Below are 72089 nucleotides of genomic sequence, written 5' to 3' on the forward strand. Positions count from 1 at the left end.
AATCAGTGCTCCCAGCTGTTTCATTGAAGGGTACCCCAGCGAGTCTGTGGAGCCCCATAATGGCAAGGATGTGCAGCTTCCTCCAGCTGGGCCTTTAGGGGGAATATGTGCATTTGGAATTAGGCAGATATCCGGTGCTCCCAGCAGCCCGCTCCTAGGGCAGGGCCTCTCCCTAGAGCTGCCCTATTCCAGCTCCTTGGCTCCCCAGATCTGCCCAGCTTGTGCACGCACACCACACATCCTTCAGCCTGCAGAGGGCAGCCTGAGCCCCACAGGTCTGTGGAATCCCTCTGCATACCTCCCAGGGAAAGGGTTACACCCCTGAAAATCTCTCTCAGCAGCACCCACCTTTAGACTGCCAGCAGTCAGACCCCGTTTGGACCGGCTTCCTGAAGGGGCTCTGGGTCTCTCTTCTTAAACACGGCCCAGACAGTCCCTCACTCTCACCCGCCTCTTCCAAGGGGCTTGACTTAGGGTCCATCTTGTCTGATATGGGGATGGCACACCACGTCTCCACTGGTTAATGTCTGTATGGAGGATCTTTTCCACCCTCTCACTTTAACCCTCTTTGTGTCACCGGGTCCCAGGTGAACCTCCTGGAGACAGCATGCAGCTGGATCTTGTCTTTTAAACCTAATCCTAACCCAAGCTCCGCCTTTAACTGGAGACATCCGCTCATTACTTCTAATGTAAATGAGCAGGAAGAACTCACTTCAGTCATTTCCTATGTGTTTTCTGTATGTCTTCAGCTTCTTTTCACTGAGTCAAGATTTATTTCCAACCTTGAAAACATTTGGACTCATCAAAATGGTGCTGCTGTAATTTCTTATCCTACTTTAGTGCTTCATATAGAGATTTTCAGACATAGACACAGTGACCCAGCCCGACAGCACGTGGTAAGAGTTACAAAGGCCTCGGCTATTTAACAAAACCGAAAGTGACAACCAAATAATGCAGCACAGGACTTACGCGTCCTTGATGAGGACATAATCAGGAGCAAGTTATTCAACCAAACCAAATGCAAATTTGTTTTTACACTTTTCATGTGTACTTTTAGTCTGCTTCATACAGCCACTGATAATTGAGGAAATTTTCAAGTACGCGATGTCTAAATATTTTTTTAAGAATTTTATGTATTTGGAATAGAGAGTGAGCAGGGGGAGGGGCGGGGGAGAGGGAGAAGCAGGCTCTCAGTCACTGAGCTGGGAGCCCGGCGGGGCTCCGGCCCTGGACCTGGAGATCCTGACCTGAGCTGAAGTCCGAGGCTTAACAGACTGAGCCACCCAGGCGCCCTGGGATTTCTAAGTATTTTACTAAAGAAGACACGAAAAGGCCACAAACTACAAATTCCTACACCAAAGAGGGAAACACGGCCCAGCTGCATTTACCCGTGTCCCCGCCCCTCAGCACCGCAGGAGGCCCGCCCGCCGCCCGCCGACCCAGCGGCCAAGCAGCCCTACCCGGGCCCGGCCATCCCGGGCACCTCCCGCCCGCCCTCCCGGCACCGCGCTAGCCAGCCCGTACCGCGGAGGGGTCCTTCAGGCCTCGGGCCGGGCAGCCCTCCTGCGGGTCCTTGTGCGGTTGCCTAGCAGCTGCGAGGACGCGAACGGAGCCGGAAGCGGAGTGCGGCGCCCCAGAGAACCCGGCTGGCCCGAGGGCTCCGGGGCGGGAGCGGGACCGGGGAGCGGGGCGGGGCGGGGGACGGGCGCCCACGGGGACATGGCTGGCCGCCGGCGGGCCCACCGGGGGAGTCCAGGGTCGCACCTCGTTTCCCTCAGGTGGCAGGCCCAGCCTTGGGATGCACCGTCCTTGGGCCCCGGGCGGGAGAAGCACGGATCGCTGGGTTCATTCCGCGGTGTGGGGGGAGGGCAGTGCAGCCTGACGGGGAAGGTTGGTTCCCAGATGTGTCGGGTGCCCAAAAGATGTTGGTCGAATGAGAGAGGCCTTGCGAGGTGGATGGCGGAGCGCCAGCTGTTGACGGTCTTCGAGCCTGGAGTTTAGGTCTGGGTTTGGCTTTGGAGCAGGTCCCTCTGCTCCAGGGGGAGATGGAAGGGGCAGCCCCTCGCTCTGCTCACCAACCACCTACCGCTTGCCATGCACGGGTCATGAGATGAGGGTACCTGGGTCAACAAGGCTCAGCCCTACCTGAGCAGCGGTACCGTCAGGGAACTCTGGGTCCTGTGGCCACATAGCTGATGAGGGTAAAGCAGGGGGTGTGTTTGAACCCAGACAGACTGACGAATCCTGAAAATACTCATGCCTGCTTCATCAGTCCCTGTTGCAGCCCCAGCAGGAAAAGACAGCGTCCTTGGTCTTCCTCACCCAAAGTTCCTCCCTCATGCTCCTGTACCCTCTGCCATCTGTCTTTGCAACCAGAACACAGGACCATCTTGCACTTGAAACGTGCACACAGTGAACAGGTGAACAGGTATGAGACTGTTGCTTGTTGCAGCAACTGCCCAGCCAGGAGCCCGGGGGTTTCTTTCTGGAGCCTGCCATCTTTAATTCTCAAGTGGCTAATCCAGCATTTAGGCTTGATCTGGGCCCTGACCAGAGTGGGCAGTTGACCTGAGGTCATCGAAATCTCTTTCTCAGGAATTCACAGATGGACATAAGCAATTCTGGTTGAGGGCAGACTCCTGCCTGGGGTTGGCCATGTGGACTGAGCATCAGATGGCCACGCTACAAAACTTCAGACTGGGGTCATTCTTCCAATGCACTCAGACCCACACCCCTCCTTCTGAGTCAGCTCACCTCACAGAAGTGCTCCAGGGCCCACCTGCACTGATTTAATAAGCAGAGACTCTGAGTGTGAGATCCAGACCATACCTGGCTTGTCACCCCAGATCGCCTTGTTCCAACTTCAAAAATCAAGATTTAGGAAACCACAATAGCCACTGACATACAAGCAATTCCACCTTGTTGGAGGGTGACAGAGGGAGGACAGATTTGCTGGGGGAGGGTTTGGATTGAGTCGGGGACGGCAGGTAGGAAGAAGTCCAGAAAGAATTATATACCTATATTTATATGTATTTATTTCATCTTTGTTTTCTTGGGAGTAAAGGGCTCACTGGGTCTGTTGGGAGTGGGGTTGGATCAGGAGGCGGCAGTCAGTTCTGGGAGATCTGTGGTCTCCATTTCCTAATACCCCTTTGCATTAGAAAAGGTCTTCCCCTTCAAGATCTCTGTGAGTTGCTGTAGTCCCTTGGCAAAAGAAAGTACTTGGGGAGCTTTAGTGATAGGTGCGGGAGGGGTGGGGTTGGGGCCAGGGGTTTGGGTCGAGGTCGAGATGCAGGGGGGCTGGGAGGAGGTCAAGGAGGGCATTGGAAGTACCAAGGAGGGCGAGCAGAAGGGCGGGCAGAGGGTTGTCTAGCCGGGATTGCTTGAGAAGTCGGATGGGGAGGGGTGGGTGATTGAGCCATGTGCAAGGCATTAGAACCGATCTTGGAAGCAGTCCAGTTCAGATAGGGCCAGGTGGCCATGTAGACTCCGGGGCGCTTAGTTCGGGCACAGCCTACCCCCCAGCTTGTGACTCCCACGACTACATAGGTGTTGGCCGCGTTGTCTCTGCACATAAGAGGCCCGCCGCTGTCCCCCTGCCCAGAAGGACACAGAAGTCACTCTCTGGGCCACTTTTCCCCTGCTCAGGAGGGCCATAGGCTCTGGAAGGACAGTTTGTTCAGTCACATGTCTTCTTGCTGCCATGAACACAAGTGGTGGTGGTAAACTTTGAGTTGGTATCAACAGCTTCAGGTGGATGTGAGAAGGGGATGGATTGTCACGGGTCTCCTTGCAGTGAGGAGGGAAGATAAGTGACCCATGTGTCCATGTATGAGGCTGTATGCATGCATGGGCATGTGTGCACAAGTGGATTGAAAGGTTTTGTATTCTGGTGAGGAGAGGTAAGCATTCTCTTCAAGGGTTGTGTTCGGGTGATATGATCTCTGTGTCACGGTGGGATAAAGCTCTCTGTGTGGTGACTGGTTCTTTGTAGGGGCCCCAGGTATCACCTCCCATCCTCACTGCTACAAGATGGGACCAGGGTGGGCACCTGGGTGGCTCAGTTGGTTAAGCGACTGCCTTCGCCTCAGGTCATGATCCTGGAGTCCCGGGATCGAGTCCCACATTGGGCTCCCTGCTCAGCGGGGAGTCTGCTCACTCTGACCCTCTCCCCTCTCATGCTCTCTATCTCATTCTCTCTCTCAAATAAATAAAATCTTTAAGAAAAAAAAAAGATGGGACCAGGGAAAGGGTCACTGAAGCAAGGCCCTGGAGGGAGAGGAGTTCAGGGATTCACAAAAGAGGTGTTGGCAGGGAAAGGGGCGCCCAAGGGAAGTTACCTGGCAGGTGTCGATCTTGCCTTCAGGGTACCCTGCACACACACATTGAACGAATGCACCCGTTGTACCACTGGGTGGAGTTACATAATTTGAGGTCGATGAGGTTCACACGGGCCTCCTGCAGTGTAGGTGCGATCCTGTAGGCTACAGCCAGGCGGCTCGGTGGTCATCGATCACAGAAGACACGTTTCGGGAAAGCCCTGCCTCCTCCCTCCACGGAACCCCCATCATCCTGAAATGCTCTACTTCAACCTAAAATCCATGAAAGTCAATGCCCCTGGCCTCTCCTCAGACACATGTGAAGGATGTGGGGTGTTGGAGGCATATGCAGGTGAAGAGGAGGGGCAGTGCATGGAGGATGAACAGATGTGGCTACAGGAATGTGTGTTGATGCCAGATGATTATTCACAGCTACAGCCAGTATGTGTCACCTCATTTACACCCCACAGTGACCCCCTGTGTTAAGCGCTGTGACTCACCTTGCCTCCAATCAAGAGCCTGGAGCACCACTTGCCCAAACATGATGGTAGGGATATGGTGTGTCCTGGATTTGGACCAAGGTTTTCCTCTCTACACTCAAATCCAGGACACACATTTCATTTCCCCACAGTACGGCTCTAAGTCCCCCTCATTGTCCCCCGTTAAACCCCTCAGCTCAGTTCTGGACAGGATCTGCTGGAGTTGGGCAGATGAGTCCCTCCCCACGTGCCTCCCATCTGTTTTGAAGTTATAAAGAAGGAGGAGTCTTAACTTCATTCTTGAAGGATCATTTCCTGGATGTAGAAATCCTGGTTGACAGCTTTTTAAATGTCATCCCACTGCCTTCTGACGTTAGGGGTGTCTGATGAGAAAGTGGCTGTTTGTCTTATCAAAGATTTTATCTTTAAGTTTCACCAGTTTGCCTATAATCTGTCTCAGTGTTGACCTCTGGGTTTATCCTGCTTGGAGTTTATTAAGCTTGCTAGGTGTGTGTACTCATGCCTTGCATCAAGTTTGGGAAGTGTTTTGGGTTTTTTTTTATTTTTTTGTTTTTAAAGATTTATTTGAGAGAGCCTATGCAGACGTGTGTGTGTGTGTGCACCGGGAGAGGCACAGCAGACTCCGTGCTGAGCACAGAGTCTGATGTGGGGCTGGATCTCATAACACTGAGATCATGACCTGAGCTGAAATCAAGAGTTGGATTCCCAATCGACTGAGCCATCCAGATACCGCAGGTTTGGGAAGTTTTTAGGCATTATTTTTTCAAATCTCTCTCTTCTCTTTACGATGCATATATCGGTATGCTTTATGTTGTCCCACACGTTCCTTAGGCCCTGTTCATTTTCTTTTTTTCTTTTTTAAGTTTTTCTTTTTTTTTTAAGATTTTATTTATTTGGTTGACAGAGACACAGCCAAGGAGGGAACACAAGCAGGGGGATTGGGAGAGGGAGAAACAGGCTTCCCACGGAGGAGGGAGCCCGATGCGGGGCTCAATCCCAGGACCCTGGGATCATGACCTGAGCCGAAGGCAGATGCTTAATGACTGAACGACCCAGGTGCCCCGGCCCTGTTCATTTTCATTCTCTTTTTTTTTCCCCTCTCCAACTGGGTAATTTCAATTGCCTTATCTCAAGTTTGTTGATCCTGTCTTCCGCCTGCTTAAGTATGTTGTTGGAAACCTCTAGTGAGGTTTTTTTTTTTTTAACTTGCTTTTCAGCTCCAGAAGTTTTGTGGGTTCCTTTTCATAATTTCCGTCTTTTTATTAATCTCATTTTGTTCATATATCATTTCCTGATTTCCTTTAATTATTTGTCCATAAATTCCTTTAGCTCTTTGAACACATTTAAGATAATTCCAATGTCTGTATTTCTTCTGGGATTGTTTCTGTCCAATTCTTTGTTTCATGAGAATGGGCCATATCTTCTCATTTCTTTGTTTGCTTTGGCTTTTTTTTTTTTAATGAGAATTAGGCATTCTGAGTATCTTAATGTGGTAACTTTAGAAATCAGGTTCTCCCACTCCTCAGGGATTGCTGGTTTGTGCTTGTTTGGGGCTACAGTCATCTGTCTGTAACTTTTCCGAACTGTTTTTGCAAAGTGTATAACCCTTGTTGTGTGTGGTCGCTGATGTTTCTGTTCTGTTATATGTGGTCAGACCACAGTGAACTGACAGAGATTTCCTTAAGTTTCTGGCTCCAAAAATGGAAGGAAAAGCAAAGGTGTTCCTAGCTCTTGAAATCACTGACAGATGCCAGCAAGGCAACCCTGAAGCCTGAGAGAGCTGAGACCTAAATGTGCAAAATATGCAACCCAGACTTTTTGAGGGCAGTCTTTCTACCGCCACCCCTGGCCCTAGCCTGGTTCTGGAGCCCAGGTCACGAGGTCAGCACAGCAGGCCCGAGGGATGGGTGGTGGCAGCTGCTTGCCTGTGTCACTCTTCCACCTGGGACCAGCTCTCCGCTTTCACTTAGTGCTCTTCTGCTTGCTGTGTGTCCAGTCAGGTTCCAGAGTGTGGAAACAGTTGATTCTGATCAATTTTTTCTGGTTTACTGGCTATATCAGTTGGGGGTTGACCTCCAGAACTTCCTACTCCACCATTTGGTTAACGGCCTCAAGGTTCATTTTTTTCCCAAGCATATTCAGTTTCTTGGACACCATTAATTGATGAAACAGTTCTCGACCCCATTGAATCATAGTGATGCCTTTGTTCTAAATGCCATGACCACACGTTGGCTGCATATATTTTAAGGGCTTATTTAGTGTCTGTCTTCATCTGCTACAATGTAAGCTCCGTGAAGATAGGGATCTTCATCTATTTAGTTCAGTGTTATGTCATGGCACCTAGCATAGTGTCTGGCACGTGGTAAGCGCTCAGTAAATTTAACTAGTTTATACTAAAATGACTTGTCTATTCTTCTGAAGAACATTTATGATGTTATTTTTATGATATTAAAAACAATGCCACAGTGAATATTTTTGTGCTTACCATGTTGGGTACACACCTAGGCCTGCGGGGAAATTGCCTAGTTTTAGGGTTAGCTCAAACTTTAAGATACCCGTATTGCTCACCAAAATAGTTATGTTACGTGTGCACTCCTGCCAGGATGGTATAAGAGTTTCTGTTGCTCCATAAAATCCCCAACGTTTGATGTCATGTGACTTTCTGAATTTTGCCAGTCTATATAGGGCTGTGAGTGCTACTTCATTCTGTTTTAATTTGTAATAAAATGATTAAATTGTTACATTAAAACATTGAGCATCTTTTTTTTTTAGATTTTTATTTATTCATGAGAGAAAGAGAGAGAGAGAGAGAGGCAGAAGTAGGCTCCCAAGGAGCAGGGAACCCAATGCGGGACTTGATCCCAGGACCCCAGGACCATGACCTGAGCCAAAGGCAGATGGCTCAACCATCTGAGCCACCCAGGCGCCCCATTGAGCATCTTTTTATATATTTGTTATCCATTCATCTGTTCATATTCTAAGTACACAGGTTGTTTGTGTGTTCTCTTCTCAGAGCCATTTATATTTTCTGTATATTAATTCTTGTCAGTTGTCCGCATTGCATATATCTTCTCCCTGTCTGTGTGGTTTTTGTTTGCTTTTTTTTTCTTAACTTTTCATTTTGAAATAATAGAGATTCACAGGATGTTGCAAATAGAGTACAGAGGGCTTGTGCACCCCTCACGAGCTGCCCCAGTGATAATATCTTAGGTAACTGTAGAACATCAAAATCAGGACATTGGCATTGGCTTAGTGCATGTATAATTCTGTCATTTTATCACATGTGCAGTTTTCTGTAACCATCGTTGGAATCAAGATACAAAACTTTGGTCATGCTACCTGCTTCTAGTCACACCCACCCCACCTCACTTCCCACCACCACTGACCCCTGTAACCACCAATCTGTTCGGCATCTCTATAATCATGTCATCTTGGCAACATTGTATAAATGGAATTATACAAAACTCCACAGAGTAATACCCTTAAGACCCATCCAGGTTGTTGCGCTATCAATACTTTGTTCCTTTTTGTTGCTGAGTAGTAGTCCATGGTGTAGACGGCCACAGTATGGTTTTCTAGACTGTTCCAGTCACCTGTTAAGTGACAGTTCGGTTGATTCTGGGTCTTGGCTATTACAAAGAAACTGCTGCGAACAGGTGTGTAGATTTTTGTATGGACATGAGTTTTCATTTCATGGCTTAGTCATACAGTGAGTTTATGTTTCATTTGTTAAGAAACTCAGATTTTTTTCCAGAATGTCTGTTTTCCCACCAGCAATGTATGAAAGGCATGGTTTTCCTACACCCCTGCCAACGTTTAGTGTTGTTGCTATTTTTTATCCTAGCCGTTGTGACAGGCGTGTAATCATAGCTCATTGTGGTCTCAGTTTCTATTTCCCTGGTGCTTGGTGGCGTGGAACACCTTCTCCTAGGCTTATTTGCCACGTGTACATTCCTCTTTGGTTAAATGTCTCTTCGTGTCTGCACATTTTCTAAATGAGCTTTTTTTTTAACTGTAGAGTATTGGTAATTGTTTACTTTCCCAGGAACTGGTCTTTGTTCGATGTGCTATTTGCAGACATGTTCTTCCCATCTAGAGTTGTCTTCCCACTGTTATAACAGGGTTTCTCATAAAGCAGAAGGTTTTACTTTCCATGAAGTCCAGTTTGCCACTTGTTTCTTTTACGGATCATGCTTTTGGTGTTAACAAAATCATGGACTCTGGTCTTCGCCAAGCCCTGGCTCCAAAGCTTCTTTTTCCTGTTTTCTTCTAAAAGTTTTACATTTTTACATTTTATACTTAAGTCTGTGATTAGTTTTGAACTAACTTTTGTTTAAGTTGTGAGGGTGTAGAGTAAAGGGTTATTTTCTTCCTTAAAGATATTCCATTGGCACCATTTGTTGAAAAGGCTGTCATTCCTCCATTGAATTGCTTTTGCACCTTTGTTAAAAATCAGTTGGCCCTACTTCTGTGAGGCTGTTTCTGGATTCTAAATTCATAAGGTGTGTGAACCGTAATGTCGTCTATATCTTCTCTTTCAAATCTGTGCATGAGTAAAGAACTCGAGTCATGGATTTCCAACCTGGACACAAGGATGGTAAGACTTCCTGCTTTAACATGAGATGCTGTTCCCTGGGAGATAACAGCAGGAATTCGGACCACTACCCCTTCTTTTCCAAGAGCTTTGGGACTAGCCGTTGAGGTGCCCCCCTTGGGCGTTGTTTCTGCTGGCATCTTCCAAAGCTTGGAGCTAAAGGGCCACCAAGAAGGGGACTCCAGCTCCGTCAGTAACCTAAAACACCAAACAAAACACAGAAACACAGTCAACTGAGTTTTAATGTTTTCCTGAAAACTGTTAACCATTTTGTAGTGTTCTTTTCCACAAGCACTCCGTGAAGTGGAAGAGCAGGAATTACTATCCGTGTGTTTTAGAAAAGAAAACTGAGGCTAAGAGCAGCGTCTCGTAGGCCTACGGACACAAAGCCCATCAGTAGTAAACACAAAACATGAACACATGTCTCCTGACTAGAACGATGCCCTTTTCACATTGGACCCTGGGTAATTCTGACTCAAAATAAATCCTGACCTCAATCTGGAACTTTCTGCCGTAATCTCTCCTTTCCAACGTGGTAACAAGCATGTGTGGCTACTGGGCATCCAGAGTGTGGCTGATATAACGAGGGACTGAATTTTCAACTTAACTACATGTGACTAGTGGCTACCACAGTGGATGGCACCACTGTAACGTACCCATGAATACAAAGAGATCTACCTTGTAGCAAAAAAAAAAAAAAAAAGGAAGCAGGAAAAGAAAAGCAAAGGAACAAAGATCAAATGCTATCAACAGAAAATAAATATCAAGGGCACCTGTGTGGCTCAGTTGGTTAAGCAACTGCCTTTGGCTCAGGTCATGATCCTGGAGTCCCGGGATTGAGTGCCATATCAGGCTTCCTGCTCAGCAGGGAGTCTGCTTCTCCCTCTGATCCTCTTCCCTCTCCTGCTTTCTATCTCTCATTCTCTCTCTCTAATAAATAAATAAAATCTCTAAAAAAAGAAAAATATCAAGATGGTGGAGTTAGACTCAACCATATTAGTAATTATACTAAATGTAAATAGACTAAATCCTCTAATTTAAAGGCAGACTGTCAGCCTGGATTAAAGAAAAAACCACCAAGACACAGCTATGTCTTGTTTATAAGAGACCCTGAAATATAAGGACACAAACATCAAAAGCAAAGGGACTGGAAAAAAGACATATTGTGCCGAAAATAAACTCTAAGACAGGGAGTGTTACCAGGGATAAAGACAGACAATACATAATAATAAGAGAGTCAATTTGACAAAAAGACTTAATACTAAACATGTATATCTAACACAATTTCAAAATTCATTAAGCAAAATTTAACAAAACTAAAAGGAGGAATAGACAGTCACAGTTGTAGATTTCAACAAATTTCTCTCCATAATTAACACAGCAAGAAGACAAAAATGATGAGTAAGAATATAAACACTATTTAATCCACTCAACCTGACTGATATTTATGGAAACATCATCCAACCGCTGAATGCACACTCTTTTAAAGTATATTCAGGACTTTAAGAAAAGAGTATAACACGTCTCAATAAATTTCAAGTATACCATCTGTCCCCAAAGAAATGAAATCTGAAATTAATGACAAAAGACTAATAGAAAGTTCTCAAATATTTGGAGATTAAGTACAATTCTAAATAAAGGGAATTGGACAATATCGGAAGTGAATGAAACAAGACAATATGCAGGAAATGGCAGGATGCAAATAGAGCAGTCACGAGGAAAATTTATACTTCTCAAAGCATGTATTTGAAAACTTCTCAGAAAGGTTTATAATCAGTGATTTAAGCTTCTGTTGTGAAAAGTTATAAATTAAAACCAGAGTAGAAGAACGGAAAAGCAGAAATCAATGAAACTGAAAACAGAAGAAAAGAAAATATTAACAAAGCCAAACGTTGGTTCTTTGAAGTCATTTTTAAATATTAAACCCTTACAAGACATGAACGAGAATAAAAGAAAGAAGGGTGCCTGGGTGGTTCAGTCGGTTAAGCGTCTGCCTTTGGCTCAGGTCATGATCCCACGGATCCCCCGCATCAGGCTCCCTGCTCTGTGGGGAGGCTGCTTCTCCCTCTCCCTCTCCTGCTCCCCCTGCTTGTGCCCTCTCGCTCTCTGTCAAATAAATAAATAAAATCTTAAAAAAAAAAGAATAAAGCAAAGAAAATGCACATTATCAATATCAGGAATAAAAAGGGAGGCATCACCATAGATCCCCTGGAAAGCCTTTTAGGGGATATCATACCCAACTTTACACTAATAAATGGGACAACTTATATGAAATAGACAAAATACTCAAAACACCCAACCTTCCAAAACTGAAGCAAGAAGTAGTTTAAGAATATGAACACCCATAACAAAGTGGCAGCAAGAGAAATTTAGAAAAAAAATCCCATTTACGGATGTACCAAAAATAATAAAATACTTTAGGGATCAATTTAACCAAGGAAATGAAAGACTTGTACTCTGAAAACTATCAGACCTTGATTAAAACAAACAAACAAACAAACTAAAGATGACACAAGCAAATGGAAATACATACTATGCTCATGGACTGGAATAATTAATACTGTGAAAGTGTCCATAATTCCCAAAGCAGTCAACAGATCTGTACCTCTGAAACAAATAATGCAATATATGTTAAGGAAAAAAAAAAGAAGAAGATAGCAGGAGGGGAAGAATAAAGGGGAGTAAATCGGAGGGGGAGATGAACCATGAGATATGATGGACTCTCAAAAACAAACTGAGGGTTCTAGAGGGGAGGGGATATCCTGTTGATGGGTATTAAAGAGGGCACGTTCTGCGTGGAGCAGTGGGTGTTATGCACAAACAATGAATCATGGAACACTACATCCAACTAATGATGTATGGTGATTAACATAACAAAAAATTTAAATTAAAAATAATGTGTGGTGACTAACATAAGAATAAAAAAATTTAAAGAAGAAGAACAAAGTTGGAGGACTCACACTTCCTGATTTCAAAACCCACTACAAAACTACAGTAATTAAAACCGTGTGATTCTAGCATAAAGACAGACATACAGACCAACAAAAGGATTGAAGATCTGGAAATAAACCTCTACAACTACAGCCAATTGGCTTTCAACCTGGGTTCCAAGACTATTCAATAAGGAAAAAATGATTTTTTTCAACAAATGGTGCTGGTAAAAGTGGATATCCCCATACAAAGAAGAAAGTTGGCTCCCTATCTCATATCATACACAAAAATTAACTACAGTGGATCAATGATATGAATATAAGTACTAAAATAAAACTCTTAGAAGAAAACATAAAGGTAAACCTTCACGATCTTGCAGATGGAACAATTTCTTAGATATGATACCAAAAGCATGAACAACAAAAAATATATAAATTTAAGTTCATTAAAAATAAAAATTTTGTGCATCAAAGGACACTATCAAGAAAGCGAAAGGAACAAAATATTTGCAAATCATATATCTGAGGAGTCTAATATCCAGAATATATAAAGAACTCTTAGGACACAACAACAAAAATATAAACAGCCCAATTTAAAGATGGGCAAAGAACTTGAATAGACTTTTTTTTCCAACAAATATGCAAAAAGATACCCAGCATCAGTAGTCATTAGGGAAATGCACACCAAAACTACAATGAAATATCACTTCATACTCATTAGAATGACTACAATAATTTAAAAAAAGAAAATAACAGCTCTTGGTAAGGGTGTGGAAAAATTGGAACCCTCGTACATTACCGGTGGGAATGTAAAATGGTTCAGCTACTGTGGAAAACAGTTTGGTGGCTGATTAAACAGTTAAACATAGAATTACCATATGAACCTGAAATTCTACTCTTAGGTATATACTCAAAGAAATGAAAATATTGCACACACAAAAACGTGTAAACACATGCTCATAGCAGCACTATTTGCAAAAGCCAAAAGATGGAAACAGTACAAATGTCCATCAACAGAAAAATGGATACACAAATAGTGGTATATCCATGCAATGGAATAATATTTGGCCTTAAAAAGGAAGAAATTTTTGACACATACTACAACATGGATAAAATCTTGAGGACTTTACGGTAAGTTAAATAAACCAATCCCAAAAAGACAAATACTGTGTGATTCTAACTATATGAGGCCCTTGGTGTAGTCACACCCATGAGGACAGGACGTAAAGTTGGCAGTCAGGGGCTAGGGGGAGAGTCGGAGTCACTGTGTAATAGCGACAGAGTTTCAGAGTCACAGGATGGAAGGGGCTGTAAGGATGAATGGTTTAAACGAATAAAATGTATGTTGTATGTATTTCAGCACAATAAAACAGTCACACACCGTGTGGTTCCACTTACGTGGAATATTCAGAGCACACAAATCCATAAAGACAGCAGACTGGTGGTTCCAGGGGCTGGGAGAGGGTGGAATTGGGAGAAGCTGTTACATGGGTGTGGGATTTTACTGTGGGGCACAGAGAGGTTCTGGAACTACGCAGAGCTGGTGGTTGCACAACACTGGGAATTATACTAAATGCCACTGAATTGTTTGCTCTGAAACGGTTTATTGTATGTGAATTTCACCTCAAAATATTATTTTAAAACAATTAGTTCCAGGGGCTCCTGGGTGCCTCAGTTGGCTGAGCGTCCAACTCTTGGTTTCGGCTTAGGTCACGTTCTTGGGGTTGTGGGATAGAGCCAAGCCCCGTGTGGAGCTCCGTGCCCCAGGGAGGGTCTGCTGGAGATTCTCTCCCTCTGTCCCTCCTTCTGCTTGAGCTCTTACATTCTCTCTCTCTCTCAAAAGAATAACTCTTAAAAAAAATTCCAGAGCTTTTGAGAAACTCTGCTAGTATCTGTTTCCCTTGTTCGTTGCCGTAGCCCCACCCCACCAGTGCTTACTTAAACATTGTGCTTTGGGGAGAGGTTGTATTCTGCCCACATCGCTGGCCACCAAGACCCTCTGGGCCGGGGTCTCAGGAGATCGCAGTCTCTGGACGCACAAATACCAGTTTGAGAACTAAATGCTCACTCTATTACCCAGCGTGTTGCCCTAGGGGACTGAACCCCAATGACGTTTTCTGTAGTTTTTCTGAGGAACCCATAATGAAAGCTAGGGTACCCTTGAACTCAAGTTGAGTTCATGGCTTATTGACTTGGCACTTCCACAAAACATTTTTTCAAAAAAAATACACAATTATACTGTTAAAATAGTACAGAATTATAATTGTAATTTTTCTTCCTGGTGATATCTTTTGAGTGCCAAAGTACCCTGAAGATAACTTCATTGGATATTTTTCCTTAAATGATTGCAAAAAAATTAAAACTCGATCCTTTCTATCTCTTACTTGTAGGAAAATCCCTCTCTCTCTGTCATAGAATCACAGAATAATAGCTAACATTTATTGAGCACTTACTATATACCAGATGCTGTTTTTTTTTTTAAAGACTTCATTTACTTGAGAGAGAGAGTGCAAAAATGCATGAGCGCGGGTGGGGGGAGTGGCAGAGGCAGAGGGAGAAGCAGACTCCCTGCTGAGCAGGGAGCCCGATGTGGGACTCGATCCCAGAATCCTGGGATTATGACCTGGGCCAAAGGCAGACGCTTAACCAATGGAGCCACCCATGTGTCCCTACCAGACACTGTTTAAGCACATTATAATGCTTTGATCACCCCCATTCTAAAGATGGTAAGCTTGACGGGCTTGTCTGCCCACTCACTCAGTGGGGAAACCAGGGTTAGAACTCTGGGTGCACAGCATGCATCCCCAACCACACGGTGCCTCCCTACCCTGCGTCTCATCCTAGTAAGGGACAGAGCCGAAGAGACTCTTCACTCTGCAGGCGAACGCACCTTATGGCCTGCAGCCGTGCATGGCCTGGGTCAAAGCTGTCTACCAAACCACGATTCCTCTACTTGACAGTACAGGGACGGGTCACCCTTCTTCTGACTGACCTTCCCATTCATTTAGAATTCAGGCATTTCTTCTCTTCTGCTCTGCGCACCATTGTCCCCACCCCAAAACACATACACAGAGCACATTCATTACTTCACACAGGGTCTTATCAAGTCTTTTTCTAGAGCTCTCTTGGACCTGCTTGGACTATTTCACACTGAGACAAACAAGGTTTCCCAGACTCAGCTGTAGTCCAGCTGCTGCATTCTGAGGATGTTGTTTTTATTCTTGAAAGTCACAGGCAGTGCTCTTAGCTTGGGTCAGGTGGGAAGCCATTGACAGGCATCCCACAAGGCAGATACTGCATCTGTGTGGCCCACAGAAGGCTGGGCTGGGAAGGGGAATAAAAATGTCCTTTATGAGAGGGAAGAGTGACCACCATGTGACAAATATTTGTTGAGCGCCTACTTTATGCCCTGCATTATGATGCATGGGAAAACAGGGAAATAACGCAAAGCCAGCGCTGCCTGTGGAGACAGGCAGTCAAAAAATCAGGCACAAGATGATGTTAGCTCAGACTCTCCCATGGAGGGCCTCCTAGATACCTTTTATTTCTTTTTGTTGTCTACTTGTGGGAGAGACATAGGGCAGTCAAGTCCCCAGAAAACCAGACTTGCCAGGACCAAACCCCCTCCGACCAAGCTTGGCACAAGGCAATCAAGTCATCTGCACAGAAGGGTGACCAGGAGCCTTAGGACCATGGGCCCTCCATCTCAGCTTTGTACAAGGCAAAGGAATCATCAAGACCCTGGGCCAAGTGCATGCCCACCAATGCAACAAAGAACAGTGCAATTGAATCCTCAGAAAATCAGGCCTCCTGGGAGTCTCAAGAATATGAAACCTCCAACGGAGCTCTGCACTGCCCAAATGAGGACCACCTGGAACTTAGGACAAAGAAGAGGAATCTTCTACTGCTGTTGAGAAAACAGCAACGAATTCCCCAGAACACCAGGCCCAATAGATGCCCCGAGACTATGACACCACCAAGCTAGTTGCACACTGGGCAAAGGAGTGCCCTGGACACTGGGCTGAGTGGGAGTCCTCTCTCTGGCAGCTCTTCAGCCCAAGAAAGCAGAGGGCAATTGAGTCCTCACAACACTGGGCCAAACAGGAACCTTCAGACACTCCAACTCAGGTTGGCAGTGGGCAAAGGACTCACTTGAACAACAGGATGACTGGATTCCCTCCAAGTGGGGCCCTTCAACTGAGGAGACAGCTGGCAACTGAGTCGCAAGAACACCAGGCCAACTGGGAGAGCTGGGTCGCCAAGCCTTCTGATTCAGCTTGACACTGTGCCGAGTCTCTCGGACATCAGCCTGAGCAGGAGACCTCTGACCCAAAACCCTCCACCCCATAGAGCACAGGACAATTGGGTCCCCAGGACAGAGGTTGGCTGGGAGCCCTGTGGTCATGACTCCTCCATCTCAGCTCTGCACTGCGCCAAGAAGTCCCTAGAACACTAAACTGACTGGAAGCCCTTTAACTAAGGCGACCCCAGGACAAGTGAGTCACCAGTTCCCTGGGATAGACTTCAGCTTAAGGTCATTGTGGCTTGTCACCTGGGTAGCCCTCATCTTTTTGGGAATATCCCTCAAGAGGAAAGGATACCAAGCCAAAAAGTGGAGTCAAACCAAAAGTTTGGAGAGTTTGAAATAGAACTCATAGCAGGAGATGAGGTGGGGGGTTGAAACAGAACTCATATCAGGAGACGAGATGGGGACTGGAGGGAATTCTAGAAGAGACCCCAGGCCCTGAATACAGAGGACACATTGGCAAAGGTCCTCCAGATGAAGGAGAGGTGCTCCATCCTGGAAGGAGTGGTGGAGACCATAGAAAAACAAATCAAGTCGTGGGGTGAGAAGCAGGCTCAGGTCTATGAGGTAGAGACATTGTTTGGGTACATCAAGGACTTGCTGGAAGCTTTTGCCTCCCAGGCAACGGCATCCAAGTGGTGATGTCCCTGCACACTCCCATCCAAGATGCCATAAATGCGGAGCTTGGAAAAGTTTGGTCATCTCCAGGAGTGAGAGTTTTAATATTTTTCAGAGGCCTAAATAACTTAAAAACATTATTTCAGGGCGCCTGGGTGGCTCAGTTGGTTAAGCGACTGCCTTCGGCTCAGGTCATGATCCTGGAGTCCCGGGATCGAGTCCCACATCGGGCTCCCTGCTCAGCAGGGAGTCTGCTTCTCCCTCTGACCCTCTTCCCTCTCGTGCTCTCTATCTCTCAGTCTCTCTCAAATAAATAAATAAAATCTTTAAAAAATAATAAAAATAAAAACATTATTTCAGAATAAGTACAGGAAACAGCCCGTGTGACTGTGATGTATAGCCTGGATTATTCTCACTACTGTGCCTTTTAAGTCATCACATTCTCCAGTTGGTGAGCAGTGGCCTCCACAGCTCTGAGAAAGTGTAAGTGAATTATGCACAGCTGACCCTGAACACATCCTTCCTATCCCCATCAACACTTTTAGACATCCTGGTTTCTGGAAATCAAGGTGGAGCTCAAGGCACTCTGCTCATAGCACCAGGGCGTAAGCTGATTAGAGCCATGAAAAAGCTGTCTTTTAGGGAAGGTCAAAATGAGGGGGACTTGGGATGAGAGAGGTTAGTATCTCTAAGATGGATGGTGTCTGAACTTATAGGAGGGCTGCTGCTTTCAGGAGCCAGTGGGGAGGCTGCTGCAGTCCGGGTCACTTGGATTTGATGGGGAAGTGGATCACAGTGTGATCCCAGAGCTGCTAACCTCTAGTGGCTACCTGCTCAGACCCCACTTACCAGACACATGTTTCTGGACACAGCAGGATCTTGGAGGTGCTAGGACCCCACTTTGGGGGTTTGTAGCAGAGCAATTGACTCCTTGATCCACCATTTCTTCACCTGTAAAATGCCGGCAACGTTGGGGGGGTGGCTGTGTGAGCAGGATGCAGGAGACGGCAGGGTTGGGGAGGGGATCTCTAAGGCCAGGGGATGGATGCTGTCCAGAGGAGGGAGGGCAGGCTGTGAGCCAGGTCCTTGCCCCGTCGATTCCTTCCCAAACTCAGAACAGCAGATTCAGGAGAGCGGTCTGTGTCCTGCCTCTGTCCTGTCCCACACCTGGCCTTCTCTGCCCCTTAGGTACAGCACATCACAGCCCAGCACCTGCCCAGTCACAGACCAGACCAGGTTCCTCCTGCCTCCTACACTGCTGCTTGACACCCACACATTAGGGTCCTGGGGAAGCTTGGAGCTTCCAGGAGCCAGGGTGGGACTGATAGCTTTAGGGAACTATGCTGAGGTGTGTTGACAGGTAGAGCGATCCTATAGGTAGGGAGGGATTTAGGTCCATTTAGAGATTCAGATAGTACAGAAATGTCCCATCGCAGAGGCACTCTTGGCACATTTTGCCCCAAGGTAACATCCTACATCACTGCAGCACACTATTCGCACCAGGAAACTGACAGTGTGGTATGATGGACATGTCTAGGTCTGTCACTTTGTCATGGACATTTATATATTCAACAGCATAATCCAGATATGGAACTACTCTGTCAGCCCAAAGATCTCCTTCATGCTACCCATCCCTGCCCATGGCATTCACTCCTGTGTTTTACATTTTGGATATATTGGCATTTGGTTACATGAGGGAATTCCTACAGCTGTGACCGGTGATGTTGTTTGGTTTCATTTGGGATAATACGCCTGGAATCCATTCACGTTTTGTGTTATCCTAACTTTATGACTTTTTATCACTGATTTGGGCTCCCTAGTTTGGAAATGCCACAGTTTGTTCATCTGCTCCCCTTTTGAGGGATATTTTTGTTTCCGGGATTTAGAGAAAGGCTTGTATTGCTATATACTTTCCTCTCAGGACTGCCTGTGCTGTATCCCAAAGATTTTGAACAGTTGTGTTTTCATTTTCATTGGTTTCCATGAATTTTTTTAATTCTTCTTTAATTTCCTGGTTGACCCATTCATTCTTTAGTAGGATGCTCTTTATCCTCCATGTATTTGAGTTCTTTCCGACTTTCCTCTTGTGATTGAATTCTAGTTTCAAAGCATTGTGGTCTGAAAATATGCAGGGAATGATCCCAGTCATTTGGTACCGGTTGAGACCTGATTTGTGACCTAGGATGTGATCAATTCTGGAGAACATTCCATGGGCACTAGAGAAGAATGTGTATTCCGTTGCTTTGGGATGGAATGTTCTGAATATGTCTGTGAAGTCCATTTGGTCCAGTGTGTCATTTAAAGTCTTTATTTCCTTGTTGATCTTTTGCTTAGATGAGCTGTCCATTTCAGTCAGGGGGGTGTTAAAGTCCCCCACTATTATTGTATTGTTGTCAATGTGTTTCTTTGCTTTTGTTATTAATTGCCTTATATAATTGGCTGCTCCCATGTTCGGGGCATAGATATTTACAATTGTTAGATCTTTTTGTTGGATAGACTCTTTAAGTAGGATATAGTGTCCTTCCTCATCTCTTATTACAGTCTTTGTTTTAGTTTCTAAATTCCTTTAGTTTTTGTTTGTTCTGGAAGCTTTTAATCTCTCCTTCTATTTTCGATGACAGCCTAGCTGGATATAGTATTCTTGGCTGCATATTTTTCTCGTTTAGTGCTCTGAAGATATCTTGCCAGTCCTTTCCTGCCTGCCTGGTCTCTGTGGATAGGTCTGTTGCCAATGTAATGTTTCTACCATTGTAGGTTACATATCTCTTCTCCCGAGATGCTTTCAGGATTTTCTCTTTGTCCTGAGACTCATAAGTTTTACTATTAGATGTCGGGGTGTTGACCTATTATTACTGATTTTGAGAGGGGTTCTCTGTGCCTCCTGGATTTTGATGCCTGTTTCCTTCCTCACATTAGGGAAGTTCTCTGCTATTATTTGCTCCAATATACCTTCTGCCCCCCTCTCTCTCTCTTCTTCTTCTGGGATCCCAATTATTCTAATGTTGTTTCGTCTTATCATATCACTTATCTCTCGAATTCTGCCCTCGTGATCCTGTAGTTGTTTCTCTCTCTTTTTCTCAGCCTCTTTATTGTCCATCATTTGGTCTTCTATATCACTGATTCTCTCTTCTGCCTCATTTATCATAGCATTTAGTGCCCCCATTTTTGATTGCACCTCATCAATAGCCTTTTTGATTTCGACTTGGTTAGATTTTAGTTCTTTTATTTCTCCAGAAAGGGTTTCTCTCATAACTTCCACGCTTTTTTCAAGCCCAGGTAGTATCTTTAAAGTCATGATTCTGAATTCTAGGTCTGACATCGTACTAATGTCCGTATTGAGTAGGTCCCTGGCTGACGGTACTACCTCTTGTTCATTTTGCTGAGGTGATTTTTTTCGTCTTGTCATTTTGTCCAGAGGAGAATAGATGAATGAGAGAACAAAATGCTAACAGGTTTACAACGTCCCCAGCAAATATACTGTATACAAATCAGAAAATACCTGAAACCAGGGGAAAAGAAAGGGAAAGAAAGAAAAAAGAAAGAGAAAAAAAAAGATAAAAACAAAAAACAGAACAATACGAAAAAAGCAGAATATGATCAAATATGATCAGGCTAGTGCATAGATCAGTGCCACACACTAGATTTTGGGAGTATTTTGGTCTGTTAAAAAAAAGTGCCTCCTAAAATTTTAAAGGAAGAAAGACATATGTACAAAATAATGGTTGACACAATGAAGGGATGGAAGATGACTGTAAAGATCAAAATTATAAAAGATTTTATAAAAGGACTTGAATAGATAAGAAGTTGTTTGAAAAAAGAAAGAAGATTTAAGAAAAAAAAAAAGAAAAAGGGAGAGAACGTGATCAGGCAGGAGACTAGAACAAAGCCATACACTAGTGTTTTAGGGTATATTTTGATCTGTTAGAAGAAACTGTATCTCAAAATTTTAAAGAGAGAACAACTTACATATATATGCCAAAAATAAGTGTAACTACTATGAAAGGACAAAATATGACTCTAAAAATGAAAAATAAAAAATGTTTTTTTTTAAAAAAGGGATTGATAAGATGTTGGTTGAAAAAGGGAAAAAGAAAAATAAAAAAAAACAGTTAACAAAATTTAACTTTGATGAAATAATGAATCATGGTAAAAAATAGCTATGAATTCTACGTGCAGTATTCCCCTAGCGCTGGAGTTCTCCCGTGCTCCTTGATCGGTAAACTTGGTCTTGGCTTGCTGGCTGTTTGTGCTGGTCTTCTGGGGGAGGGGCCTGTTACTGTGGTTTCCAAATGTCTTTGCCGGAGGCTAAGTTGCCCCACCCTTTTCGGTCCGGGCTAAGGAAGCTGCTCAGGTTCGCTCTCAGGAGCTTTTGTTCCCTGCAAGCTCTCCGTACAGCCTTGGAGGACCAGGGCAAAAATGGTGGCCTCCCAATCTCCACCCGGAGGAGCTGAGAACTCGGGGCCCCGCTCCTCAGTGTGCCCTCAGAGAAAAGCAGTCACTCCCAACTCCCTGGTCTCCGGCCGCACTCCGTGCTCATCCAGCCTGTGACCGAGCGTTGCTATCTCTGGCACCCGACCCCGTGTGGAGTTTCCAAACCCAGCAGATCCCTGCGGTGCGCTCCCGCGCCGCTCCTGCCCGGGAAGGAAGGGGAGTCTCCCCAGCTCTGCCGCTTCTTGGGTCCCTGCTGGAGGAGCAGTGGCCTGACTGGGCCGCGGATCACAGTTTATGGCAACCCCGAGCTGAGAGCCCGCGCCTCAGCTCCGTCTCTGCAGCCAGCTTCTCCGCTCCGATACCTGGGAGCTCTGGCGCACTCAGGCACCCCCGGTCTTTCTCTGACCCCAAGGGTCCTGAGACCACACTGTCCCGCGAGGGTTCCACCCCCTGCTTAGCCCCTGCAGCGACGTCCCTCCGCCGAGCCAACTTCTAAAAGTTCCGATTTTGTGCTCCGCAGCTCTATCACTTGCCAGAAGCGGCCAGTGGAGGCCCCTCCCTCGCCGTCTATCCTCCTGAATATCGCCTTGGATTCACTTCTCCGCAGGTCCTACCTTCCAGTAAGTGGTTGCTTCTTTGTTCAGAGAGTTGTTGCTACTCTCCTCTTCGATCTCCTGTTGAGTTCGTAGGTGTTCAGAATGGTTTGATCGTTGTTCAGCTGAATTCCTGAGACCAGACAAAATCTAGGTCTCCTACTCCTCCGCCATCTTGCTCCGCCCCCCAATACCACACCACCTGGATTATCATAGCTTTATCTTAAAATCAAGTAGTGTGATTCTTCTGACTTTATTCTACTTTTTCATAGTTGTTTTAGCTATACTATTTCCTTTGCCTTTCCATAAACTTGTTGAATCAGCTAGTTTATATCCAAAAACATCCTGGTAGAATTTTGATTGGATTGTTTTGAATGTATAGATCAATTTAGTGAGAATTGACATCTTCACTATGTGAGTCTACCAGTCCATGAACACAGTATATCTCTGAACTTACTATTTAAGTCTTGATTACTTTTATCAGCATTCTGTGTTTTCAGCATACAGATCCTGTGCATATCTTATTAGATTTATACCTAAGTATTGCAATTTTGGAGCTATTGAAATTAATTATGGGAATGCAAACTGGTATAGCACTTGTGGAATAAAATTTCAGACGCATTTATGAAATGTTAAACAATTCACATCCTCTCCACTCTAACCCAATGTCTGTGTTAGTATGTGTATCTTATTAGAAAACATTCATATCTACCCAAGGATTCAGGTCAAAGATGTTGTTTTCATTTTATTAGTCATACGATAAAGGGAAAACAACTTGTTTCCACCAGGAAAAAATTGTGTATGTGATTAATTATGGTATATACAAACTTTAACATTCCAGGGAATACTTTCAAAAGTGAGGTAGGTGTATATGTGCTGTTATTGGAAGATCCTGCATCCATTTTATTAAGTGACAAAAGGTAGTGGCAGATCAATATGCACAGTATTACGGGTTAGGTTGAATAAAAACAATATATTTGTAGAGCATATCTATGAAAAAGCCATAGTCACCTTTAGAATAACACACACTAGGGGCGCCTGGGTGGCTCAGCTGGTTAAGCGTCCGACTCTTGATTTCGGTTCAAGTCATGATCTCAGTCCTGAGACCGAGCTCCGAATCGGGCTCTGCATGGGGCCGGCTTGAGGGTCTCTCTCTCTCTCTCTCTCTATTTGCCCCTCCCTCCATCACACACTCTTTCTCTCTCTCAAAGAAAAGAAAATATTTTAAATTAAAAAAATAAAAATACACACTAGATTGTTAGTCATGGTGACTTCTGAGGAGGAGGCTGAATTGTGGAGGAACTTTGAAAAGGGGATATTGTGACTCATCTGTATTTTTAGAAGTTTTTTTGCAATAGGAAGATATGCACTAGTACCTTCTTAAGTAAAATTGCTAGAGAAGCCTAACAAAACAAGCGGCTGCATGAAAGTAACTGCTAACTGATGCAACAAACTGTGACATTTGAAGGGCTAACACAACAGAAGTGCATCTTTGTGCACACAAATTCTGATACAGTTTGGCAGGGGCCCTCTGCTTTTCCTAGACCCTGGGTCCAGGTTGCTTTCATCTTGTGGCTCCCCTATCTCAACACGGGGTCACCATGTTTGCTGGTGAATCAAGGGAGACAGCATGGAGTGGACATACTGGCTCGCAAACGCCTGGACGTGAGAAACAATGCTTCTGCTCACATCTCCATGGCAAAGGGTCATCACACAACCCTCCCTAACTACAAGGGGACTGGCAAGGTTGTGTCCCCTGTATTCTGGAAGGAAAGCAAGACACACTATGGATGAACATTAAAGTTTCTCCCATGTATTGTTACACAGTAGGGGCTTAACAAAATGCAACTTTATAATTTGTTATGACTGACTTTATTGCTGGGAGGAGTTTTTTTTTAGATCTTATTTATTTGTCAGTGAGAGAGAGGGAGAAAGAGATTGCACAAGCAGGGGGAGCAGCGGGCAGAGGGAGAAGCAGGCTCCCCATTGAGCAGGGAGCCTGATGTGGGACTCGAGCCCAGGACCCTGGGATCATGACCTGAGCCAAAGGCAGATGCTTAACTGACTGAGCCACCCAGGCATCCCAGGGGAGGAGTTTTTGAGGTCAGTTTGCCTTGGAATTCTTTGAACTTTTCAAGCACCTCCTGTGTGACAGATACTTTCAAGTACAGGATGACATCTAATTTTCAAACGATTCTGTGATCCCAGCAGGGAGGATTCACTTCTTCATTTAGTGACCAGAGGATTACTACAGAGAGTAAGTTTCTATGTTGGGGGAGAGAAGGTGATTCCTAGCTGTTCCATGGGGACCAGTGATGAGCTCCTTAGCAGGCCAGGTTCAAGAGTGAGACAGAAGAGCACACGGGGGAATACCAGGGAAAGGCTGCTGTAATTCGGGAAAGTGCTAGGTCTGCTAAAAATGCCAGCGCCTGGGCAGTCAGTTCTCAAAGAACTCTGAGGTTCAGGCAGAAGAACTCTAGGTTAATAAAGCCCACAGACAGTACCCAAAACCTGTTTGATTCTCATTGTCACCTTCCTTCCTTAGCAACAGGTTTTTTAGTACCTTAGCCACAGCATCCTTCTTTTTGTCACCTGGAAGACACCATGCTGTCCTCAGGAATGATGTAGGACTCGGAAGGTTGGCCACAGGCTGCAGTGGGTGGGAACAGCGTGGACTCTACATGAATTCAGACTCGGGTTCTAGTCGCTGCCCTGTCACTCACTAGCCACGTGATCCTGGGAAAATGACCAAGTCCTAGGAGCCTCAGGTTCTTTCTGAAGTGAGTGAGTTAAGTGAGTGGGTTTGATAAGCCCCGTCTTGCAGGACTGCAGGAATGCATGTGATATATGGAAAGCACCTTGCACAGTGCCTGGCACATATTGGAACTTTGATGAATGGCAGTGATTTCAAGTGTGTTTTGATCCCAGGGCCTTCCACTCTCTCCTCTGGGGTATTATTTTATTTATTTATTTTTTTTTTTGTTACCGAGGTCATGTTAGAGAATGTGCAGCTCAATAGGACATGGAATAGCTAATCAGCCAAAGAGGGTGCTTCATAAGTAAAACTCAATCCATTTTCTAAATCAGAGGATATATGTGAGATATATGGGAATATGTGTGGCATTCAGGTGTGAGGGAATTGTCCCAGCTGGACACAATACAAAGCTCCCGGAATGTGAGTCAAAGACCAGCTCCTTCCCTCCCTCCAGCTGCTCTTCCACCAAACCACTCCTTTCACTCATTTCTCCCCTGACCAAAACCTAGACCTTGCTTACTTATAGCTGTCCAAATTACACTCCAGATAATCAAACTAAAATGACTTTTTAAGCAGTGGGTTCCGGCTTTGCATGGTCAGGACAAGAGTGCCAGTCTAGAGTCTTCTGGGCTCCACTTCAAAGGAATATCACTGTATTTCTTCAGAAATACTTGGAGATGACGGATATAAAACACCTAGTCTGTGCACTGTGTTCAAGGCCTTGGGATGAGAGTGCAGGATATCTTCTTTTCCTGCCCCAGGAGGAGATTTCTCCCTGGTTTGTCCATGATCCAGAAGGAACATGTCAGAGCAATTATCCATTTCAGACTTTGCTCCCACCTCTAAGGTACCCTGTCTCCAAGTAGGGCCACTGTCACCCCCCGGGTTCACGGTGATCAGCTGCACAGAAGGGAGCACGGTGACCCGACACCCTTAGCCACCCAGGCCAGGGGCACTTCCACTGCAGTGCTTGCCCCGGGAGACGCACTCCCTCACCCTTCTTCCACTTCTTCTGCAGGTCTCAGGACACCTCTCCCCACTTTCGTGCCATGAGTGCAGCTGCTAGACTGTCCCCTAAGGGTGGAACGTGTGCTGCTTTTCCTAATGTCCTCACTGCTCACACACAGGGCCTTCCAGAGAGCAGAGCTCAGCCCATGTCTGGGAATCAAGGAGCCAGTGAGCAGGGCTCCCTCTGTGCTGAGATGTCATTTCTCCTCCTTTCTTGAAGAACTAAGTGAGTGAAGGCGCATGCATCTATGTTAATTTGCAGAATGACAGACGAGAAGGAGTAAGAAGCAAAAATGAATAATCTTTTATTTCCGTATTTCCTGACCCCGTCACTTGACTGCTCCATTTTTCCACCTTTCCAACAAATTCCTATGCCAATGCCCCGTGATTTCATTCCAGAACCCAAACAAGGAGGGAAGATCTCTCACCTTATTTCCAGAACATGACAAAACTCTTAAAACTCTTGAACTGGGTAAGTCCAAATGCTGTGGGGTGGATGTCACGCACACATTTACCTGCCGAAGCTGGTTAAAACTTGTACTCCAAGGAACAACTTTTGAGAGCTTCCTCAAGAAACCCAAGCTCTGGATGTCAGAGTCATCGCAGAGAACAGGCCCCCAGAGAGGCTGGCTCTTCACCCTGCTTTCTTCCCCCAACCCTCCCTGGCCCTGCGTTACTTAGAACTCCCGGGGCTCTCTCTTTTCACACACACACAGGGAAGAACCAAAATGTGGCCTCACTTCATGCCCAGCACCCCGCAGGAGAAGCTGCCGACCCCACCAAAGCCTGGAAAGGGCCTGGCCGCCACTGGGACTCAGGCCTCCTCTCCCTCATCTCTCACAGCTCCTTCAGACAGGGCCAGGGAGGAAGCCAGCTGCCCGCGCCTGACCCGGAGTACATACTCCAGCACTTGAACCTTGCTGGTTCAGCATGGGCCCTGGGACCCCACGGGAACTCGTAGCGGTCAGGGTCGCTGCCAGGCACCTGCCGGTACTCCAGGTACCCTTCCTGCACCGAGACTTTGGTGAGAGCTCCCTGGGCTCCCCATAGACGATGTGCTCCTGACCGGCATACACCCCCATGAGCCCCAGCGTTTCCCACACCTCCTCCTCGGGGGCACGGTCGCCATGCAGGGGGCTCACCCCCAGGACCAAAACCAGGAGGCCGGTCTTGGGCATGCCATGCTCACCGCTCAGCATCCCATCACAGATGAGACCCAGGACATTGACCAGGTTGTAGGAGTGGTCACTACGGTCCATTTTCTTCACGGCCATGAGAAAGACCAGCCGCATGCACTCGGAGGCTTGGCCCAAGATCACTGGGAAGTCATCCTGGTAATCTTTGCTGACGATCTCGAGCATCTCTGCCTGGCGGGTCGGCTGCTTGTTGCGGTATTTGAGGAGCAGGAACTCCACCAGGGCAGCCACTTTCACGTGGAGTTTGTCCTGGAGAGAGGGTTGCGTGACTTCCGGCTCCTCCCAGGTGCTCGAACCCTCCTCATCTAAGCTGCTGGGACCTCCTCTTCCCCAGCCCCCGACAGCTGTGCTTCCACCAGGCCCTGTGCCAGGCCTGGGTCTTCCTCCATTAGGTCCTGACCCCCGGTTTTTTAAAGGAGGCCCCCAGCCTCTGTCAGACCAGGATGCGGACGTGCTGACACACCGCCTGTGGACTTGGCACAAACAGGCCTCCCAGGGCGGACAGCAGGGGCAGGCTTCAGTGCGTTGTCCCTGTTCTGGAGTCCAGGTCCCTCCCTGAGCCCTCCCTCAGGGATCTCAGCATGAGCCGCAGCACCACTGGTGATGCTGTCTCTGCTGTCTCCAGGCCTCTTCCCTCGGACCAAAGCCCTCACTGCCATGAGAGCCACGGGCAAAGACTGTGGACGTCGCATCAGGCTACACAGTCCAGGGATTCCCCAAGATGGGTCCTTCAGGTCCCTTAGCCCTACCCTCTGTTCCCCATCTGGACTCCCTGGATGGCCGGTGCCCTCAACCCTGCTCCTGAGGGCCACTCCTCACAACAAGCGCTCAGTGTGTCTGGGACACAGAGCAGAATTCAGGAGACACCTCATGTCACCGTTGTCTCACCCAGAGGCCTCCCAGGACATTCCCTACTGGGTCCAGGGTCCTTCATTCCTCCCTCTGGTCGTCACCTTGACTCCTGACAGAACCTGGGCCCTCCTGCCCCCTGTCCCCACGCTTGTGTGCGCGTGCTTGCCTTTGGCATTTGCACAACGATGGTCGGGAAGGCATCAGAAGCAAGAACCAGGAAACTTCTATCTCTTCAGCTTCTGACCCCCATCCCTTGCTTCTTCCGTTCTTGCACCTTTCCAACCCATCCCTAGGCCAATGGCCTGTGATTTCGGTCGAGAGCCCAAGCAAGTAGGCAAGATGTCCAGGCTGGTGTCCAGGGCATGAAGAAAAACTTTTTCTTAAAGCTATTTATTTATTTGAGAAAGAGAAAGCACACACAGGGGAGAGAGAGAAGCAGAGTCTCCACTGAGCGGGGAGCCCCATGTGGGGTGTGATCCCAGGATCCTGAGATCCTGACCTGACCCGATGGCAGACGCTTAACCAACAGAGGACCCAGGCACCCCAAGAACATGATAAAACTCTTAACTCTTGGACTGGGTAAGAACAAATGCTGCAGAGTGGATGGTACTCACACAATCAGCCCCTGAAGCGGCTGAAACCTTCTATGGCAAGGAACCCCACAGGAGAGCTTCCGCAAGGACACCAAGCTCTGGATGTGGGAGTCATCCCAGGAAACAACCCCCCCACCCGCAGGAGGCTCCTTGCCCTGCTTTCTTCTCCCAACCCTCCGTGGCCCTGCACTCCTTAAAAAGCCCAGGGCTCTGTCTTCACGGGCACACACACACACACACACACAGGGAAGAACCAGCAAGTGGCCTCACTTCATGCCCAGCACCCTGCAGGAGAGGCTGCCGAACCCAGCAAAGTCTGGAAAGGGCCTGGCGGACCCCAGGGCTCAGGCCCCCTCTTCCTCATCTCTCACAGTCCCTTCAGACAGGGCCAGGGAGGAAGCCAGCTGCCCGCGCCTGACTTGTAGCAAATACTCCAGCATTTGCAACTTGCTGGTTTCGGCGTGGGCCCTGGAACCCCACGGGACCTCATAGCAGGAAGGTCACTGCCGGGCACCTGCCAGTACTCCACGTACCCTTCTTGCACCCAGACCTTGGTGAGGAGCTCCCTCGGCTCCCTGTAGATGACATGCTCCTGGCCGGCATACACCCCCATGACCCCTAGCATTTCCCACACCTCCTTCTCGGGGGCACAGTCGCCATGCAGGAGACTCACCCCCAGGAGCACCACCAGGATGCCAGTCTTGGGCACTCCATGCTCACCGCTCAGCATCCCATCATAGGTGAGGCCCAGGATGGGGACCAGAATGTAGGAGTGGTCGCTGGGGTCCACTTCCTTCACATCCATACCAAAGACCAGCTGCAAGCACTCAGAGGCCTGGCCCAAGATCACAGGGAAGGCATCCTGGGCATCCTTGCCGACGATCTCCAGCATCTCTGCCTGGCTGGTCGGCTCCTTGGTGTGATACTTGAGGAGCAGGAACTCCACCAGCTCGGCCAGCTTCCCCTGGAGTAGGTTTTGGAGCCCCGGCTGGGCTTCTTCGGGCTCCTCGCGGGGGCTGGCGCCCTCCTCACCGGAGCTGCTGGAGCCCTGGTCAGGAGCTGCTGGAGCCCTGGTCAGGCTGGCTGCAGGCAGTGGCTGCTTGGGCAGTGGGGGAGGGGCAGGCACTCAGAGAGCTCTGGGGACGACTCTGGAACCCAGCAGCAGACCCCTCCTCCGAGGGGACCAGAAAGAGGGCAGAGCAGGAGCCAGATGGGGCGGCGGACTGGGAGGAGGCCAAGGTGGAGAAGGAGGGGGGGGTGCGGGGGACCTTCTCCTCCCCAGCCCCCAACAGCTGTGCCTCCACCAGGCCCTGGGCCGGGCCCGGGTCTTCCTCCAGCTTCCAGAGCTCACTCCTCTGACCCAGGGGCATGGTGTTTGTGTCGAGCTGAACCTGAAGAAAGAGATGGGATGGCTCCTCAGGGTGCAGCCCAGGCAGCAGAGGCCTGAAGTCCTGGAGCTGACAGTGCGCTGCATCGGACTTGGGTGCTGAGGGGTCCCCTCTGGGGTGGGATGGGCGAGCGCCTGGCTCCATGCTCAGAGCAGGAAACTCACCTTGTTCACTGGCACTCACCTGCACCTCCCCTGCTCTGGGACCTTAGAGGTTCCTGCCTCAGACCTAGGCCTCGACTCTGAATTCTGGAAGCCCCTGGAGGAGAAAAGGAGGAGTCACTTCGGGGTGCAGACACAGAGCACGGCCCACGGCCCCCAGTGGGGCAGGAGGGCTGGGCCGCACTCTGTGAGGTCCCCATCCGTCCAAGCTGGCTGGTCCCCTCCTTGGCCCCTCAGGGGACTGCTATTTCCCCTGGCAGGGCCTGGGCCGCACCCCCGCAGCCTGAGGCCACAGGGTCACAGCAAGACCTCGCAGCCCTGGGACCCCACAGAAGGTAAGCCAGGGGGCCCACCTCTGCCCACGCCTGCCAGAGGTCTAAGGGCTCGTCTCGGGATCCCAGGGATGGCCAAGCTCGGGTGCCATCTGTGCTGGGATGGGCGCACCTCTCCGTCTATACCTTGACCCCACGGAAGGCCTGGGAATACTCCCTGTGTTGACCGGAGGCCACCCTCCTGGTGCCAAGGCCTCATCTCTGGGAGACGCCAGAAGGAAAAGTCAGTTGAAATAACTTGGCCCACCGATCGCCCGTCTCCCCATGGCTGGCAGCAGCCACAGGGTATGCCTGGGCCCTAAGGATCCTGCTGTGGGAGGCATCCCCTCATTTCTCATCTGCCCCCCACCATCAGGGCCAGACCCAGAGCCAGGGCACCTGCCTCCTCTGCTACCGGAGTCCAGACCCTCAGGCCCGGGCCCTCTCCATCCTGAGAGGAAGGATCTGGGGAGGAGGAGGGACTCAGCCTGACAGGCCCCACCCAGGGTTCCCAGGACCTCCAGGTAGGGGCTGCACAGACTTCTGGGCCATCCCTTCCTGGTCCCGAGGGGTGGGTGGGGAGTCACTCACTCCTCCCTCGGGTGTCCCCACACTGATTCTTGGCAGAAGCAGGGACTCCTGTGTGTCTCCCAGGTGCGCTTCCCCAGATGACCTGACCCCGACCTCTCCCAGCATGGTCCTCACCTCCCTGAGAGCTCCGAGAAGAGGGTGAGGAGCCAGCACGTCCTCGTCCACGGCCACGTCTCCATCCACCCCCTCAGCCCCCGGCAAGATCCCAAAGGGCTGGTAGTAGGGACGGGCCACTCTGTCCTGGGGTGGGGATGCCCTCAGGCCCCCAGGACGCTAATCTTCTTTCTTCCTGCCAGGGCCTGCGCTTCTTCCAGGCCCCCAACGTGAGACAGAAGCCATGTGCCCCTCAGACCAAGACCTCAGCTCCCCGAGGACTCCCGCCTTCTGGCCCATGAGACAAGTGAGCATGCGTGCCAGGTTGGGCCCCCGCTGACCGATCCTCCCTGGTTCGGGCACAGCCAGACTCCGGTGCCCTGGCTTCTTTGCTGAGATGGGGTGGAGGGGGTATGGCCAGTCCTCCCCCAGGGTCCTCACCCTGACTCCCAACCGGACCTGTGCCCCACCCCCCCGACCCCGCACTCCACCCTCACACACACACAGGCCCGCCCCACCCCAGGCCCGCTCCTTCTCACCACAGGCCCTCAGGCTCTAACAGCCAGATGTGGACCCCCGGACAGGAGGCGTGGGCTCCTCCTCCACAAGGGTCCTCCTCCATGGCCTGTCCGTACTGCGGCCCAGTCAGTCCTCCCTCTGGTCCTCCCCTTCCATCCTCGCAGGACCGGGCTCAGCCTGGGCGGCCCTGAAGCCTGCTCCTTCCACCCAGACCCCAGGCTCTAGGAGACATGGCTGGGAAGTCAGGGCACGCCCTAGGTGCCCATCTGGCCCCGGGGCCTCCCGGGACCGAATCTGTTCTCTGTCCCCAATCCTGCAGTCCTCCTTCCGGTCCTTGCCTTGCCACCCAGCAACACGTGGGCCACCGCCCCCCACCCGCATACTCGAGGCAGTGCTCCATCCAAACGGCCAGGGGTTCTCGGAGGCCCTGAGGCCAAAGTGGCCACGCACTGTGTGGTCTCTTCCATCCCAGGAGTCTCCCGTAGCTGAAGCAGGGCCGCGGTCCCGCGGGCTCCCTGGGGAGTCCCCTGGGGGTCCTCGCTTCGAGCCCTGGCAGGTCCTAGGCCACTCTGGCTGCTGTCCCCAAGCTGGTCTGCCATCACCAAGGCCCTCCCTGCCCTGAGCCCACCGGGGTAAGTCTGTGGCTAACACGTGTGGCCACGAAGCCCAGGGCTTCCCAAGGCTGAGTTGGGGCGTCTAGGTCTCTCGGGCCTTCTTCTGATCTCCACCAGGACTCCCTGGGTGCCTATGCCTCTGCCTGTCCCTACTGCCTGCGGATCGGCTCCTGGGCACCGGAGCATCCCGTGTCTGGGACACCCGGATGGGCCAGTGGGGGACACACAAGCGCACGCACGAACACAATCGGGGTGTCCCCGTCCTCCACTCAGGCCTCTAGGGACTGACTCTGGGCTGGGGTCCAGGGTCTCTCAGTCCTCCCTCTGCAACTTCAGCGTAAACCCCAACAGGACCTGGGCCTGCCCCTCTGCCCCCTGAGCGAGGCCCTGCTCCTTCGATCCACCAAGGACCCCAGGTTCTCGGGAGACCCAGATGCAGAAGTCGCCGCACTGGCCACGTGTCCCCATCCCGCCCAGGGGGGGCTCCCTAGACTGACATCATGGGTGGGCTTCTGCGGGGCTCCCCTCTGTTCTCCTGCCGGGTTTATCCCTGGCCTCCCCAAGCCACCCCCCCAGCAATGGTTGACCAGGGCCCTCCCCTCTGCCCACATGAGCATCTGCTCCTTTCATCAGGGCCTCACCTCAGTCTCTCTGAGACACGGACTCAGAAGTCCAGACTCACCGTGTTTCAATCAGCCCCCCTCCCCCCAATGGACCTTCCCTGACTGACGCTGTGCTGGGGTCCAGGGTCCTTCACTCCTCCCTCTGCATCCTCACCATAAAGTCCAGCAGGACATGAGGCCTCCCCTCTGCCCAACGAGGGAGGCCCTTCTCCTTCTGCCAAGGCATCCAGGGTCTTTGAGACCCGGATGCGGAAGTCAGGACTCACCACGTGTTCCCAACACCCCCCCCCTCTGCCACCCCGGACCTTTCCAGACTGAGGCTGGGCGGGGGTCCAGGGTCCCTCAGTCCTCTCTCTGCATCCTCAGCGTGAAGCCCAGCAGGACCAGGGCCCGCCCCTCTGCCCACCCAAGGGAGATCCAGCAATTGCACTACTGGGTATTTACCACAAAGATAGAAATGTAGGGATCCAAAGGGGTGTGCACCCCAATGTTTATAGCAGCAATGTCCACAACAGCCAAACGGTGGAAAGAGCCAAGACGACCATCGACAGATGAATGGATAAAGAAGACGTGGTATATATACACAATGGAATATTATGCAGCCTTCAAAAGGAATGCGATCTTGCCTTTTGCAACGACGTGGATGGAACTGGAGGGTGTTACGCTGAGTGAAATAAGTCAATCAGGGAAAGACATATATCATATGACCTCACTGATATGAGGAATTCTTAATCGCACGAAACAAACTGAGGGTTGCTGGAGTGGGGGTGGTGGGGGGGATGGGGTGGCTGGGTGATAGACATTCCATAGGGTATGTGCTATGGTGAGTGCCGTGAATTGTGCAAGACTGTTGAATCACAGATCTGTACTTCTAAAACAAATAATGCAATATAAGTTAAGAAAAAATAAAAAGAAGAAGATAGCAGGAGGGGAAGAATGAAAGGGGGGAAATCGGAGGGGGAGACCAAGCATGAGAGAGGGTGTACTCCGAAAAACAAACTGAGGGTTCTGGAGGGGAGGGGGGTGGGGGGATGGGTAGCCTGGTGATGGCTATTAAAGAGGGCACGTTCTGCGTGGAGCACTGGGTGTTATGCACAAACAGTGAATCATGGAACACTGCATTAAAAACTAATGATATAATGTATGGTGATTAACATAACAATAAAAAATTTTAAAAAACAAAACAAAACAGCTCCTGGATTCATTAATTTGGTCTTCTTGGGTTTTGGTTGGTTTATAGTTTAAATTTCATTTGTTTTTGATTAATCTTTATTTTTTTTCTTTCTACTGGCTTGGTTTTTATTTTGTTTTCCTAGTTCCTTTAAGTGTAATATTATGTTTTTTATTTGATATTTGTCTTGCTCTGTGATGTATTCCTGTACAGTTATAATGTCTCCTCTTAGAATAGTTTTGCTGCATTCCAAAGATTTTGGATCATTGTAGTTTATTTTCATTTTTCTCCATATATTTTTTGATTTCCTTTTTTACTTCTTGTTTCATCTATTCAATATTTGGTAGAATGTTATTTAGCCTCCATGTATTTGTGCTCTTTCCATCTTTTTTTCTTGCAATTGCTTCCTAGTTTCATACCATTGTGGTGAGAAAAATGCATGATACAATTTCAATCTTTTTGCATTTGAGACTTTTTTGTGGCCTAACATAGGATCCATTTTGGAGAATGCCTCATGTACTGGAAAAGATTGTGTATTCCAATATTTTTTAAATGAAATGTTCTGAATATATCCGGTAGGTCCATCTGGTACATCGTGTTATTCAAAGTCATTGTTTCCTTGTTGATTTTCTGGCTAGATAATCTATCCATTGATGTGAGTGAGGTCTTGAAGTCCTCTATTGTATTACTGTGATTACCTTCCTTTATGGCTCTTAAGAGTTGCTTTGTGTATTTCAGTACTCCTATATTGTGTGCAAAAATATATTGTTTTACGTCTTCTTGTATCTTTCAGCACTTTTAATGTAACATGCCACACCTCTCTGGCCTGCAAAGTTTCTAAGAAATTTATTGATAGTTTTATGTCATTTCCCTTATATGCAAGTTTTCTTTTCTAGTGCTTTTTAAGATAATTCTCACTTTATCAATACTATTTTGCCATGAGGTGTCTTTGTTTGCACCTCCTTGCTTTGATTTTTTGGGGGGAGGGTTTCTTTGTGCCTCCTGGATCTGGATACCTCTTTCCTTCCCCAAATTAATGAAATTCTCAGCTATTATTTTTTCAAATAAATTTTCTGCCCCTCTTTCTCTCTCTCCTTCAGGATTCTTTATAAAGTGAATGTTATCAATCTTGATGATACGCTGAGTTCCCTTCACCTTGTCACATACTTTATTATTCTTATTTTCTTTCTTTTTTGCTGTTCATCTTTGTTGTTTTCCATTAATCCTCCTTTAGCTCCCTGATCCATTCCTCTGCCTCATCTTATATGCTATTGCTTCCCTCTACTGTATTTTATTTCAGTTCCTGAGTTCTTTATCTAAGTCTGGGTCTCTTTTCAATATGTTCTGTCTTTGTATGACTGAGAGCCTACAGTCTTTTCTCAAATCCCATGAATATCTTACAGCCATTACTTTGAATTTATAACAGTCATATCGATTATTTCTCTTCATTTAGCAATTTGATGCAGTTTTGCCCTTGTTCTTTTGGGATATATTCCTCCAGCTCATTATTATGTGTAACCCTCTGTGCTTGTTTCCTATGTATTTGGAAAATAAGCTACATTTCTTGACCTTAACAGTCATGGCTTTTTGAAGAAGAGGTCCTGTGTTGTCCAGCAGCACAATGCCCCGGTTCACCAGAACCAGGTACTCTAAGGAGGTCTCTATGTGGATTGTGTGCACTTTACTATCATGACTGACTAGAGTTTCCTTCAGTCCATTTGGCTGCAATTGACAACTGTGCTTGTTACACCAAGAAGGTTTTTGACCCTGTGCTGTGAAGGGACCAGCCTGCTCCAACATGTGCTAGAAGTTGGAAGGTGACAGCAGTCAGGAAAATGCCTGCCTTAAGCTCATGTGCAGGGGCTACTTGAAGGATGATATCCTTGCCGTGTGCCTTGAGGCTCCCAAAGTGGGCAGTAATAGCAGTCATACCTGCTATGGCTGCCCTTGCCCCAATTTTTAATTCTATCTCATTATGATAAGGAAAGCTAGTTTGTATGACTTTACCCTTCTTAAAATGTTGTTAATAAATGTTTATTGTTCTTATATAAGGTCTATCTTGGAAAATGTTCCATGTTCCCCTAGAAATCATGCCAAAATTTCTATATATATTTAATATCTCTGGGTTTGGTATACATATATTTATAATTGTGAAATGTCATTATTATTGTTATGTGTCCTTTTGCTTTCTTACAGTTTCATGTTTGTGTGAATTTAGTGTAAATGCCACTGATCTCAATCGGTTTCTACTTCAGCACAGTCTATTTTTTTTTATTGTTTCATTAACAATCTATCAACGTCTGTCCTTAGAACTAAGGAGAGTATCCTGTAGGCAGCATAGTTATTTTCTCTTTTTAAATCCATTCCATTCTGTCAATCTGTATCTTTTGAATGGACATTTAATAGGATTACTGGTGGGAAAATAACTCAATGCCTTTTTGTTAAGTGTTTTCTTGTTATAGCTATTGCTGTCCCTCATTACCTTTTTTAATGCCTTCATTTTGTTGATTTTTTTAATAATGGGATGCTTTTATTTACCTCCTATTTCCTTTTGTCTGTAGTTTATTGATACTTTATTTGTCATTACCATAGTGTATTTGTTTGCTGGGGCTGCCATATCAAAGTATCGCAACCTGGGTTGTAATTAATAATAGTTAATTTTCTCACTTTTCTGGAGGCTACAAGATGGACGTCAAGGGGTTGGCAGAGTTGAATTTTGTTGGGAACCCTTTCCTTGGCTTGTAGACATCCATCTTCTCTGTCTGTCTTTACATGGCTGTAACTCTAAAAGTGTCTGTATCTTAAACTCCACTTATATGAAATCACGTATATTGGATGAAGGTGACCCATATGATCCATGTTGACTTAATTGCCTATTGGAAGTACTATTTCCAAATACAGACACTATAAAATAATGGAGGTTAGGATTTCAACATATGAATTAAGAGGGGACCCAATTCAGTCCACAACACATGTGGATTACAAAAAAATGACTTCTACAATACATTACGTTACTGATATCATAGATGAGATTTTTGTATGTGTGGGCCCATTAATATGTATTTATAATAATTTTCAGGTTTGGTTTTTCAAATCTTATAAAAGAAGTAAAGGTGGACTTCTGTGTGTTTTGGTCAAGTTCTCCACACACAAGTCACTTTTAAATTTCCTTAGACTCTCATCCCTGCATTTTTTTTTCTAGAATTCTTGGATTTGTATTAAATGTCTCTTTGTTAATGTCTTGCTTCCCCCACAAATTGTAGCTCACTGTTGCTTTAATGATCCACTGCAACTGTCCCTGCCATCAGAGGCCTTCCAACTATGCCACTTTACCCATCACTGTTCTGAGCCAGGGACAGACAGAAATCATATGGAGATCCCTCCACAAGTCAGTACTTTATAAGCAAGTATGTTCTTCTTTTGTCTAAATGATGGAACTGAGAATTAAGAAGTGTCCTCCTGACTAAACCACACTGCTCCAGCTGGGGGTATGGCAAGGGGAGGCACAATTCCACAAACTTTCCCAACATTTTGAGTAAGGACTTTTTCTTGGTTAAGGATTCACGTGGCTTTTGCACCTTTTTAGCTGGTTTCTGGAGTTCTGACAAAACTATGTTTGTCCATATGTTGTGCTTTATGGAGTGTCTGTGGGAAATGAGGGCTGGCACATTCTAGCCCACCGTCTTGATGTTTTGTCCAAGATTCAAGGGACAGATGTGTCAGCAAGGTTTTAGTGTGCCTGAAAGAATGTCATCAGATATACTGATTTATCTAATCTGTTCTCCTCATGACACATCTGCTCTTACTCCCTTCCTAGGACGTGATCAAAGGAAACCAGATACTGTTCCATGTCTATATTGTCATTATTTGTGTGAATTTAAAGGGGCATCTGTATCTAAAGTGATCTCCTGACTTTCCCTTGGTATGGTTTTTGGGCTCAGACACCCAAATGTGTGGATGCAAACTGTGTCTCGTGTGGTAGAAAAACAGGCATTTGTTAAGTAAGGTTGGGAGTCTACCCTCCAGCTGGGAGGAAGTCAGCCATGAACAGTGATGTGATTGCATTGGGCTGGATATGTGGTTGGAGAAATTTGCTGTATATAGTAGGAAATACCTTCTTTAGTTTCAGAGTCTTGTCTTGGTGGAGGGAAAAGAATCTTCACAGTAACAATCACTCAGCTATCTGATAGGTGTTTAATCGGCTGAGTCCTCTGAGGTAAGTGAAAAGAAATTTGCAAATGACACTATAGATAAAGGGCTGGTATCCAAGATATATAAAGAACTTCTCAAACTCAACACCCATAAAAAATAATCAAGTCAAAAAGTGGGCAGAAGATATGAACAGACACTTCTCCAAAGAAGACATACAAATGGCTAACAGACACATGAAAAAATGTTCATCATCATTAGCCATCAGGGAAATTCAAATCAAAACCACATTGAGATACCACGTTACACAAGTTAGAATGGCAAAAATGGACAAGGCAAGAAACAACAAATGTCAGAGAGGTTGTGGAGAAAGGGGAACCCTCTTACACTGTTGGTGGAAATGCAAGTTGGCACAGCCACTTTGGAAAACAGTGTGGAGGGTCTCAAAAAATTAAAAATAGAGCGACCCTATGACCCAGCAATTGCATCCTGGGTATTTACCGCAAAGACTCAGATGTAGTGAAAAAAAGGGCCATGTGCACCCCAATGTTCAAAGCAGCAATGTCCGTAATAGCCAAGCTGTGGAAAGAGCCGAGATGCCCTTTAACAGATGAATGGATAAAGAAGGTGTGGTCCATATATACAACGGAATATTACTCAGCCATCAGAAAGGATGAATACCCAACTTTTATATCAGCATGGATGGGACTGGAGGAGACTCTGCTAAGTGAAATAAGTCAAACAGAGAAAGTCAATTATCATATGGTTTCACTTATTTGTGGAACAAAAGGAATAGTAGGGAGGACATTAGTAGAAGGAAGGGAAAGATGAGGGGAGTAGAATCGGAGGGAGAGTTGAACCATGAGAGACTATGGACTCTGAGAAACAAACAGGGTTTTAGAGGGGAGCGGGGAGGGGGGATGGGTTAGCCCGGTGGAGGGTATTAAGGAGGGCACATACTGCATGGAGCACTGGGTGTTATACAAAAACAATGAATCATGGATCACCATATCAAAAACTAATGATGTAATAATGTATGGCGACTAACATAATAAAATTAAATTAATAAAAAAAAGAAATTAGAGTGCTTTGATGAGTTTCCTACAACATATATTGAAAAGGAAAATATGCAATTATATTTAAAGAGATACATTTCAGTTTGATGATTATGTAGTGTGAATTCCATTATGCATCTGACATGCATTTACTCAAGTGGGAGTATTTCATAGGTGGCTATGTTATCATCATATTGCTTAAGTGATTTATGTGAAAAGAATATAGAGTTAAGTATTTGAGATTTATTTGGTCTTATATCACATATGAGTCATCCCAGGTTTAAAGACAAAGGGGATGAAGACCACCTTGTCACAGTGAGATAGGGCCAGAGTCTGGTACCAGTGTGTACTTCTAATGTAAGAAAGCATGACCCTGGAACATCCTTGTATTCTTGATGGGGCTAGTGAACATTTTTTTTTCTAGTAAACATTTTTGATTCTTTCTTCTCTAAACCATAACATTTTGCATTATATTAAGCACAAATTCATATCCAACAATATTTTTGAAATAATGAAAATATTTAAAACAGGTAAAGTATTTCAGGAATTAGGAGCCCTCAGTTTTCCATTATCAACGGACAGAATAGCTTTCAGTCTCTCTTCTCATCCCCAGTGTGACTGGGTAAAAAGTCCATGTGGTCACCTGTGGAAAGCTGAAAGGCCTAACCTACTCGTCAAACCCTTGCTGCCCACTGCTGGCCTGCCAAGAACCCTGTCCCCTCTCTCCAGAGAAAACGAAGTCACTCGGATTGAGGGGGGTGGATTCTCGCATTGTGACCAGCGAGGGTGGGGAGCAGAGGTTCATTGAGGTCTGGAGGGCTGGGTTCTGGGGTCTCAGAGCTCAGAGAGCACATGACATGTCCCTTCAACTCACAGATGGGGAAATGGATGTCCAGAGAGGGGAGGAGTTGGCCCGCAACCACAAAACCCCATCTCGAGCTCTTCTCCAAGTGCCGTTTCAGGGGACAATCCCCCATTTCCAGAAGGTAGCAACTGGGGTTCCAGGCCCCAGATAGAGCCACAGCCCATACCCCATTCGAAAAATGCCCAGGTTCTCCTGGGGCTGCATGCACCCTTCCACCCGGCGACCGCACGAGCCATCAGTGGTGAGGTTGTGGACAGGGGACTCGGCTGCCAGTTTCTCTCGCTCTAAAAGGGGACAGTGTCCCGCATTCTGGTGGACATTACCACTAGGCACCACATATGTCCCCTGCACTTCAGAGACCACTGAGGAAATGACCTGCCGTGTCCCTACCCCTGTGAGAGCCCCTCCCATACTCACCTTTCTCTTTCAGGAATCCCCAGCCAGACACCCAGCAGGCCTAGGGAACTCGAGGTGGGCCTGTGCTAAATTGGGGCAGGCAGCCCCTTCCAATGAATTGCCCACAGGGAACGGGAGGGGTGATCTTCATGAGAGCGATGTCATCGTGCTCTAAACTGGGGATGTATTTCTCATGAATGATGATTTTCTCGACATATCTCTCCTGTTGAGGCAGCTTCACTGGCTTTTCATTCCCATACACAATTTCCCTTGTTCCAAAAATCAGTCTCCAGTCATATACTTTTCTGTGGGCACAGAGGCAAGCCAGGTCATCCTCAGAAAGGACGGACTTGACAGAAACCTCTGGTGATCATGATCCTCAGAGCCCTCCTCAGCAAGGGCCTGGGACCACCCACTCATGGTCTGGTTGCCACAAAGCCCAGAGCCCCGGGGAGACTGTGCACATGGAGCCCTGGAGAATGTCCCTTTCTGGGAAGAGCCTTTCTGAAGACCCCCCTCCACGTGCTCCCACACGTACTTTTTGGAGACGAAGCAGTGGGCAGCCGTAAGCAGCCAATGGGAGTTCAGCAAGGTGCCTCTGCACGCATGGTACATTCGGTTATTATGGGACATGAATACCTGGAGGCTGACCATCCAGGGCCAGGGCCCGAGGGTTCCACTTCCCGGTGGGTTCTGCCTGAACCATAACCCACAGGGGGCACTGGGGAGAGACCAGGGGCACAGTTCAAACCAAGAAGAGGCACAGCCTGTACTCGCAGCTGCACGATGGGGGAATCAGGGCTAGGGGGCTGGGCAAAATGGGGCAACCGGGAGTGTGGAGGGTCCGAGGGGGAGCTGCTGAGGAGAGGTGCTGTCAGGGTGGTAGGGAAGCCAGAAGCTGCAGACTTCAGAACTGGTTTTGAGGAGTATGAGTTCTGGGGTCTTGTGGGTGAAGCCCCAAGTCGAGGAAAGAAGGCGCGCTAGGAAGCAAGACGGATGATAAGGGCCTTAGAAATATGGGAGATCCCAAGGCAGGGGGGAGGCTAGAGGAGGTGAGAGAGAGGTGTAATGGCTTGAGGTCTTTAGAGCCAATTCTGGGCGGGAGACTTAGGAAACAGCCACAGGGTTGTTGGGGCTGCGATGTGGGGTTGGATGGTGGCAGGAGGAGGGAGAGTAGCCACGGCAGTTCCAGTGATCCCAGGTGTGGGGAGCAGCGGGTTCCGGGGTGGAAGTTCTGGGAACTGGGGAGAGGCCACAAGAGTTTGGGGGTAACTTGGGGTCTGTCAGAGTCTAAGGTGGAGGCCCGACCCTAGAAGAATGCCATGAAAATACCCTGGGGTCTTTGGGGTCAGCCACAGGAGGAGCACCTCACTATCCGTGGGAAGAAAGGGGTTTCTAAAAATTGGGACTTGATGTGCAAGAGGCAGTGAGGTCAGTCTCTAGGTGAGGGAAGGACCCCAGCGTCTGTGCTACGGGAGGCATAGGAGCCCGGGGTCAGCCCTGGGGTCTCTTGGCTGATGAAGCTGGGAGGAAGGATGCTCTGAGTTGGGGATGTTGGTCACACCCGTGAGACCCAGGGGACTACTAAGGCCCAAGCTTGGCCTCCTTCCTAGCCCTGGACAGAGGGCGTCTGGGTGGGGTTTTGTATTCAGAAAACACCCTTTCCACCCCCCGGACATGTCCCTGACACATACTCACACGTGGCGTTATCTTTGGCAACCACAGACACTGCCAAGGCCAGCAGAAGGGCAGTTGGCAGCATCTCTACCATACTCCTGCCCCAGCCCGGCCTGGAAGCCCAGTGACCTCACAAACCTCTGTGGCCTCCTGACCAGTCAGCATGGCTACCACCCTCCCCCACCCCAATAGTCAGGCCAGGCAGGAGCCGTTTAGCTTAACCGGTCCAGGCTGAAACAAGATGCCAGCTTTCTGTACAGGCTCCTCTGCACCCCTCGGGGGATGGGGGCTCATGTGCAACCCCCTCCCTCTGTCCCAAGGCCAGGATCTTCATTCCCAGTTACCCTTTGAAGGCTCTGTATCATCTGAGGATCCAGTTTTGTGCAGTGTCAGGGTCTGCCCCTCATGCAAGCTGCAACCACAGTTCCTGTTACAAATCATGGGTTGAGGGGTAGCTCTGTCCCTCTGTGTCAAGATGATGCAGCATGTCATGGTCACAGGGTGTCGGGATCTCCAGATTAATCGATCCTTAACCCTGTGTAGGGCAAATTGTCTTTCCCTCTTCCAAGTACATACTATCAGCACATTTTTCAAAGAGCCACTTTGAATTTCTCTAATTTAGGACTACAAAGCCCACCTTTCTATTCACTGCTGAGTATCACAGGGTCTGGGGTTTCCTACCTGAGTGTCTCCAGGTCTCCTCTCTGGGACCTACATGCAGGAAGATGTGTCTCCTATACCTGAGGGTCAGGAATTCTCACCACAATAACCTGAATATCCTGAGGTTTCAATTTTCTGATTGTCAGGAGACGGCATCTCACCGACGGGAGCATGACAAATGCTCACCTCACATACCTGCATGTTAAGAAGTTTCACCTTCCTGTAGGAGTGTGAGGAGGTCACACGTCCACCTGCATGAAGGGCAGTGTGCCCTCCTCTCCCTGAGTGTAAGTTCTCCACCAGACCATCTGAGCATCAACAGGTTGTCCCTCGCCTACCTGTGTGTCAGGACACCTCATAGCTTCTTCCTGAGTGTTATGAGTTTTCAGATTGTCAAATGAGCTTTATTCTCCTACTAACTTCGCTAACTGAATGTCACACTTTCTCAGCTCACATAACTTTCAGGAGGTCACATGCCCTTCAACTGAATATCCAGTAGGTCTTATATATCTTTACCTGAGTATCAGGAGCCATCATCTCCTAACGCTAAACCTAACCCCTACCCCTACCCCTAACCCTCACCCCTCACCCTCACCCTCACCATAAACCCTAACCCTAAACCTAAAACTCACCCTCACCCTCAACCTAACCTAACCCTCACCCTAACCCAGGGCTAGTCAGCAGAGAATCTGGAAGGCCAGCCCTCCAGAGCCCCTGCTAGCCCAGCCAGAGACTCCTTGAGCCCAGAGCGAGCCCTCCCCTGCCTGCCCAGCCACGCACCTGCCCCTGAGCTTCATGATGGCCTGTTCTTGACCGTGAAGGTGAGCTGGCCGACTAGGAGGGGAGTCCAGCTGGTGGGACAGGCTGTAGCTACAGGACAGAGTGACACGTCTGAGCTAGCAGGAGCCACACTCTGGTCTCCCTCCCGGAGCCTGACTGGGAGCTGGAATCTGGGTGCCCTAGGGGCCGGCACACAACAGGGTCGGCACTGACCAGGGAGCCATGGTCCCCAGGGAGAGTCCACTCTGCCCTCTCCCCGCTCCTGCCTGGCCTCACCTCTCTTCACTTTGGGACTGCAGGACCCGGAACCAGGCCCCATAGGGATGGCTCGGTTCCAGCTTGAAATGATTTTGCAGCCCCTGGAGCAGCTGGATTTCCTGGGGCCGGAGGGAGGACTGGCTGTGGACCAGGACTGGGCTGGGGAGGATGCAGGGCCTTCTGGAGAGTGAAGGATGGGGCAGGGGCCGAGTCCTGGGTCCACGGCTCATGTCTACAAAGGGCTGAAATCCCTGAATGCCCATGGGGTCCCTCATTACACTAACGACCCCCTTCACACTCGGGCATCCTGCTGGTGGGCCCCTCCTCCCCGGCCTCCTTCCCGACCCTCTGACTCCAGCCAGGGCTGCAGCCAGGGACAGGCTGGACCTCTGCCCTGGGTCCTGCCAGGAAGACAAGGCAAAAGGAGGAGAGGAGAAGGGGAAGGGGCAGACTGATCTTCTCCCTGTCCTGAGTCGGACTCCACTGATGCCTCCAGGTTCACTGGCCCAGTCCTGCACTTAGCTGGACCCTGAGAGGGAGTCTGCATTCCAGGGCAGCTGGGTGGGGGATATTCAATGACCTGTGTGTCCCCAGATGTCCTACCCACCTGGCCTTGCACCCTAAGGCCTGCCGCCCAGGGTGGGTGTGATTGCGGGGCCCAGTGGACTTTGGGGCCATAGAGCAGTTGGCTGTGGTGAGGGAATGTGGGGGACCGGTCAGGTGCAGAGCCATGGGGCTCATGTCCATGCACTGCAGGGCTGGTTCACCGTAGAGGTGCTGTGTGCAGGTCTCCTTTGCATACCTGGCCATGACACACCTGGTTGGCCCTCTCGGTGGGGAGGCCTGGGTGCCTGGTGCACCTGTCCCCCACCTACCCATGGAGGAGCGGCCACATTCAACCGTTTCCATGTCCAACCCTCAGCGACAGTTGGGAACCTGGGTCAAGAGAGGCAGGGACTGGCCCAGGACAAATGAGGGTTGCAGAGCCCAAGGAGCAGGGCTGCTCTCCAGTCCTAGGCCAGACCCAACCCTCCCATGAGGTTCGCTTTGGGGGTCAGAGCCCCTCAGATCCTTGGGGAGAGCTACCCACCATGTCCCATGTGGGGACATGACCTTGGCATCCGATGGACGTAGAGGCATGTGCACCTGCAAACCCACCCCCACACCCACATCACTCTGACTGCCCAGCTGGGGTCAGAAGGGGAGGGCACCCTGGGAACGAGGTGGGGACAAGGGGGAAAGAAGAAAGAGGTTGGAGACGGCTGGGCCATGGGGCAGGGCATCAGGACTCCTGGCAAGGACCCAGATCCAGAGCATGGGGAGGGGAGACAGGCCAGGCTGATGGTCAGGGGTCCCCAAGGGACCCAGGGGGTTGCCAGGGAACTGGGAGAAGACAGGGTCTGGGTTCCGGTGTCCACCACCACCCTGGGCACTTGGGAGTAGGAAGAGATACCCAGCCCCAAGTCCGGAGGGCTACAGCACAAAAGGCCTCAGCTTACTCTTCTGTCACTTGGGCTGCAGAGATGCAGTGTCCCAAGGGTCCCACAGGCTTGTAGAAGAGCCTGTTGGCCTTGGATCGCCATCCCCGACCCCCTGTGATCCTAGTCTGGGGAAAATGTTTTCTACCCCCTCGAGGTCCTTCTCAGCAGAGGACAGACTCGGGGCTTGGGGGCCTTAGGACCTGGCTACGCAGAAGGTGGAAGAGCACAGGGCCACCAGTCTGGATACCAAGGTCAGGGCCCTCCTTGTTGCAGCCTCAGGGTCCCCATGTGGAAGAGAATCCAGAATCACTGCTCTGGTCAGGGTGAGGAGACCTTAGGAAGGAATGGAGCACCAGGACCGGAGAGGGAAACGGGGACAAGGGAGGCTTCTGAGGGTTCTCACATCGCCCATGGAACCCACAGATCCTGCTCCTGTGAGAGACACAGACACAGAGACAGAGAAGGAGACGGAGAATGAACACAGGACAGAGGGAACCAGGAGAAGTCATAGACTTTCCTCCACCAGCTTGGAAATGACATCCCGGCATTTTGTGCCATTCCATTCCTGAGAGCGCCGTCACACAGGCCATCCACCCTGGATGGGATGGGATTCCACAGGGCTGTGTGACCAGGATTCAGGGGTGCCAGGGGCCACTGTGGGGACTGCCCAGCACACGGGCACAGACGAGGCCCTGGGACCTGAGCCTAACCATAATGGGAGCCCCTGGAAGTCTGCTTCACCAGGGGACAAGGTCAGAATCAGTACATTACTACCTTCACACGGGGGCTGGGACATAGGCAGGAGGGGGGTGGCTTTGCCTGGACCCCAGAGCAGAGCCAGGCCCCTCTGAGCTGTGTTCCATGCCAAGCCCAGCTCCTGGATCATCCTTGCATTGCCACATGTGCACCAGCCTCCTGTGGTAGTAGGTATGGAACATGTATAGAGGTCCTACCCCTAATGGCGAACCTAGAAGTAGAAGCCAGAATACCCCGATGTGCAGATGGGGAGCCTGGGGAGGCCCTGAGAGGCACAGGGTCTGTCCAGGGTCATAACCGTGGGCACACGCAGGAGCCAGGTCTGAATCCAGGTCTGTGCCCTCACAGCTGGGACACTGGCTGCACCCAGACTTCCCGGGGGCTGTGGGTGGGCTGTGTGGGTGTCACTGTATGGATGGGGCATGGGGGGAGGGTGAGCATTGAGCAGCGGGGGAGGGGGTTCCTCGGGGGGGCTCCTGTGTGAGGAAGAATTTGGGTAAGGGGACCCCAGGCAGTGGTGACCTCACTTCCCTGACAACAGAGCCCAACAGAATTTTGAACACCAGTAACCAGGCACCCACATTCCACAGGCAGCCCCCTGCCCAGCTCATTTCGTTGGAGATCCTCAAACCAAGATGTTCACATGTTGCCTGCCGAGGTCCGGAGGCTGTAGGCAGAAGAAAGCGCGCCCTGCATACGCTGTCCTCCGCTGGGGATTTCATGTCAGGGCTCCCCACCACCTCTGGCCATTTGGCCGGAAGGACAGAGGTGACACCAGGAGGCCCAGAGCCGGCCACCCAGCCCCACTCGCTCTGATGACCTGTGTAGCCCCAGGTGCCCTCCGTGTGTGTGTGTGTGTGTGTGTGTGTGTGTGTGTCTGTGTGTGTGCGTACGTGTGTCTGTGTGTGTGTGTGTGTGTGTGCACGTATGTGGATGGGGGTGTGTGCCTGTGCGTGTTTGTGTGTCTGTGTGTGAGTGTGTGCACCTGTGTGTGAGTTTGTGTGTAAAGGGGGGTCATGGGTGTGGGGCTACCCCGAGCAGGAGCAGGCTGATGAGGGGTCAGATACCCAGTGGGCAGGTCATGTTCAAGGTCAAGGCTGGCTGTGTGGGATGGGGTGTGTGGGCGCTGACCCTTCTGCCCGAGGTTTATCCCGATAGCCCTGCAGGGATGGGTCACTGCATCCCGGGTGCAGGGCTGTGCACGCACAGGTGTGTGTTTGATCTGGGAGCAGCAGGGGACTGGGCAGGAGGACATTGCGGATGGCCGGGCAGGGCTGTGATGCCTCGGGGCCGGCTACCGGTCCCTGTCTTTGCAGAAGGCCACGGAGGCCATGGAGAGGCAGCTGGCAGACATGCCCTCCTCCCTGACAGAGGGGTTGACCCCACGGGCATCCCGAGAATGGTGCTGGGGAATTGCCAGGCAAGACCTCCGACACCACATGGACCTCTGTCCCAAGGGGTTGTTCACCGGACAGTGGTCCAGTAGCAGGAGCCCACAGAGGCCGAGGCCGAGGGTGAGAAGCCTGGGGCTGGGTGTTTGTGGTGTGTGGGGACGGGTTGGTGCTGGCCCCACAGGGAGGAGCCCCCAGAGGCTGGTGTGGGGCCAGGAGCAACGACTGGGCACAGAGCACACAGCGGGTGGACTGCAGTTGGGGAGACGTCCCCGTGAGGGGTCCTTCACGGCTGTGGCTTCTCTGGGAGACCCTGGGCTGGGCTCTGTCTCTGCAAAGGCCCACGGAGAGCAGGCACAGGGGTGAGCTTTTCTCCTCTCACAGCTGCTCCACCACCTGAGGAGCTAGAGCCAGATCTGGAGGGAGGGCTAGTGCCTGCAGTGACTTCAGGAGGAGACCAGGAGCCGGCAGGTGACCCGGCACCTGCCCACGGAGAGCCTGGAGCTGTCCAGGAAGAACTGGCACCTGCTCCTGCACCAGCCCCTGCCCCGCCCCTGCTACAGTTCCTGCCACTCCCCCTTCCCCCACCCCAGCCCCTGCCCCTGCCTCGGACCCAGATCCTGCCCCCGCTCCTGTCCCTATCCTAACCCCTGCCCCTACTCCTGCTCCTGCAGGGCTCACACGGCCACATCCAGAGCCCACAGCCCTGCAGGGGGAGCTCCTTGTACAATTACCCTTATTTCCATCGCTGGAACCCGAGACCCCGCCCGATTGTCTCATCCCCTCTCCCTATGTTCTTTCTCTCTGGTACATATTAACTGTTATTTTATCCTTCCATGTCCTATGTGCTGTGTATTATTTGTTTTAAATAAAATTACTTGTTTTCAATTGAACACGTCTTGAGCATTAAGTACATGCCCAACGCTGTGCCACCACACCCCCGAACATTGCCGCAGAATATCTCATTCCCCAAAGGAGTCCCCGAACCAGAAGCCCTCCTTGCCCTTTTCTCCTACAGCCCAGACCCCAGTGACCCCTAAGCTGCTTTCTCTCTCTGTTCCTTTACCTATTCCTGATGTTTCTGTAAGTGGAATCACACAATAGGGGCCTTTGTGTCTGCCCCCCTATTTTCAAAGGGGACTCGTTTTCTTCTGTGTTTATTTGTCATAAAATTTCCCCCATTTGATATTGACATCCCCGATGGATTACACATCAGATGTAATCATAGATTACATAGATTACAATTCCTAAAGGGAATGGTGGGCACAATCTCAGGGCCGAGACCCCTGGTCCTGCTGGGACACCACAGCCTGATCCCAGACAGGACAGGGCCGGTTCCTCCTGAGCCCCACACAGAAACCAGGGAAACGCAGAAAGCTGGACGGCACACCACAAAGGGCAAAAGCATTGCTCACAACCCAAGGCCAGAGAAAGGGTTCACCTGACTTTGGTCCAACCACGCTCCCAGTCACTGGGTTCCACAGGGACGGAGACCAAACACATGCAAGTCCAAGGCGGAAGGATAGGCACGCAGGGAATATGTGTCAGAGATGCGGGAGCTCCTGGGGAAGGACTCCGGCAAAGGAAACCCTATGGAGGCAGCGCTGGTCACCCTCAGACTGGCAGGTGTCTGGTCTGGGGACCAGCAGCCCTGGGGAGAATGGGAGGAAGTAGAGGTCCCCCAGAGAGAACGGTGACAGGCACCCCTGTCTGGGAGAACAGTGAGCAGCACCCATCCCAGGCCACAGGGGCACCCATCCTCAGCCTTGGACTCAGCCCCGGAAACTCTGGCTCGGTTTTTCACACACGTATTGTCAGGAGTGTTCATCACAGCGGTGCTGGAGAGAGCAGGGAATGGAACAGCACTAATGCCCAAGGAGATGGATGGGATCCACGGTCCCAGTTCTCATGATAGAATGCCCTGCAGCTAGAGTCCCGGTGTCATCCGGGGCACAGGATCTGGGAAGCCCCTCCTGAGACCCACCCCTCCTGCCACCCTGCTCCTGGGAACATTGAGAATTGTTTAAGGAGGAGGGGGACAGGATCCAGGATGACAGCGGGTCCAAGGAGAAGGAAGGTCAGCACTGGGAGTACAGATGGACGTGCCCTGAGCCACCATCCAGGGCCCAGGCTGTGATGCCCTCGGACCTCACCCCAAATAAGGACTCCTGATTTATGGACCTGGTTTTACTCCCTCCCTCATTCCTTCTCTCCCTCATTCATTCCCCACCTGCAGCCCCCCCTCCTCCCTCCCTTCCTCCCTCCCTCCCCCTCCCTCCATCCCTCCTTCCCTCCCTCCTTCCTCCCTCATTCAGCAGAGGATCTGGGGTCCCTGCTGTGTACTGAGCACTGGGGCTTCATCAGTGAGCACCCCCCAAACCACATGGTCACGTCCCCTGTGGGAGGTGACGGGGGCAGTCCTCAGGGCTAGCAGTGGTGATGAGCACCAGGAATCGGCTCCTGAAAACACAGGCCAGTTGCACAAAGAAAAGAATGGAAGACCCAAACTTAGAACTTCCTCTAGAAAAGTCTAGTCCTGAAAAGTAATGAAAAGTAAGTATATCTTAGACTTCATGCAATGTGAGTTCCACTGGCAGGTACCTACTGATTCCTAGAACCAACAAAGACTAAATCATCCAGTGTCGACTGCGGTGTTGTGACCCAACATTTCGGACCAAATGCCAGCATTTCAGCCAACATCTCCAGGGTCTGAGTTTTCCCAAGGGTCTCTGCAATTCTCTGATCCTTCCAACAATCTCCTTGGGAAGCTCTGTCCTGTCGTCTTCCTTGTCTCCTGCTTCTTCTGGGACCCTTCCATGGCCTCCCCGACAGGGTCACCCCCTCCAGGATTCCCTGTGCCCTCTGGCCTGACACCCACATCCTATGCTGGGTCCTGTGAGCCTGGTGCTTTTTGCAAGGACTGTGTGCTCCCTCTTGGGTCACTTGCCATCTCCCTTGTAGTGGCCTGCCTCTTCCTGCGCTGGGTCTCCTCTGCGCAGTCTGTGAGGATGGACTGTGCCCATGTCATGGGCATGGAAGCAAGATTCCAGAAGGTCCAGAAACCTGCTCCCAGTCCCAGCGTGTAGAGCCTGGGTCAAGGATGGTCCACGAGCAGAAGAAGACTTGGGCCCAGGGAGACTGAGGGAGGATGTGGCACAGTGAGCCTGCAGGAGGAGAGTGAGCACTGTGGCGACATGGCATAAAGGCCTGCTGGGAAACAATGTCACACTGGCTCTGGCCACCGGGCTGGGGGTTGTCAGGGTATCCACCCACCGAGGCTGTAGGCTGACAGTGACTGGCAGGAGAGGAGGTGCATCTGATGCAGGAGAGAACCCTCAGGCAGAGAGGAGGGGGCAGGTGCCCCCCCAGCAGCTGGAGGAACTCAGGGTATCCACCCTCCCAGGCTGCAGGATGGCAGTGGCTCGCAGGGAAAGAGGCACCTGGTACAGGAGAGAGCCCTCAGGCAGAGAGGAGGGGCAGGCTCTCCCCCAGCAGCAGGTGCACTGGGGCAGGCTGAGGGCTCATCCGTGGACAGCCGTGCCTGCAACTGGGGTCTCCAAACAGACCCCCTCCTCAGGCTCAGCACAAGCTTGTCTGGATGGTCTTTGTCTCCCAAATACAAAGTCTGGCCCAGGACCCTCCTCAAGCCCCAACTCCCAATCCTTTGTGCTCAGCTCAAGTGACAAGAAATGCCCAATAGTTTAGGTGGTGTTGGGTGCACAGGGACATTTGCTTCTCTGGCCCATGCTGTAACATTGCTGGCATTTTAAAGATCTCAGGGCTTTGAATCGAAAACAGTAGGATGCCGGGGACCCCAGTGCGCTTTCTGGAAACCTGCCTCTGGGCCTTACAGCCCTCCCATCCCACCAGTTCTGCTCAGAATCCCTCCAGGTCACAGACCCACAGTCTTGGCTCCTCAGATGCCCGGACGAAGCACCTTCAAAACGCGATCCCGGTGGGGCAGCAGGACACCCTGCGGATTCCAGCAAATTCACCTCCCAGAAACTGAGGGTGCTGCTGGACGAGCTGTCTGAAAACAGCCATGTCAGGTTTCCAGGAAGATACCAGAGGCACAGGAGTAACTGAGGAGCATCTGAAGGTCAGGTAGGGGCCGTCAGAGCTTCCAGACCCTTCTTCCCTAAAGCTCCTCATTCCTCAGCCTTTCTTCCTCTGATTCTGCTTGGTTTCTATTTGCCCCAACTGTTATCCATTGCCTTAGGCAGCAGAGACTCACGTATGCCTTTAAATCTTTTTGACATTGAATGTCCTCCAGTAGCCATTTCACTACTGGGAGAGTTGGTAGCAAGCAAGAAGTCCCAGAGGACTCCAAGGGTCTGGACTTGGTGTTTCCCTCTCCTGAGATGGGGACACCTGTGGGAGTTGCAGCTGGTCAGTTGGGGGAGGGCAGCAGGAACCTGACATAGACAGATGGGGTATAGGTGAGGACCGGGGCCCCCGGGTTATGTGCCTGGCATCTGGACTGAACAGGTCTTCAGAGCTGCAGACTGGCTGGGATCATCTTCAGGCTGAGGAGGAAAGTGAGGGGAGCAGAGGGGACTGAGGAAGTTCGGCTCAGACAGGAGAGGGCTGAGCCACACTTTTTGGGGGAAAGTGGGTCAGGTTCAGGCTCAGAGAGACAGACCTTGAGGCCATTATGCTACGTGAAATAAGCCAGTCCCTAACGGACCGACACCGGAGGACCCCACTTGGGAGGGATGGAGAGCACTCCCATTCACAGAGGTGGAAGGAGCTGCTGGGTGCTGGGGCTGGGGAAGGAGAATGGGGTTTAGGCTTTCGTGGGTAGAGGTTCAGTTTGGGATGATGAAAACATTGTGGCGATGGACAGAGGTAGCCAGTGCAGAACAGGGAATATACTTATTGCCACTGAAACATGCTTCATGGTATCAGCTGTATGTCCATTATACCACAATACAAAAGGAGTCAGGAAGTCGAGGCCATCGCGAGTCCCTGGAGGGCCCAGGAGCAGGGAGCCTGTATCTTAGTTCTCGCTCTCATGCTCTGCCCCTTGTTGGGTGACTGAGCTCAGTAAATGCTTGCTAAGACACAGTGCAGGCAGCTGGTCCAGAGAAAGTGCACAAGTGCAAACCCACTGGTGGGCACTGAGGAATCCCAAGGGGACGCACATCCAGACGGAGCGAGTGCCCACATTTCACAAACACCAGCACAGAAATAGCCATTTAAACCAAGGCGGGAACCTTATATTGCCCAGGGGACTCCACGCTCTTGGAAGCCGTGCTAGTGGCCACGGCCAAGGACTCTGGTGGCGAGGGCACTGGGGGGTCTGAGAGGTGGCTCGGCGCACCCTGACCCTGAAGCCCCATGGCCGCGGTGAGGTGTAAGGACTGGGAGGGAAGACCCGGCCAGCACCTGTTCTGGTCCATGGCTGCTACAGGACTGCTCCCAGCCCCAACAGGAGATTTCTGTTTAGAACCACGGAGAAAACCTTTTCCCTCAATTGTTCTTTTTAAGATGGTTGCTCAGCATTGACACAGAAAAACATCTGATATAAAACTGGAGCTGTTCACAGCTGTAAAGGACACAGAAATGATCAAAATGTAGTGACCACAAAGAGAGGAACTTATGCCCCCAAGCAGGCCTCCTGTGCGCAGGAGTGGTTGGGGCGCTGGCGTGCCCGTGCAAGCAGTGCTGGGTTCCACTGTTTCCCTCAAGGGGACAGAAGTAGGAATCTGCTCTGATGGCTCCGCTCAAGGCAGCACCTCCTGATGGAGACGGGGGCAGCCCCTCATGAGTTCCGGGTATCTTAGTGATTCTTGGGCATGGCCCAAATCTCAGCTTCTTCATGACCCAGGGAATGATGGGGGGCCAGCCCAGCAGGCTCGGGTCCCGCAGGTCCTCTGGGGCCAGCCCAGCAGCCATGGGTCCTGCATGGTCTCTGGGGGCAGCCCCTCATGAGTTCTGTTTGTCCTGGTGATTCTTGGGCTTGGCCTGAATCTCAGCTTCTTCATGACAGGGGCCAGCCTATCAGCCGCAGGTCCCACAGGTCCTTCAGGGGACAGCCCAATACCGCAGGTCCCACAGCTCCTCTGGGGACAGCTCCTCATGAGTTCTGGGTGTCCTGGTGATTCTTGGGCACAGCCATGGATCTCAGCTTCTTCATGACCCGGGGAATGATGGGGCGGCCAGCCCAACAGCCGTGGGTCTCACAGGTCCTCCAGGGACAGCACCTTGGTGGGCCTGTGGCCTGGCAGGTACCTCTTGAGGTGGCACTTATCGGACCACACGGCCTCAGTGCCATTGGGCCAGTTGACCCCCATCACCTGGTGACAGGCTGAGGTCAGTCGGGGAACCTCCACCACCAAATCCCAAAAAAGGCCCCCATGTAGTAAAAGTTGCCCTGGTCCCTGGGGATGTGGCTCTGGGACTGTGTCCAGCGCTCGTAGCTCAAGTCCTCATGGGCTGCCCAGTAGAAAACGGGGTGTGGGGTGCCAAAGAGGGGGGATAGGATCTCCATGCCCACATGGTCCCAGAACTTCATTCCCGCATCCACGTCCACGCACACCTGGTCTTCCACGTCACAGAAGAAGCGCTGCTCGTGGAAGCGGCTGATTATTGCTCTGTGCTGCATGGACACATCCTGCCAGAGCAGGATGCCGTGTACCTCGAGGACCACTACTCTCCGGCCCTCCCAGAGTGGCCCACGGGGCACAGCAACCAGCTGGTCGGTGAAGACGTAGTAAGTGACCCTGTGTCCACCATGAGGAACACCACACTTCGGCCTACCTGGAGGGGCACACGGGGCCCGGCAGCCGGCTGATTGGTGAAAACCTAGTAGTTGACCCCGTGCCCTACCATGAGGTCCTTCTCTGGTGTCTGCAGGAACAGCTCCAGGAAGACCACGTATCCACAGGGGCAGTGGACAGGGCAGGAAGAGGGTCACTGCAAGAGGCTGGCAGCAGGACACCAGAGTTGGGGGCCATGGACATGTGCACCTTCTTCAAGGGGGTGGGCCCTGGGCTGCTTTAAGCAACAGCCAACTCCTGACCTTCCTGATGGAATCTGCCAGCAGTACCTCCCTAATATCTGTTCCCCGAGATGGGGGTCATCAGCAGCCTGTCTTCCAAAGGGGAGCCTGAGGCTTTGGAGGCTGGAAACCCATGCAGCCCCACAGTCAGCATGCTGGAGCCAGGAACACTCCGCCTGTGCTGAGCTCCTGGGCAAACCCTGCAGGTGCCCTCCACTGGCCACCCCCCTGCAGATCCCATCCCCACCTTCCAGGAAGGAAGCACCTTTGGGCACAGCCCTCATTTCTATGTCTTACAGAGCGGCTAGGATCAGCAGGGCCGGACACCAGTCCCACTTTGCTTTGAGTGGGCTGCCGCTGGCCCCCGCAGACATGTCTCCACTTCCTGTAGGGTCCTCCCTGGAAGGCTACTGGGCATCCTGCTGACAAGGTGCTCAGTAAGCCACTGGTATTCCTAGGAGGGGTCACCCTCAAACTCTGCCACATCAGGAATCAGGTCCAGCCCGTGGACAGGGAAGGCAAAAGACGACACCAGGAAGAAGAGGGGGCTTGCTTTGGTCCCAGGCTTGAATCCAAGGGTGTAAGTTTCCAGGTCCAGTCTACATCTCCCCGGCCCCAAAAGGTTGGAAGTCTTGTCCAACCACGTTCCATGGCTGGTCGCCCTTTAAGGGTACTACCTGCTCCCCCCTGTGAGGACAGCAGGTCCCCCATTATAGGCAAGCGTTGTGAGCCCCTCTGAGACTGATGTTTTTGCATAGGCGCTAAGGCTACTTCCCTGTGTCTGCCCCACACCCAGCAGGTTAGTAAATCCCTCACACAGGGAAGGCGGGCACTACATTTAAATAGGGGATAAGCACACTCAACCAGCAGACATGAGTCAGGTCACCAGAGGGCAAGCCCAGACCCAGCCAATGGGGGAACAAGCCAGATATGAAGCAGGGGGATAGAAGAGGGATCCCGGCAGAGGGCAGAGCAAAAGCAAAGGCTTGTAGTCAGGCCCAGGGCACATGTGGGACGACCACACACTTGGGTGGCCCACAGAAGGGTGGCTGTGGTGGAAGAGGTGAGGCTGGAGAGGATGGGCAGGAGGGGAGCAGACCACAGAAAGACCCAAAGGTTATGTTCCGAAAATATCACTCTAGTTACAGAGGAGAATGGGTTCTGTGCAGCAGAGGAGAGGGAGAACCTAACCCTAAACCTAATCCCTAACTCCTAACCCTAACCACTATTACCAACCCCACAAAATCAGCAAAATACATTCCTGTACCTTTCTTAAAAGAGATGTAAGAAGCTAGATCAGAAGAATTGCAAAACCAAGAGCTCATAAACAGACTGTGCACCCTAAGCAAGTGGCTCTGCACAAACACCTCAAAGGTTATTCAATAGAGTGAAACAAGCAATGTTATACAGCACAATGAATTTTTAATAAATCATGTGGTCATATTAATTGATGCAGAAAATGTTCTAACCAAAGTCCAAAGTCTGTTGCTGATATAAATACTCACGAAAGCAGGAGTAAGGAGTAATTTTCTCATTAAATCTCTAGCAAACACCATGCTTAAGTCTGAAGATGGACAGCTCTACTCTGAAATCAGGAACAAGGACAGGTTGTTGGTTTTCACCTGTTGCTCAATGTTGTACTGAAAATTCTACCCAGAAGGATAAGCCAAGAAAGAAGGCATCCACATGTGAAAGGAAACACTAGAACTCTGTCTAATCAGAGACCAGGGATAACATCATCTTGCATAGAGCTTCCTAAATAATCAACAAAAATGATTACAGCCAGTTACCTAATTCAGCACAGTTACAGGACAAAATATCAATACACAAAAATCTCTCTTATTTTATACACTAGCAATGAATCATCCAAAAAGGAATTTAAGAAAACAATTCCATTTTAGGGAACATCAACATTAACAAATTTTTAGGTATAGAAGTAATCAAGGTGCACATCTTGTACACTGAATGTTACAAAAATTGCTGAAAGAAAGTAAAGGAAACCTAAATAATTCTGAAGACACCCCATGGTGAGGAAAAAACATGCTATTGATAAGATGGCAGTAGAACACAAGGCGATGTGGAAATTCAATGTGTTCCCAACAAAATTCACAAAGGCCTTTGGGAAGAAATGCACAAGCTAATCCTAACAGTCATATGGAATTTCAAGGGACCACAAGTTAGCCAGAACAATCTTGAAAAAGATAATCAAAGGTGAAAGGTCATACTTCCAAAGTTCAAATCTAATAAAAAAGCAATAGTCAAGAAAACGTTGTGATACTGTTGTAAAGGTATGCATTCACCCTGAAGCAAATAATACATTATATGTTAATTAATTGAATTAAATGTTTTAAATAAATAAATAAAATAACAATTTTTATTGTTCTGCATACCCTTTTAAAAAGGTATGCATACAGATCAGTGGAATTTAAGTGAGACCAGAAATAAACCCCTTCTTCTATGGTCCACTGAATTTTGACAAGGGTGGACAACATTACATTGGGGGACAATTGGTTATCCATGTGCAGAGGAATGAAACTGGACCCTTACGTCATTCCACATAGAAACGTTAGCTCAAAATAAGTAAAGGCTTAAATGTAAGAGGTAAAATTATAAACTCTAGAAGAAATAAATGGGGATAAATCTTCATAACCTTGGATTTAGCAATGCTTTTAGCTCTGACACCAAAGCATAAGAAAAGAAAGAAAAATTAGATAAAATAATATCCTCAAAATTAAAAATCTCTTCAGCACGCCCGGCTGGCTCAGTCAGTTAACCATCTAACTTAATTTTGGCTCAGATCATGATCTCAAGGTCATGATATCAAGCCCCATGTCAGAGTAGGGCCTGCTTGAAAGTCTCTCTCCCTCTCCCTCTGCCCCCGACCGCTCGCACACTCTCTCTCCCTCACTATTAAAACAAATGTTGGAAAAAATTACAAATCTTGGTACATCAGAAGTGACTATCCTGAAAGTGAAAAGACAGCCCCCAGAAGGAAATATCTGTACATTATGTATCTAGTAAGAGTCTGTTGTCCAGAATATGTAAAGAGCTTTTACAACTCCTCAACAAAAAGACAACCTAATTTTAAAATAGACAAAGGACTTGGATAGACCCTTCTCCAGAGAAATCACGGGGAGTTGGGTGTTTAATGCAGAGTCTCCCTCGGGGAGAATGAACATGTTCTGGAGAATGAGGTACAACCGTGGGAACTCAGCTAAGGCCAGAGCATTGTGTACCTGAAATGTTTAGGTGGTAAAGGTTATTTATGTTTAGTCACGGTGGAAAAGTGGACGAAGGACTGATGCATGTCACCACGTGGATGGACACTGAAAACAGCCCAAGTGACAGAAGCCAGACAGAAAATACCACTCAGATTAGCACCGTCTGTAAATGGCTTGAAATCCATCCTTAAATCCTTCAATCCATCAGAGTTGTGCAAATAAGGGAAAGTCTCGGAGCGGTTCCAGAAAAAGAAAACTGGATCTGAATGGAAAAGGCCATTTCGGATGTGGGGCAGGTGGTAGCAGTGGAAGTGGGCCTGTGGTCTGGGTTATAATGTGGAGAGTGTAATGGTTTCCTCATTTACGGGTATGTGGTGGTTCCGCGGGACAGTGTCCCTCTTTGGGGTAACACGCCCTGAAGCACCCCGTGTGGTAAATGTGGTAAGGAGACGACAGCTGGGGTCTGAGTGTGGAGGTAAAGCGTATTTGCGCTGCGGTGACCGGTTGACCACACTCTGAAATCACCGCAGAGTCCACGACTCTTCAAACCGCCACGGCGGCACCAGGTCACGGAAGCAGAGACGACACCAGACTGTGACGGAGGCCGCGCCCTCCCAGACCCGGTTCCCCCACCGCGGAGAGCCCACCGGCCCTTGAAGGAGGCCACGTGGTAGCGAGAGACTCGCGGGAGGATTCAGTCAGCAGCCCCCGTGTCTCGGGTGCAGCAGAAGCAGTGGCATCTGGAATTCCCATTTTCCACAACCCTCCCCCAAAACCTGGTTAGAACTGTGAAAATGCAAGACGGGCACCTCAGGAACGTGGACTGGGGACGCCAGCAGGGAGGCCGGAGCGGGGAGCCCCGACAGCCCCGCGCACGGCACCCCGGAGACCCCACGTCACCGCACACAGAGCCACGGACACCCCGCGGTCTGCGCACCCGCCCTTCCTCCGCTGCGTCCTGTGAGCTCGGGCCCCCTCCGCGGTCCCCGCTCAGACGGCTTCTCCTCACCTTCTCCTCCCGCGGCGGGGCCTGAGGAGGCCGGGCTCCTGTCCGTGTGGACGCGACCCCACGTCCTCCAGAGCGGGTCCTGAGGAGGCCGGGCTCCTGTCAGCGTGGACGCGCCCCACGGCCCCCAGAAGCCTCCACCTCAGGTTCTGAGGAGGTCCGCCCCTGTCCCGGCGGCTGCGCAGGCCGGGCTCTGGGCTCCGGGCGGGAGCTGGGGTCGAGCGCCCTCTGCAGGCGGGGGAGGCAGTGCAGGACAAGGTGAGCTCCCCGCTCAATGGAAGCACGTGCTCGCTCCCTGGGTCCAGCTGAAGCCATTAAATTCTGAAAATTCAAGCTGAATGGAGCCCAATATCCCCCCAACTTCTCCAAAAATAGCTAAGAAACAATTAATTGGAAACAATACGGAATGACAACAGTCCCTGACCCAAACAGTGCCACTGAACATGACCCTGGCCCTGACTGAACATGATTCCGACACAAACTTGATCTCAAGCCTGGTCCTGACCCCAGCCCAAGACCCTAACCCTAGCCCCCAACCCGAACAATGTTCACGATAATCACAAGGCAGAAACCATGCAACTGTCCATCCATGGTGAATGCATAAACAAAGTGTGGTCAAGGGTTTGGGTCTGGGTTCAAGTTCAGGTTTGGGTCAGAGTTCTAGATCAGGGTTTGGGTTTAGGATCAGGGTGAGAGTGAAGGTTTTGGGTGAGCGTGAGGGTAATGGTTGGAGTTACAGTTTAGGGCTTTAGGCTTATGATTTAGGGTTTAAGACTTAGGGCTTAGGGGATAAAGTTTAAGGTCATATTTGGGTTTGGGTTCTTGCTGGGGTTTGGGTTCAGGGCTCATGACTCAGAGTTCTGGTTCAGGGTTTGGGTTCATGGTTCAGGGCTTGGATTCAGGGCTTGGGTTCAGAGTTTGGGTGTGGGGTTCAATTTCAGGTTTGAGATTCAGGGTTCCAGTTTGGGGCTTAGGGTCATGTTAGCTTTTAGGGTTAAAGTCAAGGGTTAGAGTTCGGTTTAAGGATCACACGTGTTCTTTAGTTGTCATCATGGACACAAAATTTCTATCTGAAGTTTCTAAATCTGAACTCTATTTAGTCTGGGTGTCAGGAGCTTGTTCAGAATTTAGGGTCACAGTAACTGCCTACCAACAGCATTCTGATCCTAGAGTCTCCCAGTCACCCAGAAGCTGCTTTTTTCTCGGTTGAAACATACCCTTTGCACAGAAGGATGAGCTGGTGCCAAATCTGGGATGATTTCACAATGGCAGAGGTGTGAAACCAAATATTGTGGAAATGTTCCTGGAAAATGAAACAGGAGACAAATAATCTGTCGACTCCTGATTCTTCCACAATAACAAAGACCAAGTTCCCAATAGAGTCTGATAATGTTCCCTAGGAAGGACTATGGTACTCATTACCAATACCACAAAAAAGGCCCCCTCCCCTGGTTTAAACTAAGAATCACAGGAGGATACTTCCTATTTTGTTGTCAAAAATACAATTTTATTCTTTGGATGTTCCAGTGTACAATTTGTAGAGGCATTGCCAACATTTTCCGTTCTCAAACACTCATCCGCACGCGGGTAAAATGCAGGCATTATTGTAATGCACTGCTCATTGGGGTACCAAGAAGAAGGAGGGCTATTGAAAATAATAAAATATATCTACTATTAAACTCAGAAAAAGCGCTCTTTACGGGCACTTAATGAGGATCCCTATCCATAAGACCTCACATCTCATCATATGGAACCCACCCATAAAAATCATCAATAACAATAGCCTGCCGACCACTGTAGCCCCCCTGCCATTTCCCTATGGGATTGTAATACACACTCCAACCGCTAGAGACAACTTCAACAGCGGAACAGGACTTGCCCACCCCCAGGGGACCAACAGTTACAGTGACCTAAAAAAATCCCACTCCCTCGGCATCACAATTCCGGACTTCCAGCTCCATTACAAAGCTGTCATCATCAAGACAGTATGGTACTGACACAAAAACAGACACATAGATCAATGGAACAGAATAGAGAGCCGAGAAATGGACCCTCAACTCTATGGTCGACTAATCTTTGACAAAGCAGGAAAGAATGTCCAATGGAAAAAAGACAGTCTCTTCAACAAATGGTGTTGGGAAAATTGGACAGCCACATGCAGAAGAATGAAACTGGACCTTTTGCTTACACCACACACAAAAATAGACTCCAAATGGTTGGAAGACCTAAACGTGAGACAGGAGTCCATCAAAATCCTAAAGAGGAACACAGGCAGCAACTTCTTCGACCTCAGCCGCCGCCAGTTCTTCCTAGAAATATCGCCAAAGGCAAGGGAAGCAAGGGCAAAAATGAACTATTGGGATTTCATCAAGATAAAAAGCTTTTGCACAGCCAAAGAAACAGTCCACAAAACCAAAAGACAACCGACAGGATGGGAGAAAATATTTGCAAATGACATCTCAGTTAAAGGACTAGTATCCAAAATCTATAAAGAACTTATCAAACTCAACACCCAAAGAACAAATAATCCAATCAAGAAATGGGCAGAAGACAGGAACAGACATTTATCCAAAGAAGACATCCAAATGGCCAACAGACACATGAAAAAGTGCTCAACATCGCTCAGCATCAGGGAAATCCAAATCAAAACCTCAATGAGCTACCACCTCACACCAGTCTGAATGGCTAAAATTAAGAAGTCAGGAAACGATAGATGTTGGCAGGGATGCGGAGAAAGGGGAACCCTCCTACACTGTCAGTGGGAATGCAAGCTGGTGCAACCACTCTGGGAAACAGTATGCAGGTTCCTCAAACAGTTGAAAATAGAGCTACCATATGACCCAGCAATTGCACTACTGAATATTTACCACAAAAATACAAATGTAGGGGATCCGAAGGGGTATGTGCACCCCAATGTTTATAGCAGCAATGTCCACCATAGCCAAACCGTGGAAAGAGCCAAGATGTCCATCGACAGATGAACGGATAAAGAAGATGTGATATATATACACAATGGAATATTATGCAGCCATCAAAAGGAATGCAATCTTGCCTTTTGCAACGATGTGGATGGAACTGGAGGGTGTTATGCTGAGTGAAATAAGTCAATCAGAGAAAGACATGTATCATATGACCTCACTGATATGAGGGATTCTTAATCTCAGGAAAGAAACTGAGTGTTGCTGGAGTGGTCGGGGTGTGGGAGGGAGGGGGTAGCTGGGTGATAGACATTGGGGAGGGTATGTGCTATGGTGAGTGCTGTGAATTGTGCAAGACTGTTGAATCACAGACCTGTACCTCTGAAACAAATAATGCAATGTATGTTAAGAAGAAAAGAAGAAGATAGCAGGAGGGGAAGAATGAACGGGAGTAAATCGGAGGGGGAGATGAACCAGGAGAGACGATGGACTCTGAAAAACAAACTGAGAGTTCTAGAGGGGAGGGGGGTGGGGGGATGGGTTAGCCTGGGGTTGGGTATTAAAGAGGGCACGTTCTGCCTGGAGCACTGGGTTTTATGCACAAACAATGAATCATGGAACACTACATCAAAAACTAATGATGTAATGTATGGTGATTAAAATAACTATAAAAAATAATAATAAAAAAATCCCATCCCCTGGAAATCCAAGCTGTTAGGACAAAGGCATAGAAACCACCCCCAGAACTTAATAAAGGAAAGGAATCTGGTTAGCAGGATGCTACAGATCACCACCACTCTCACGAAGTTACTCCACAGTCCACTTGAGATCTGTGCTCTCCCCAGGATTACGAGGTGTGCCACATTCTTCCAATACTCCCTCCGTAGAACAAAACCTTTAACTGTCCTCGTCAGTCCTGTGTGCAGGCTCACATTGAGCCCTGCAAAAGCCAGACACCTTCTTGAGAGCACTCAGCCTCTCACGCCTATCCTAGCAGATCGGGGTGCTGTTCTCCCTGACTTCTGTACCAACTAGAAAATACTTTGAACAAGTCTTGTCATACTCCATGCAAAAGGCATATTCTTCATCTACAACATTATTGACTATGAAACACCATAGATTCCTCGCTCCTTCTTGAACCTGGTTAAATTGTAGATACAGGGTGTCCAGAGCTATTATCCCCATCCCCATACCCCCACACACACACCCCTACCTTGTGCATTCCAGACCAGTTTCCATCAACTTTGCTCATTCTCAGCCATTGTCTCTGCAGAAGAGTAGAGTAGTACTGAGGTGCCGGGACTGAGGTGCTAGGTACTAAGCCAGCACCTTGGACCCACTCGCTACCAGAAATCAATACTCATTTTATCAACAGATGCATCACAGAAGACATTGCCACCACAGCAATTAGAAAAGTCATTACAACAGAGGACCTAACAACCTGTACCAGTCTCCACAGCCCCACTCCCTGGCTCATCCATAGGCATGTGACCTGGTCCCAGCCAGTGAGGTGACAGAAACCTTGGGTCTCAGCCTGCAGTGCAAAGCATGGGGTGGACCGCCCAGTATAGGGGCTTTTCCATCACGACTGCAGAAGTGGCCTAGGCCAGGCCAGTGCCAGCACCACAGAGGGCCCAGGAAGCCAGGGGCTCAAAAACATTGCTGAGGTCTTAATCAAACTCATCCTGAAGCCCACACGTGCCAGGTCCTCCACTGACTCATGGAAACCGTAAACATGTTCATGATCTTGGCCTGAACAAGATGACCGTCTGCGTGTTATATACCCCACAAGATACACCCACTAGGCAATGGGGACATATTCAGCCAAACAATACCTACGTGTACTTCAACCACAGACAAACATCTTGTGGGCAGCTAGAGGCATACAGAGAAATGCGGGGGAATTCCTGAGGCCTTAATGGTTAGTCAGTCTTGCTATCATCTTTCCTTTCAGGTTTAAGGGCCGGGGTCAGGCAGGATAGATCCCAGTGTATGCCCATGCTGCCATTTGAAAATAAGAGCCCTCTCCGCCATCGTAAATCAGGTTGCAAAACTGGGGTGTGGGAAACTGCCACCCATGGGCTAAATGTGGCCTCCCCCTGTATTCTTAAATAAAGTGCGGCTGGAACATTAGTTATGGACAGTCTGTGGCTGCTTTTAAGCCACAGTGCAAGAGTGGAGTCATTGTCAGGGAGACCACGTGGATTGCAACACCTAACAGAAAATCCTTACAGAAGATTTTACAGAAAAGTCTGTGCTGATCCCCGTTCTAAAACGTAATATTATCATGTCACTCCTTTGAGCAGAACGTAGTGTTTTCTGGGGAAAAACTAATTTCTTTACCCGCGTAGGCGAGGAGTTCCATCATTTTAGCCAGAACTCCATATCCACCCTCCTCTATTTCTACCTTTAATGGCATATCTACATACCTGCAGCCCAATGGGAATTCACTGTAGTTTACATGGTAGTGATGCTCAGAAACGGAGGTGCAAGTGTGAACGTGTGAGTGTGAGCGTGTGTTCACTCTTTGTTAGCCACGGTATGCAAGTAGAACACAATACAGTAACATGCTTTCTGTCTCACAGGGACGGCCACGTTATGTGGTTACATAATGATATCAGAAAGAATCCACCTTCATAGAACAAACTTCATCTAGGAAGACTCTCAAATCCCTTGTCCTGGGCACTATGCTCCACCGAGGCTGGGGGGACACAGAGGGACAGAGACTCACCCTGCCCATCAGGGTTTTGTTGGGTACCTGCTATCCCAGGGGAAAAGATCCCGAAACCATTCATCTACCTGTCATCCAGCCAGGCAGCTGTGAGAGAGACCTACTCCGACAGGAAGGGCAGACCAAGAAACAACACATGACAGCATGCTGCGACAAGTGCCACTGCAGGGACGGTCAGGAGGACTGGGGTGTGCAGTGTTGGCCAGAGCAGGGGCAGGGGGACCGGGAATGCTCCAGGAGGATGATCAGGGCTGTGTCACTATAAGGGACGGTCAGGAGGACTGGGGTGTGCAGGGTTGGCCAGAGCAGGGGCAGGGGGACCGGGAATGCTCCAGGAGGATGATCACAGCTTGTCATTACTTGGGAATCTCAGGAGGACTGGGGGTGTGCAGGGTTGGCCAGAGCAGGAGCAGTGGGACGAGGAATGCTCCAGGAGGATGTCACAGTTGTGTCCTTGTGTGGCTACACGTGTTAGTGTGACTGGGCTTTGGCCACACAGGAAATGCTGGGGGGGGGGAGGTGTCGCTGAACTGTCTTCTGTAAGGTAAAAGATTAGTAATGAGATTTCTTTTAGTATGATTTCATTTTACATGCTTTTATGAGCCCCTAAAGCTAGTTGTGTATGACATGAGGTAGGTAGTTTGCCATTTCTTTCAAGTCTGCGGTACCAGGCACACAGCACACTTGATATTTATTTTTGTTGCTTTTATAATATGATGACGTTTCCTGCTTTTATCTCCGACCCAATGACAGGGAACAAAGACAACACAGATCTGCACACTTGGAAATATCAACAGAAACCTGCAAACCCAGGGTCTCATAGGAGCTAAAGTTTAAGGACCAGGGTGACAAAAAGGGGAGGCAGATAGCAAGTAACCAAAGGAAGATGCCATGTGTCTGTGAGTTGGCCACCTTCTCCACCTGTCGGAAGGAAGCCATGCCTGAGAGGAGGGAGCCACACCTGGGCCTGGTCCCTCTGGGCTGCCCTTGAGCCTAGAAGAGGATGTGCTGAGCTGGGGGTGGGTGCAGTGGGGAGATGGGCAGCTGGCCACAGATGCTACCTGCCAAGTACCTGTAGGAGCACCTCCCGGTCCTCAGCTAAGGTGAAGCAATAATTACGTTTAGTTACATAATTATCATGACAGGAAAGGTGATCAGTGCTTTGAGTGACTATCTTCTCTCCCGTTTTATTTTTTAAAATCACTTTATGGAGTTACGACTGACATACAAAAAGCTGTGCATAATTAATGTATTCAAATTGACCCTGACCCTAACCCTAATATCTAGTTAAGATATACTCGATTTAGAATATAGCTTAATTGTGCTGCTGGGAAATAAGTATTTTGCTTTTGTCTGCCGGCCTGGGCTCAGTTTTTATGTTTATTTTAGAAGACAACTGTTGCACCAATATATTGTTTCTTGGCATTGTTCAGCATAGGTAATGTGTGCACTCTTTGTGTACACATAATCATATTTAAGTTTTTTTGCAAAACATAAAGCTTTCAGATGTAAAAAAAAGAATATGGCTTCTAAATTATATGATGGATCTTAGGAGCTAGGGAATCCAGGGACCAACCTACTCTATCTTATTCTCCCTTGAATTTGATGGGTTAAAACATTCTGCCACGTGCTATCTAGAAAACGGCCACACGGGGGAAGCAGTGAGTAAACATTAGGGCAAACCCAGCCACAAAGCCAATTCTTCCTTCATCCTGTAAAACCTTGTTCATTCACTGTTTACAGATCATTCTATACATAATTAATAGTGTGACTTGGTTGAATTTTAAAAAAAACTAATTCTTTGAAACTGTTAATATAATATGTTTTTAAAAATCTTGGAGTGGTGAGCAGATGAAGATCCAGGGGCCTGGGAAAAGGCTGCTACTATTGAATACGGTCAGATCTAATTAGGAAATAAGCATGATTTATAGTCCACTTATTTTCACAAAGCTTTGTGTCAACTAACAGTATTGAACCCACACAAAATAGTGCAGGTCAGAAGAAAACAAAATAAGAATCAACAGCCTCAAGAGGCAGAGAAAGAGCCATACCCAGGAGCAAAGAAGACAGACCACGGAGGCTAGGCTCAGGCTGACAACTCTGTAGTAGAAGGGTGTGTTAACCCCTTCATTAGAGTTTGGAGGTTAACGGAAAAGAGCATGAAAAATAACCAAAGTCACTATCCCTTCTCAGTGAATTTGCAGCATAAAAAGAGGTACATTTTAACATCAAAATTAAGGGGAAGAGTAAAACTGTGGAAACGTCACAGGGAATGAAAATAAGGTGCTATCAGCCTAAAAAGAACTATCTTATATAACAGATGTTGTTTGTAATCCACATGGTAACAACAAAACAAAACTCTAGAGTCCCAAAACAAGAAAAGGGGGAGACCAAACGCACTATGGAAACCCAGCACTTCACAAAGGTAGACAGAAACGGGGGGGGGATAAGAAAGGGGCTACAAAACAATCAAAGGTAAGACATAAAGGGGCAGTACTGCGTTCTTCCATATCAATAATCACTCTAAATATTAAAAATTGAATTCACCAATCAATAGGCAGAGTGGTTCCATGAATTAAAACACGAGAACCAACAGCAGCAGAACAGGCATTCTCCTCAAGTGCACGTGGGACTTTCTCCAGAAAAGACTGCACCATAGGACACGCAACAACTCTTAGCTCATTTAACAAGACTGAAAGCATACCCACTGTCTTTTCTGACCACAATGGTATGGAAAGAGAAATCAGCAAAAGGAAAGCTGGAAAATCCACTAATATGTGGAAACTAAACAACACACTTCCGAACGATCAACGGGTCAGTGAAGAAATCAAAAGGAAAATAAAAAATTATCTCAAAATAAATGAAAATGGAAAGACAGCATTTCAAAACATACAGAAGGCAGCAACTGCAGCTCTGATAGTTTAAAGTGATAAGTGTGTATATTAAGATATTGGAAAGACCTCAAATAAGCAACCTATCTTTACATCTCAAGGAACTAGAAAAACAACAACAAAAAATTAAGCCCAAAGTTAGCAGAAGGAAGGAAACAATACAGCCCAGAGCAGAAATAAATGAAATGGGAATGATAAAAAAAAATAACAGAAACCATTGATGAACCTGAGAACTGGTTCTATGAATAAGACAAACAAAATCAACAAACCTTTAGTTAGACTAAGAAAAAAAAAAAAACTCAAATAAGGGCGCCTGTGTGGCTCCGTCGTTAAGTGTCTGCCTTCGGCTCAGGTCATGATCCCAGGGTCCTGGGATCGAGTCCCACATCGGGCTCCCTGCTCAGCGTGAAGCCTGCTTCTCCCTCTCCCACTCCCCCTGCTTGTGTTCCTGCTCTCGCTATGTCTCTCTCCGTCAAATAAATAAATAAAACCTTTAAGAAAGACTCAAATAAAATTAAGAGTGAAAAAGGAGACATTAGGGGCGTTTGGGTGGCTCAGTCAGTTAAGCGTCTGCCTTCAGCCCAGGTCATGACCCCGTGGTCCTGGGATCGAGTCCCATGTCAGGTTCCTTGCTCAGCACGGAGTCTGCTTGTCTCTCTCCCTCTCCTCCTGTTCCTCCCCCTGCTTGTGCTCTCTCTCTCTAATAAATAAATAATTTTTTTAAAAAAAGAAAACAAAAGACATTACAACTGAGACTGCAGAAAAGGGGGATTGTGAAACTAAACAATTACAAGCCAAAAACTCAGATAACTTAGAATAAACAGATCCATTCCTAGAAACAAGCAACCTACCAAACTGAATCAGGAAGAAATAAAAAATCTGAACAGACCAATAGAGACTAACGTGATTGAATCAGGAATCAAAAACCTCCCAACACAGAAACCTCCCCCAGGACCAGACAGCTTCACTGGAGATTCTATCAGACAGTCAAAGAAGAATTAACACCAGTTCTTCTCAAATTCTTCCAAAAAATTGAGGAGGAGGGAATACTTCCAAAATAACCTTGTGAGGCTGTCATTGCCCTGATACCAAAGCCAGAGAAGGACTCCACAAGAAAAGAAACCTACAGACCAATATCTCTGATGAATCCAGATGCAAAAACTCTCAACGACATATTAGCAAACTGAATTCAAGAACACATAAAAAGGATTATACATCATGAGCAAGTAGGATTTATCCCTGAAATGCAAGGATCATTAAACATACACAAATCAATAAATGTGATACATCACATTAATAAAATGAAAGGAAAAAATCACATGATCATCTGAGTAGATGCAAAAAAGCACTTGACAAAATACATCATTTAAAAAAAACCCTTAGCAGAACGACAGATGTTGGCGGGGATGTGGAGAAAGGGGAACCCTCCTACACTGTTGGTGGGAATGCAAGCTGGTGCAACCCCTCTGGAAAACAGTATGGAGGTTCCTCAAACAGTTGAAATTAGAGCTACCGTTCGATCCAGCAATTGCACTACTGGGTATTTACCCCAAAGATACAAATGTAGGGACCCGAAGGGGTACATGTACCCCAATGTTTATAGCAGCAATGTCCACCATAGCCAAACTGTGGAAAGAGCCGAGATGCCCATCGACAGATGAATGGATAAAGAAGATGTGGTATATATACACAATGGAATATTATGCAGCCATCAAAAGGAATGAGATCTTGCCATTTGCAACGACGTGGATGGAACTGGAGGGTGTTATGCTGAGTGAAATAAGTCAATCAGAGAAAGACATGTATCACATGACCTCACTGATATGAGGAATTCTTAATCTCAGGAAAGAAACTGAGTGTTACTGGAGTGGTTGGGGGTGGGAGGGATGGGGTGGCTGGGTGATAGACATTGGGGAGGGTGTGTGCTACGGTGAGCGCTGTGAATTGTGCAAGACTGTTGAATCACAGTTCTGTACTTCTGAAACAAATAACGCAACATATTTTAAGAAAAAAGAAAAAGAAGAAGATAACAGGAGAGGAAGAAAAGGGGAGTATGTCAGAGGGGGAGACGAACCATGAGAGATGATGGACTCTGAAAAACAAACTGAGGGTTCTAGAGGGGAAGGGGGTAGGGGGATGGGTTAGCCTGGTGATGGGTATTGAGGAGGGCACGTTCTGCATGGAGCACTGGGTGTTATGAACAAACAATGAATCATGGAACACTGCACCAAAAACTAATGATGTAATATATGGTGATTAACATAACAATAAAAAAATTAAAAAAAAAAAAAAAAACCCTTAGCAGATCCGGTATAGAAGGAACGTACCTCAATGTATTAGAAGCTATACGTTATAAGCCCATGGTTAACAGTATACTCGCTGGTGAAAAATTTAAAACTTTTCCTCAAGGAGCAGGAACAAGATGTGGATGCCCACACACACCACTCTTATTCAGTTTGGTATTAGAAGTCCTTGCCAAAGCAATCAGGCAAGACAAAGAAATAACAGGCATCCAAATCAGGAAGGAAGAAGTGAATCTGTCACTGTTAGCATATAATATGATTTGGTATATAGAAAATCTAAAAGGCTGTTAGAGTTCAGTCACGTTGCAGGATACAGAATAAACTTATGCAAATCATTGACATTCTTATACACTAGGGATGAAACGTCTGAAGAAGAAATAAAGAAAACTACCCCATTCACAATAGCATCAAAAACAATAAAATATTAGGAATAAATTTAACCAAGGATGTGAAAGTCCTGTACACTGAACTAGAAGACTTTGCTGAAAGAAATCAAAGAAATGCAAAGACAAACAAATGGAAAGACATCCTCTGTTCATGAATCAGAAGAATTTATATTGTTAAAATGTCCTTCCTGAGGAAAAAAGAACAAAGCCATAGTTACCACACTTCCTGACTTCAAACTATACTACAAAGCTTCAGGAATAAAAACAGTATGTTACTGAGAGGAGAAGCAAGATGGCAGAGCAGTAGGAGACCTAAATTTCATCTAGTTACAGGCATTCAGCTAGATAGGGATCAAACCATTCTGAACACCTACAAACTCAACAGGAGATGAAAGAGAAGAATAGCAACAGCTCTCTGAACAGAAAAGCGACCACTTTCTGGAAGGTAGGACATGCAGAGAAGTGAATCCGAGGTGATATTTGGGACGATAGATGGCAGGGGTGGATGTCTCCGTCAGGCACTACTAGCAAGTGATAGAGCAGTGGAGCACAAAATCGGAACTTTTAGAAGTCAGCTCTACTTAGGGATGTTGCTCCAGTGGCTAAGAGGAGGGTGGAGCCCTCGCTGGGACAGTGTGGTCTCAGGACCCTCGGGGTCACAGAAAGACCAGGGGTGCCTGAGGGCAGTAGAGCTCCCAGGTATCGGAGCGGTGAAGCTGGCTGCAGAGACAGAGCCAAGGAGTGGGCTCTCAGCTAGGGGTTGCCATAAAATGTGATCCACAGCACAGTCGGGCCACTTCTTCTCCAGCAGGGACCTAACAAGTGGCAGATGCGGGGAGACTCCCCTTCCTCGCCCAGGAGGAGCAGTGCCGGAGCGCAATGCAGGAATCTCCTGGGTTTGGAGACACCACATGGAGTTGTGTGCCAGAGATAGAAACGCTACGCACGGTCACAGGCCGGGTGAGCACAGAGTGAGGCCAGAGCCTGGGGAGAGAGGAGTGATTGACTGCTTTTCTCTGGGGGCTCGCTGAGGAGTGGGGCCCCAATTTCTCAGGTCCTCTGGGGTGGAGATTGGGAGGCCGCCATTTTCACTCTCATCCTCCAAAGCTGTACTGAGAGCTTGCAGGGAACAAAAGCTCCCGAGAGCAAACCCGAGTGGATTACTTAGCCCAAACCGGCAAGGGCAGGGCAGTTCTGCCTCCAGCAAAGACACTTGGGAACCACGGCAACAGGCCCCTCCCCCAGAAGATCAGCAAGAACAGCCAGCCAAGACCAAGTTTACCGATCAATGTGAATGGCAGAACTCCAGCACTAGGGGAATACAGCACCTAGAATTCATGGCTTTTTTCCCATGATTCTTTAGTCTTTCAAAGTTAATTTTTTTGACTTTCTTTTTTTCTTTTTCTTTTTGAAATTTTCTTTTTCCCTTTTTCAATCAACATCTTATCAATTCCTTTTTAAAAAAATCTTTTTCATTTTTTGAGTCATATTCTATCCCTTCATAGTAGTTACCCTTATTTTTGTACATATATAAGCTTTACTTTCTTTAAAATTTTGGGAGGCACTTTCTTCTGATCATATTTGCTCATATTCTGTTTTTTCTTGTTCGTTTGTTTTTTATCTTTTCTTTTTCCTTTTTTTTTCTTTTTCCTTTCTTTTCCGTTCTTTTCCCCCACCTTCAGGTCTCTTCTGATTTGTTTAATGTATATTTTTCTGGGGTCATTGTTACTCTGTTAACATTTTGTTCTCTCATTCATCTATTCTTCTCTGGACAAAATGACAAGACGGAAAATATCACCTGAGAAAAAAGAACAAGAGGCATTACCGACTACCAGAGACATAATCAGTATGGACATTAGTAAGATGTTGGAACTAGAGTTCAGAATGACGATTTTAAAAATACTAGCTGGGCTTGAAAAAAGCATGGAAGTTATTAGAGAAACCCTTTCTGGAGAAATAAAAGAACTAAAATCCAACCAGGTGGAAATCAAAAAGG

At 48.6% G+C, this 72089-nt stretch overlaps 4 pseudogenes; all 4 read right to left on the minus strand.

Moving 5' to 3' along the window:
• Nucleotides 1-3096: 3096 nt before the first annotated feature.
• Nucleotides 3097-42393, minus strand: LOC148162941 (acrosin-like; annotated as a pseudogene).
• On the minus strand, nt 26869-27639 carry LOC148162942 (melanoma-associated antigen 10-like; annotated as a pseudogene).
• LOC148162943 (melanoma-associated antigen 10-like) lies at nt 29040-30842 on the minus strand (annotated as a pseudogene).
• An 11320-nt stretch (nt 42394-53713) lies between the features above and the next one.
• Nucleotides 53714-57189, minus strand: LOC148162944 (histo-blood group ABO system transferase-like; annotated as a pseudogene).
• Nucleotides 57190-72089: the final 14900 nt, after the last annotated feature.

This window comes from Eumetopias jubatus, unplaced genomic scaffold (assembly GCF_037043125.1).
Source record: "Eumetopias jubatus isolate StellerSeaLion01/CBP00866 unplaced genomic scaffold, mEumJub1_p1.0 scaffold_12, whole genome shotgun sequence".
In the NCBI taxonomy this organism is placed as follows: domain Eukaryota; kingdom Metazoa; phylum Chordata; class Mammalia; order Carnivora; family Otariidae; genus Eumetopias; species Eumetopias jubatus.